The sequence below is a fragment of the Photinus pyralis genome, unplaced genomic scaffold, assembly GCF_008802855.1.
Source record: "Photinus pyralis isolate 1611_PpyrPB1 unplaced genomic scaffold, Ppyr1.3 Ppyr1.4_LG10, whole genome shotgun sequence".
NCBI classification, from domain to species: domain Eukaryota; kingdom Metazoa; phylum Arthropoda; class Insecta; order Coleoptera; family Lampyridae; genus Photinus; species Photinus pyralis.
The window spans coordinates 18,674,220-18,746,308 of NW_022170250.1; the positions used below are offsets into that span (position 1 = coordinate 18,674,220).

The 72,089-nt window shown below is 39.5% G+C and overlaps 1 protein-coding gene across 2 annotated transcripts; it reads left to right on the top strand.

Annotated features, from left to right (window-relative positions):
* The first annotated feature begins 4,964 nt into the window (after positions 1–4,964).
* On the top strand, positions 4,965–40,560 carry LOC116162320. 2 transcript variants are annotated; one of them, XM_031475919.1, is made up of 3 exons: positions 4,965–5,051; positions 19,474–19,497; positions 39,883–40,560. In XM_031475919.1, exon 3 carries the CDS (start codon positions 39,958–39,960, stop codon positions 40,558–40,560), a length of 603 nt encoding a protein of 200 aa, XP_031331779.1. In that variant the 5' UTR covers positions 4,965–5,051; positions 19,474–19,497; positions 39,883–39,957. The 2 variants fall into 2 exon arrangements, with proteins under 2 accessions (XP_031331779.1, XP_031331780.1); XM_031475920.1 differs by lacking the exon at positions 19,474–19,497 and having other exon boundaries at positions 5,012–5,051.
* Positions 40,561–72,089: the final 31,529 nt, after the last annotated feature.

The window sequence follows — 72,089 nt, forward strand, 5'->3', positions numbered from 1 at the left end:
CGAATCTTGAGGAGGAGCATTTAAAACTTCCTATGAGCCCTTAAAAAACCCTTAAGGGTGTTGAAAGGCATTGAGGTGTCTTCAAGACTATCAAATTGTACCTAAAAGCTTTTTAGGGGTTGCTAGAGTTATCAAGTCTCTTTATTTACCGTGTCATCAAAATGTGCGCTTTTGAGACCGTATCCACACAGTCTTAAACCATTAAGAGCACTTTGTATACTCGGGAAGACCTTTCTTATGTCTATGAAAATTACTTTACTTGTTTACTAAATCGCCTCGAATCTCTAAATTAAATGAATTTTTTGGCTACTAAAGGTTTGAAACTTTGTTTTAATGGTATACACACTCTTCTAAAGCATTCAAGAGTTCAAGAGTCTAAATCTCAGAAGCCTTAAAGCGGTTTCAAAGGGCTTCAATCAACCTCATTATTTGACAGTTCGTCACGATTAACCTCTACAAGGTTTAAAGCGTTGTCAAAGATTCACTTTTCAAAATTCTTCGGCTATAAAAGGCCATGAAAGTATTTGACATATCGTCCTGTTTAAGGTCTGAGTGTTTTTAGAGCCATTGTGAACTTGTCTTAAAGAGACCTGCAGTTGCACTTAAGTAGCTTCTCCAAGCCAGACACACAGTCTTTAAAACCTCTTTAGTATTCAAAAATGTTAGAAAGCCAAACCTTGAAAAAATAAGTCCTTATGGGATATTGTGGGAACTTGAAGGTATCTTAAGTGTATTCTACAATCTCGTAGATACTCTAATGACATTGAAACGCCGTTAAGGTATTCCAAAGCCGCGCGGTGATTTTAAGGACTTTCTATAGGTTTTTGATCCTCAAAAAAGGTCTTCAAAATCCTTGAATAGCCTTCAACGGACCTCATTAGTTATAAAATAATGAAAACAGACCTTTATAATCGGCTTGGTTGATTGATTCAGTGACTTTTTGGCCAAATAGGGCCTTTAAGGGTCTATAACACATTCAGGGTGCGTTTTAAAGTGTTTTAAGTGCTGCTATCGCGAAGGCTTCTAGAACATTCCTAAAATATTCAGGGTTCCTCTCGATGGCGTTCGAAATGTTGGTTCACCTTCCCCAGATCAACTTGAAGTTTTCCAAAATTTTCTTACAATCTTCTTGCGACGTTTTTGAAATGGCGTAAGGTCCTTTAGGATCCTTTTGAAATTACTCACGATCATAAACATCCTAAAAATCCTAAAGATCCTGAAGATCCTGACGATCCTAAAGATGCTAAAGATCCTGAAGATCCTGAAGATCCTGAAGATCCTGAAGATCCTGAAGATCCTGAAGATCCTGAAGATCCTGAAGATCCTGAAGATCCTGAAGATCCTGAAGATCCTGAAGATCTGAAGATCCTGAAGATCCTGAAGATCCTGAAGATCCTGAAGATCCTGAAGATCCTGAAGATCCTGATCCTGAAAGATCCTGAAATCCTGATCCTGAAGATCCTAAAGATCCTAAAGATCCTAAAGATCCTAAAGATCCTAAAGATCCTAAAGATCCTAAAGATCCTAAAGATCCTAAAGATCCTAAAGATCCTAAAGGTCCTACAGATCCTAAAGATCCTAAAGGTTCTAAACATTCTAAAGATCCTAAAGGTCCTAAAGGTCCTAAAGATCCTAAAGATCCTAAAGATCCTAAAGATCCTAAAGATCCTAAAGATCCTAAAGATCCTAAAGATCCTAAAGATCCTAAAGATCCTAAAGATCCTAAAGGTCCTACAGATCCTAAAGATCCTAAAGGTTCTAAACATTCTAAAGATCCTAAAGGTCCTAAAGGTCCTAAAGATCCTAAAGGTCCTAAAGGTCCTAAAGATCCTAAAGATCCTAAAGATCCTAAAGATCCTAAAGATCCTAAAGATCCTAAAGACCCTAAAGATCCTAAAATCCTAAAGATCCTAAAGACCCTAAAGATCCTAAAGGTCCTAAAGGTCCTAAAGATCCTAATGGTCCTAAATGTCCTGAATATGTTAAAGATTCAAAAAATCCTAAGTATCCTAAATATACTAAAGGTCCTAAAGGTTCTAAAGGTCTAAAGATCCTTAATATCCTAAATATGCTAATGATCCTAAAGATCCTAAAGATCCTAAAGATACTAAAGGTCCTAAAGATCCTAAAGGTCCTAAAGATCCTAAAGATCTTAAATATCCTAAATATCCTAAAGATCCTAAAGATCCTAAAGGTTCAAAAGATCCTAAAAATCCTAAGTATCCTAAATATCCTAAAGGTCCTAAAGATTCTAAAGGTCTAAAGATCCTTAATATCCTAAATATACTAATGATGCTAAAGATCCTAAAAGTCTAAAAGATCTTAAAAATCCTAAAGATCCTTAAAGATTCTAAAGATTCAAAATATCTTACTGAACCTAAAGGTACTACAGGTTGACCAACACAGAAAACTAAAAAAATTTTTTAAAGAATTTGAAAAGTATCAAAAAAAATGTTTAAAAGGGTGAAAAACTTGCTGTTCGAAAGTTAAAAAATGTTCATTCCGAAAAATCCGAAAATCCTAACAAAATCTAAAAAATCGGGAAATTTGAAAAAGCCTGAAAAATTTGAAAAATATTTTAAAATCTGATAAATCTGAAAAATTGAAAAACCTGAAGAACCTAAAAAACCTGAAAAATCTGAAAAAATGAAAAATCGACAGCCTTTAAAATGTAAAGGTCTACTAAAGGGTAAACATGTTATTCGAATCCTCTATAGATTTTAAAAATTTTGAGAACTTTTATGAGACTACGGTCTCTAAGCGACTGCATGAATCTCTAAGTGACTCTAATTGAGAACCTTAAGATCATATAAGAATGTCCGAAATACCTTAATCGCGTGAAACCTTTAACAGACATGTACCCTTTAAAAAGTTTTAAGGGTGCTAGTGTATAATAGGAATGGTCACTTGCACCTTGATGGAAATTTAAAACTTTTAAGGATTTCTAAGGATCTTTAAAACCTTTAAGAGCCTAAAATCGCATTTGACCCCAGATCTCCCTTTTTGATTAATTTATGGAATTGCGAAACTTTTAAGGGCCTTAAGTTGCATTTCATACCGTTTAGGAGTCGATTCCAGTCTCTTTTTTTGAGTTATTGCTTAAAAGTCGATCCTTGAAGAACCTACGAAAGTTTTAAGGAGGTATTATGGACTTCTTAATGTTTTTGGGACCTCTAAGGCTATTTAAGCGCGTTTAAAAATCTATTTCAAACGTAGTCGTATTTAAACAACAACCAATCTAAAAAACTAAAAAATCTGAAAGATTTAAAAAATCTGAAAAATCTGAATCCGAAAAATTTGAAAATCTGTAAAACCTGAAAAATCAGGAAAAATTGAAAACTGAAAAACCTGAAAAATCTAAAAGAAATATGTAAATGGGAAATTTTGCAGTTTGAAGGTTAAAGATTAAAGTTCGAAAAGTGATTGAGTTATTAGGATTAGGGCTTGAGGTTCTTCGTTGAGGTTTGATTCTGGAAAGTTTGATAATCTGAAGGGCCTAACAGATTTAAAAAATCCGAAACAAAAAATTTGAATCCGTTTGAAATGGGGTATCCATATGTTCGGTCCGGCCCTGGCCTGTAACGTCAAACCATAAAAACTTACATGACTTTATAAAGGGACGTAATGATCTTGTGTAAAGCAAATAGTCCCAATGAAGTCGTTTCGCACACGACGAAGTTTTTCCATTACGTCCAAATAAGCCCGAAGCAAACGAAAAGAAAATTTTAATAAGCTCGCGATTTTACTTCGAAAATCCAAACAATCTTTTTTCAATGAAAATCTGAATTTAATTACTTCGTAAAATTGTAAAATTTTAAAAGCAGTTGGTGTTGACAGCGCTCGGTTCGGTATAATTAGCCTTACGGAAAGTTTCTTAATTAGTAGTTCACGTATGAACGGGTAAACTGCCTCCTAAGCAATATTCTGTAGCATTACGAGTTGATGTCGCTCCTTGAAGGCTCACGTCGTGAGTGGGACCTTAGGCTGTCGGTCTTAACCCCGCGTTCATTAAAATGACAAAGGGTTATTTCTACCTGTCAATATCTACTAGAAACAAAGCGCTAATGAGTTGCAGCTTGGCCAACACAAAAAATATCGCGGCCCCTCATTTGTCAACCTCCTTTTACGTCCTGTAGGAAGGAGATTTCTTTTACAAAGACAGCAGTAATCCACTTTATGAAGAGTCTTAACTCACAATCGCCCTTACTGCTTTGAAACCTTTATTTGACACTCGTCGCTTGAATTTTCATAGAACTAGGGTACACAAAGCCGCTTTCATTTTAAAATCCACATTTTCATTATCCTTACGCAAAGGGGGGTTGCTTTGTACGTCTCGGATGTAATACGGCGGAGACGTTTCGTATTTCTCTTTCAATTAAGTTGGTTACCAAATTTGGGAACCTTACCTCTTTGAGCGAATTAAAATAAGTAGCTTACATGCATTCAGTGCGATGTAGTTCAGGTTTTTGAGAAGTTGCGTTAATTTACATCCCAGATTTTTTGGGGTGGTTAGCTCAACTTGTATAATGACAGATATCCGTTCGTCATTGTAACCCCGTCAAAGTTTGTACCGTCTCAATCGATCTGGAGATGGCCATCGTAACCCCGTAGACGTTTGTACCATCGAACTAGGTTTTTTTGAATTTTGTAATTCTCCTTGTAATAAACAGAACTTTAGGTTTTCTTAGACAACAACGGTCAGGTAGGTTCCATACTGAGCAGTTTTTCAGGCTTAACCAGTAGGAAAAATCGTACCGAGAGACATAATTATATTAACATAAGGCTATGCAACCTAGTGGAATCAAACGCGCAATGATGAAGTTAGGGAAAGTTAAGGTGCACTTTCGAGTGGTGTGCATGTGAAGTTTAGCAGTGGCGGCTTGTTTTTGATGTTAGCGCCTCGCGATTATTGAATTGCCTCCTAAAAGTTATTTTGTCGCGCTTCAACGAGAGACCACAGAACTTTCGGCATTTACCTGCGCTGATGTCTCGCATTTGTTGCAGGTTATGTCAGAGTGCGCGAGAAACGAGCCATCGAATAGAACTATGGGGTAAGTGCCTTTTTGTTTATAATTAACTTCCCCAAGACCTACTTTAGAGCTCTAATTCTTTACAAGATTCTTTTAAAGTTTTTAAACTGTTGGCGATTTGCAAACCTTAAAGATTAAGGAACTTTAAATACACTTAAAGACTTTTAAAGTTCTTGGTCACACTTGAAGGCCCTCGAAAACTCAAGGGTTTGTAAAGACTGAGAGTATACAGAGTTCACTTTTGGAAACTTTTTTGAGTTCGTAAAAGATCTTAAGAGACTTTGAAAAATCGGAAATTTCTAGATGCTATAGTAAAGAAAAACCGAAAGTAAGTTTCTCCAGCATTCCCCCCTTTCCTAAAACACTCCACCTTTTCCGAAAATTCCCCAAACCCAACTTTCCCTGAAATTCCCCAATGTGTCCCAAATTTTTCCGACTTTCTGCAAAATTCCCAAATATTCCCGACCATTCCCAACTTTCCTCAATTTTCTTAAAATTTGTTCAATGGTCTCAAACCTTTCCTGGCATTCCCTAAAATTCCACAAATATTTCCAACATTAACCAATTTTCCCCAAAATTCCCCTATTTTCCCCAACTTTTCGCAACATTCTCTAAAATTCCCCACAGTTCCGCACCTTTCCCCAAATATTTCCAACTTTTCCTAACTTTCCCCAAAATTTCCCAACGTCTCCCAAAATTTCCCAACGTTTCCCAAATTTTTCCACCTTCCCCAATATTCCCCAAACATTTCCAACTTTCTCTAAAATTTCCCCGTTTCCAAAATTTTCGCCCCTTTAGCTAAAGTTACTTAATAATCTCCAACTTTCCTCAAAACTCCACATATATTCCCAACCTTCTCCAATATTCCCCTGCATTCCCCAACTTTTTCTAAGTTTCCTCAAAATTCGCCAACTTTTCCCAACTACTCCCAACTCTCTCCAACATTTCCAAATATTCAGATCTTTCTCCATCCCCTACGTTTCCCAACCTATCCCACTTTTTTCCAAAATTCCCCAGTTCCCCAAGTTTCAGAAAAATTCCCCAACCTTACGTTCCTTGATTTTCTTGAAAATTCAAATCATCTTATCAAATATATTAAAAGAAATTGCAATAACAGTTGTCAATAATAAATTCGCTAAAATTCTTCAAATTTCCCCAACTTTCCCTAACTTTCCCCAAATATTCCCAACATTCTCACACGTTCCCCACCTTTCCGCAACTTTTCCCAAAGTTTCCCAATTCTCCCAACCTTCCCTAATTCTCACCAACATTCCACCTAGCCCAAAATTCCTTAACTTTCCCAAAAACTCCCCATAGATTCGCAACATTTCCCAATTTTCCTTAACTTTCCCCAAATTTCCCCAACCTTTCCTAACTTTCCCCAACTTTCTCCAAAATTCCCAAATATTCCCAACTGTATCCATCACCAACGTTTTCCAACTTTTTGCTCTTTTACCAGAAATTCCCCAACATTCCCCAATTGTCAGCAAAATTCCCCAACGTTCCACGACGACCCCAAATTTTCTCAACTTTCCCAAAAATTTTCCATATTTTTCCAATTTTCTCAAAAATTCCCCCAAGTTTTTTAATTTTATGCACCTTTCGCTAAAATTCCTAAATTTGCACAATTCTTTAAACTTTCCCCAACATTTCCCAATTAATATTCCCAACCTTCTCCAACATTCCCACACTTTCCCCAACTTTCCGCGACTATTCCCAACATTCCCGAAGTTCTCCAACTCTCCCAACTTTCCTCAACATTCCCAAACTTTCACCAGCATTTTCCCCCTTCTAAAAATTCCCCAACTTTCCCCAAAAATACTCCACATATTCCCAACATTCATTTGCCACCTTTCTTCAAAAATCCACAACTTTCTCTAATTTCACCCTACTTTTCCCAAAATTCAACATATCCTAATTTTCACCAGCATTCTCCCTTTCCTCAAAATTCCCCAACTTCCCCAAAAATACCCCACATATTCTCAACATTCCCCAATTTTCCGCAACTTTTCACAAAATGCTCCAACTTCCCTCCAATTTCCTCAACTTTTCCAGACTGCCCAACAACCTTCAACTTTTCCAAAAGTTACCTAACGCTCCTCAAACTTCATCAACGTTCCCCAATTTTTCCCAGCTTTCCGCAAATATTCCCAACCTTCTCCATTCCCAACGTTCCTCAACTTTTTCCATTATTTCACAAAAATTCCCCAAATTTCCCCAACTTTCCCCCATCTTTCCTCAAATATTCCCAGCATTACCAACATCCTCCAACTTTCCCCAATATTTTTCCAACTTTCCTCAATGTTCCCTCATGTTCTTAGCATCAAATTTCATAACTTGCAGCAGAGAAACTGTAAACTGCGGCGGGAAGAAGGAGGTGAAAGGCTGAATGTGAAACTGGAAAGCTTGGAACAAAAAACTGGAATCAGGAAGGGGAAGCTCAAAACAAGACGTTGAAACCACAGGTATGAAGTTGAAACATGAAACGTGAAACGTGAAAAGTGAAACGTGAAACTTGAAACATAAAACATGAAACGTGAAACATGAAACATGAAACATGAAACATGAAACATGAAACATGAAACATGAAACATGAAACATGAAACATGAAACATGAAACATGAAACATGAAACATGAAACGTGAAACGTGAAAAGTGAAACGTGAAACTTGAAACATAAAACATGAAACGTGAAACATGAAACATGAAACATGAAACATGAAACATGAAACATGAAACATGAAACATGAAACATGAAACATGAAACATGAAACATGAAACATGAAACATGAAACATGAAACATGACACATCACACATTATAGCATGAAGCATGGAGCATGAAGCATGAAGCATGCAGCATGGAGCATGCAGCGTGACGCGTGACGCGTGAAGCGTGAAGCGTGAAGCGTGAAGCGTGAAGCGTGAAGCGTGAAGCGTGAAGCGTGGAGCGTGGAGCATGGAGCATGGAGCATGACGCATGACGCTTGAAGCATGAAGCATGAAGCATGAAGCATGAAGCATGAAGCATGAAGCATGAAGCATGAAGCATGAAGCATGAAGCATGAAGCATGAAGCTTGAAGCTTGAAGCTTGAAGCTTGAAGCATGAAGAATGAAGCATGAAGCGTGAAAATCAACATAAAAAGCTAGAAATAGGAAACTGTAAGTGTGGAACTGAAAATTAAACATCCAATTGGAAATAGGAAACAACAAGAAGACACGCAACGGGTAATTTTAAGCGTGTAACTAGACACATGAATCCGGAAGCACAATACTTAAAAGCGAAAGAAAAAAATTGAATCCGACATTTGAGATCAGAAACAGGAAACTGAAAGGAAGTACCTGGAAGCACGAAACTGGAGAAATGGACCTAAGGGTTTGAGGAAAGGAAAACTTGGAACTAGAAACATGAAACTGAAAACTGGAAAATGGTGACATGAAGCGCAAACGTAAAAGTGGAACACAAAATATGAAACCAAACCGAATACATGACCCCATAAAGAGGAAACTGGAATAAGCAACTGTAGGCATGAAACTAAACCAATAAAGTACAAACAGGAAACAAGGAATTGAAAACGTGAAACTGAAAATTGGAATAATGAACAGGAACCACAAGAAAATTATAGTCCAAAAATTTACAAAGGAAGCTCCATTCAAGAAATTGAAAGAAAACTATAAAAATAGAAAGATATCGAAATGGAAAGTTTAGTGTGCAATATTTAGACGACACTAACCTGTACGGTTTCTGGAAGTAAGGAATAAGATTGAAACCTACGATCATTAATTCGAGAATCCGACCGCAATTAAACCGACGATCTCGTCGACTGGTCAAGAACTAGCAGTCCGGACGATAATAGCATCTGTTACAGCTTTACTCATTCGATTGGAGATACATGTCTTTTCCTGGACGCAGGTGCTAATAGCACCGCAGATGTTGTAACTGAAATCTATTAATCTCAACTTCGCGGGACATCTGTCGATGTCCCATTTCAGCGGAATCCTAATTTATAGCTTCAAGCCCCGTATTGCATTGACACAACCGCCACGAGTGCAGTTTTCAAACGTGGTCGCACCCGCAAGATTTAATTTAAGTGCGCCTATAGTAATAATGAGACCAAAATAATATTGATCCTCTCCGAGTCTGCCAAACTACTATTGGCAAACACCCAATTTGCTTCGCACCTTTCGCGCAAACTACACTCGCATGATTTATACATCAAAGTATTAGGTTGAACGCGTCGTCGTCGGGGGGAAAAAAAAGAAGTTTATTCGGCCTCTCTCCCCATATTGATATTGCAATCCCCTAAAAGTACTTTATTGACTTTGCGAAACTCATTTCTTTTGACACGCGCCTAGAAAAAGGGGGAAAAAACGAGGGTGTTGCCGGAAAAAATATGTGTTGTAAAAATATTTTGACTCGAACATATGAACTGTCCAAATTCTCGCTGATAAATTCTCGGCCTTAAGCAATGATTTGTCAACGTTTACGGCATGAGCACGTCAAAGAGAAAAATGCTACCTTCTTTTTATGATTATCACGCAATTACTCTAATTTCGTTGTTTGCGCCAGGCCTTTATGGACGAATCCATTTCGTTTGATTACACTTACGCAAAAGGACGACGCTTTGATGTCCTGGGAAATCTAATTAAACGAGATATTTGACAAATTTGTCTTTACACCTGAACGACGAAAGATCAATTGCGAATGTAAATGCAACCTTGAGTAAGTGGAAGGGAATCGCGTCGCAAAAACTTAGAAGGAAGTGCGATTACAAGTGAATGGTTTTCGTTCACGTGGACTTCAAGAGAGTCCCAGTTACTCATGCTACTTGGTGGTCTGGGAGTAATTGACTTGAACTGACTAGCGGAATGGAAACCTACCGATTCTAAAACTCTAGCGAATCATGGTCGCCTAACAGCAACCTATAGGGGAGATATGCATGAGAGATGCAATTCCGATTTTCGTAGTCCGACCTGTGTCTAACCCAAAAATGGAGCAATTTGACGGTTTGAATTTTAGTCGCAAGGTTCGTGAAGCATGCGTGGATCATGAAACCTCTTCTCGAATGAGGAGCTTTAGTATTATCCCAAATGTAGTACTTCGGGTGTCTAAAATCTGTTCTGAAAAAAAAACACTCAAATATTCAAGGACTTACAGGCTAAAAGGCTGAACATACTTAAGGACTTAAAGATTCAAAAACCAAAAGAGCCAAGATGAACTCGCTCGTTCAAAGACTCAGTATCAAAAACTCAAAGGCCCAAACACAAAAGGACAGACTGAAATCCGCAGTAAATTCGAAGCGCAAAAATTCAAGTGACTGAAACGTTCAAAGAACCAGAACTCAAATGTTCAAACCAGGAAACTCGAGGACACTCGAAAGGATCAACGGTCGAAGGACCTAAAGCGCAACGAGTCCTTAAGAAAGGACTGGAAGGAGTGGAATACTAGAAAACTCAAGCAATCAAAGACAAAAATTAGAAACGAAGCCTTAAAAACTCAAACCTTCAAAGAATCAGACACTGAACGGCTTGAAGCCTCAAATATTCAAGAGAGCAAATGATAGAATACTGAAAAACTCAACTCTCCACGCTCAACGATCGAAAGGATCAGACGTCAAGATTCAAAAACTTCAGAATCCCAAGACTCATGGAAACTCAAATGAACAAATGCTCAAGACCCAAAGACACCCCAAAACTCAAAAGCTCAAAATCAAACGCTCAGATTCAAAACCTTGAAAACACAGAGACTCGAAATCTTAAGAACACCTAAATTCAAAGTCTAAAAGCTCGAAGACTCAAACGCTCAAAGAGATAAAAGCTAAAAGTCAAGGAACAAAAGACTCGATGTACCAAGGACTCCATGATGAGAGAATTCAAAAGTTCAAAAGCTTAGTATTAAAGACTGCAAAGATAGAAAAACACAAACACTCAAAGAATTAAGTACTCAGAAATTAAAAGGCTCAAAAATAGAAATGCTTAATGACTTAAAGGTTCAAAAACCAAAAAACCCAGGATTTACAAGGTCTTACATTCCAAGAATAAAACTCCAAAATTCGACAATTCAAAGACTCAAAGGTTCAAGAACTCACATATCAAAAACGCAAAAGTTCTAAGATAAAAGCACATGCAGTAACTGCACTAAATTCGAAGCGCACAAACCCAAATGACTGATCTAGCATTCGAGACTCAAATGCTCAAAACGGGAAACATGCAAAAACTCTCAAGGACATTTGAAGGTAAAGCGGCTGAAGGATCGAAAAACGCAACAACTCAAACAAGGCCCCCAGAAAATACCCGGAGACTCGTAGGCTCAAAATTTCATAGATCAAACGATCCGGACCTGAGGAGTACCTACAAATTTGAAAACACGAGTACTAGAAAACTTACAATCAAAGACTCAATAAATTAATGATTCGAAGACATAAACTCATGGCTGTACGTCATGAGGACTCAAAGATTTAATAAAACATGGCACCTCAAACCTCTGTTGATCTTAAACACGAATATCATTTAGTTTCATTTGACCTATCCAATGCCTCTTCGCTGACACATGCTCGACAAACCTTCGACTTAACGTTCACTTATATCACGACGTAAAGAAGATCCTTTAAACATCCTAGCTTTTTTCTACATAACTTTACAGTTAAAGCAAGACATACTACATTTTCGAATATGCGCAAATACGGACATACAGTAAAAACACGGATACATTTCAAACGCCCACCACTAAAGAGGGCACGAGTAAAGTCCGAGTCGCGTATTTAAACATTTTTCTATTCAATTTACTTTCTTTTCAAAATAATACGGCGCCTTAGAATAATCTGCACAGTATTATAAGCTTCCGCGATAACACCTTATCTTAAAACTAATTAGCAACGATGAGACTTCTTATCTACGACCGGAGAAAACATGAGATACTACGGAAATAATTCCTAAGTGAATAAATTTAATCTTTTAGCACGTAATTTAAATTTACAATTAACAATTTATTTAAACAAAATCAAACATCAAATAGTTAAATAGTTCTGATACAAAATAAAATTTACCTCAATTTTAAATATAATCGAATTTGCGTTTAATCTAAAAATGCCAACAGCAATTAACGCTAACATTAATTGTTGGAGGCACATACACAGGGCGACCCATCATCATTACTGCAGGTGCCCAAGTATAGAAAAAGGTAGATTACGAAACAAGCTTTACATTACTTAGAGATGTTTGAAGTTCTTAAGGAGTTTGGAGGTTTGAAGGCTTTGATAGCAAATTTTGAAATCTCGGAAGTTTTAAATGGTTTGAGGGAGAGCCTTAGAAGCTTTAGAGTGTTGACATCTTAGCCACAAGGGCCTTCTAAGTGTGTCCGAAAAATTCTTTAAAGGTTTTTTAAATTTTAAAATCTGAGAATGTCAGGTGGGGTTGTCCTTTTCATACTCGTGCCTCAAAGAAAACTTTTAAGGGATTTTTTAAAAAAAACCTGTAAGGAAATGTCCTTAGACTCTCATAATCTTTTTGATTTTGGAGGTTTTGCAAGATATGTATGGGTTTTGAAAGTTCTTGAAGGAGAAGCATTGAAAGTCCTAATATTTTAATGATACCTAGGGCTTTGATAGTCGGAGGGTGTTTTATGATAATCGAGTTGTGGAGAGCTTCAATGCTTTGGGACTGAAATATTAAATCTTGACAATCTTGACAGGTTCAAAGATCTTGGAGGAGTTTATGGTCTCCAGAGGTCTGAAAGTATTAAAAGCAAGAGCCTCCGAGGCTGCGTATAGCCTTGAGAGTGTCGAGACTTTAGACAGGTTTGAGTGTTTTTAGTATCTCGATTTCGTTAAAGTCTGACGGTGAAAAATTAATAGTTTGAAGAGTACCGAGAGTTGATAGAGTCTGGATAATATCTTGAGAACCTCATTAAACTCTATTTTAACCATTAAGTTTTAAAGGTCTGACAGCTCTCCGAGGCATACACATTCTTGGAAGTTTAGAAAGACTCGAATTAAATACCTTAAAGGGCTTGCAAACATTGTAGATGCAGGATGCTTTGAGAATCTTGAAGTTTTAGAGGTTTAGCCTTGGGGATTTAGAGGTGTCTCTTGAAGTGGTGTTTTAACCAGAACTATCACGGAGTTCTCGTGGGCGGGAGGGGGCAATGGGATCACTTTAAGCTTCCAAAAACCTTAAAAGCTTTGAGGTTGTAACTAAACAATGTTATAACTTTTAATGGTTTGTGGTTTTACACACCTTGGAGCTCTGGAATGTCTTGTAGGCTATAAGGCTGAATAGTGCTGAAGGTCTTTCAATATGCCAAACAAGTCCCAGACTTGCAGATCTTCGTGATGTTGGAAACCCAGAGAACTCCCTTTAGAGAAAAAATCTTCAGACGAAAAATTTTCGTATGTTATAGTTTCACAAAACCTCTTAATGCAGTCAACTTCCTTGCTTTATGCTTGTGCCACTTTTCCCACTATTTTAAAGACTCTTACATACATTTGGTGCTTTCAAAATTGTTTCGAAGTAGTGATCATGATCAATTAACGGCAACCTAAGGCGGTGGAACTCACGAGAAATGCAATTATGATTTTCGTAATCCCACTCCTGTAACCCAAAAAAGGCAAGAGACACCAATCCTTCTACTTGAAATTCTAATTAAGCAGCAAAATACCAAGCGATGCGTCTGGTGCATTCCTCCTTGTATGTCATATTTGTGTATATTGACAGAGGAGGCAAATAAATCTGGAAATAATAATCGCTTTGAATGAATTTACCAGCACTTACAGATGCCCGACATGCTTAAAGCACAAGTTTCGCTTGCTTGCGCTCCTAATTGAATAGTATCAAATACTGTAACACAAATTCCAGATTATTCCGCAACGCATATTTCAGGTACGAACAACGGGCGCGAGTAATCCTTTGTCATTTCATTCTCGCGATAATGGAGTGACAGACAACAGTTTCGACGAATAGCCGCCGCGAACAATAAGGGAAAAGCGACAAAGACCCTTATCGCGCCGTACACGTCTTCATTTCCGTCATCATTGTTTTAAACGATAACGTTTTGAGCAATGAGTGCATTTAAATTTAAACATCGTACTCTCGCCGTTTACGGAACGTTAACGCTAACGGGTACCTGCATGTTTCTTCGGAGAACCTTATTCAAATTTCCAGATGCAAGACAACGAGCACATCCGGCGACAATGGCGCCTTATAGTTTTAGTTTCAATGTCGTTAACTTCATCACTAATTACTTAAGGTGAACGAAGGTGTGGGAGAACAGTATCCGCATTCTAAAGCTAAGGACTGAGGAGGAAATTAAAGATTAGCGTAGTTTCAGATCTGATAATCATTGCTAGGGAAAGAGAAAGCGACCAATTCGGTTAATTTTTTCTTCAAATTGTCATTTTATACGTTTTCGAATTCCCTTTACACATATTCTCACTTTGAGTTTACCTGAAATGCATATTTAGCAGTGTACGATCGAGCTCTGTAACTTGTAACTTGCATATTTGATATAAATGCACCGTCGTTTACCCATTTTTATTGTGTCACCTTGCATCTCACCTTCTATAATTCGTTGTTGAGGTTTCAGAACGCAACAACTAGCTTGTTTCCGCTGACGTCATTGTCCACCCGTATAAGTTTTTCTCGTCACCTTTTATGCACGTGCATCGTGCAGCCTTAAAGCGCGTTGTAAATGAGAACAATTAAAATACGACCTAGTTCATGCACGACAAATGAATCAGTGCAATAAATTACCAACCGAGGTGTTTTAAACTGTAACAAAACAGCACCGCGTTTATTGAATTAAACGAAATTTAATTTTCGTTCCAATCAGGCCGCGATATTTAAAACCTTTTAATGTAAAACTAATAGAGAGTTCATAACCCTCGAATTGCGGCGGAATATGGAGAGGGGAATTTCTTTAATCCCCGCCGAATGTGCAAACTTTTGTGTTCGCCCCAAAGACGAAAGGTCGATCGAATAAACAATGAACGTCGTGAGAGTTAATTAGATGAGGGCGCGAGTTGTTTGATGCCTTTACTTCGTTTATTTCATTTATAATTTCTGTTTATAGGCACGGAGTCGTTCTACGTTTCTCCGAGTAAAAAACGTTTTGGTCTTTTGCTCGAATTTTCATACTTTGCCCTTCATTTTAATTGAAGTGTTTTAGAAGAGTGAGTTCGCAATAATATAATTTGAGCAATTTTTACAGTTGCGAAAAGATTATTTTTGCAAGTGGTGTGAGATCACTGTTACCTTATATTAACATATAGTGGAAAAACCCATCGATCTTGCAATTTTGAAGTTTCACATACTTGTCAGACCTTTTTGTCTACGTTTAAATCGGCATCCGGTTTCCAACCGAGCCACTGCACCACACAGGGTGGCTGAATAATAAGAGAACTTTAACTCAAAGCCTCACGTGTTCAATTAATCAAAACGAGCGGACAGTCCGAATAAAGATATAGCGTAAAGAAACGTACACGCTTTCCAACCGTCGCGAAACAGCTAGCTAGCACTAGCAACCTCGTCTTTACGTTGATTCCTTCTAGTTAAAGGGCACCACTTCCACTATAAAATAGTCTCCTTCTCTGTCAAAGACACCGTTAAGTATAGTAAGACTTGAAAGATTGCACCGCGCGTCCCCGCTTACCCAGAAACACCTTATCTCTTCTAACGGCGATAAGAATACGTATGCTAATTAAGTATCGCCCGATAACAAAACCTCTTATCGCAAGCGACCAGATGTACCTACATTAAAGCATCTTAACTAACTTGAATGAATTACAATAGCGATCGAATTAAAAACAATTCTAAAAAGAACAATAACACTTAGGCCTAAATTCAAAAATAAACCAACTGTGCGCTTGAACTTCTCAAAATTATTGCGTCTGCTTTCAATAGTTTCTTCTATTCCGTTCATTATTTCTTGGCGCTGATGTTTTAATTATCCGCGAAAGACTCAAACGCATAGAAAATGGCGTGCTTTGCATAGACACCGTACGTGCATTATATACGAGTATCATTCGAAAAATTCCTGGCTTTTAGTGACTTTCTACAAAGCTCTGGGAATGATAGGGAGCTCTGCACAAACTTTTACTGTTCTGGAAGCATTTATCTAAATCCCTGGAAAACGTTTAGATTGGCGTCGAGAGATTCCTTATTATTCCCATAGAACATTCGAAAACCTGCTAGGTTTCCCTAGGGCGACCTCGTTAAATGAAGGGTCTCGATGTATATGTGCTCCATGGGGTCACTGTATGGGATTGATGTATTGTTCCATCGTTCTTTAAACGTGTTGTATAATGAGGATTGGGATTAAAGAAAATCTTTTTAAACACATTTTTTTTATTTTTTCTGTTGCTGCTATCGATTTCGACCTAACAGGTCATCTTCAGGCCGAGCGTCATTTGATGAAGTGAAAGTGCATCTGACATTTTACCGATGTTATATATTAGTTGTGAGGAATGAAAAGTTAGTGTAGGTACCAAAAAGTGAGGTTGTGTATAAGTATCTTGAAGATACCTCACTGTATGGGGTTAGAATTGACTCTTGATTTAAGCAGGCGTTCGCTATACACCATAGTGGTCTGCGATGGGACATTCGTGTATTCGTGGAGTTTCTCACCTTTCCTTGGTAGTCACCACTTGCTGGGACTCCTTTCCACCTTGGTCGTGAATGAATCGGAATAAGATACCTTGCGACATAAAACATCCTTTTGGTGGTCCGTTGTATCTGATTAGGACCCTTTTCTATGATTTTTCGTACCTTTGGATCCGCTAATATCTACTGACGGATGTCTGCTTCTGGTCGTTTTGGGAGGTCCACGGTGACTATACGAGGCACTTTTGCAGTGTTTCTGGGGAGCACGGTGGAAAGAGAGTGTCGGCGACCACGTTTTGCCTTTCCAGATCACTGTCCCTTTGGGAGATTTTAGTGTTAAGAGCCACTTCAGGGGTTAGGAGCTGCCTTGCACGTTCCCGCGGAAGTCCAGACTACAGTTAAAGCTTCTCGTGCGGTCGTGGGGCAGTTCTTTTCAGCTGCGGTGATTGGGCGGCTTGCGTATTCGTCTCTCTTTTCTCGCTGAGCAAGTACCGCACCGATGGGTTCCGTTTTTACGCGGAACTGTAGCGTCTAGGGATCGGAGCAATGGTGAGGTGGCGCTAAAGGATTGTAAAAGCGGTGATCGGTTCGAGTCCCCGGCGTGTGTTGCTTCGCCGGGCTCAATCGAAACGCAGGTGAGGCGAGGGGTGCGTTACTTCTCGTTCGTATGGCGTCGGTCTTCCCCTGTCCATTTTCGCCTGTAGGATGGTGTCTAAGTCACCTCTTCAGGTAGGAGAGATGGCGGTACTTGCATCCGATCACCACCACTGCCTCCACAATGAAGAGGAGGGAGTGGGGATCCGTATGTCCGGTAGGGGGACTACGGGCGCTTCAGGCAGGTTTTCCGCGAAGGGATATTTTCCAAGGGGACGATTTCCGTCCGGCTCCTCGTAAACAGTCGGAGGTTTTGGTCCGCGATCCACTGAGGGTGCCCGGGTGGCCAGTCGGTGCGGGCGTGCGACGGGATGTTTCCACTTCCGTGGTTCGGGCGTGAAGGGAAAACGGCGAGCGTCTTGATTGAACGCCCAATATCGTTCGGTGAATTTTATGTTAATCTCCGCATCCTCGAAACAAATCTATCTCGAGGAGAGTACGATTTTCGGCACCGGATCGTGTGTTCTCTTAGGGTCACTGGTACGTTTACCACTAAAACATTTGCGAGCGCGGTTTTCCGCCAGACAGTATGAGATTCACTTCACGAAACAGTAGTCCGTCATTTTTGAACACTTGGTAGTGTGTGGCCGGTGGGCTCCCGTATAGAAGGAACGATCCCCGTTGAGAGGACGGGTACTCAGCCGCTGGGGCGTGGACGTGTCTGTTAAACAAGTCCACTCTCACGGCAGTTCGGGCACGTACTTCGTATAACAACGGATTTTCCACACCCAAAACACTTCAGGAGGGCGGTGGCGCGGGAAACGCTGGTCGCGGTGGCTGCAGTTGTTGGCGGTTTTGGAGCTTCGGCTTGGTGGGCATTTTTCTTACTCCGGCATTCCTCCTGAAAATGTCCGAGATTCTGGCAGTAAGTGCACCTTCCGTATCCTTTGATGAATGTGTTTCCTTGCGATGAAGAGCTTGGTGGAGTCACTCTCGCTTTGCTTTGAAGCGATGACCTCTACAAGGAGCAGCCTCTTCTTCGAGTTGCATCGAGAGGGCCCCGGGTTTTCTTTCACCGAATCGGAATGGAAATTTGGCGAATCCGATCCTGTCGTCCCCGTTAGTGAAGCACACATTGCCTGGGTGAGTTCCTGTAGCATACTTTATTTGGGACGAACATATATACACAATTTAGGTCTTTTTACAGTCAACTACTAAACTATTATGCACACCAGCACTAACCAATTTAACGAAGAAGTTTAAAATCACAGGGACGGGTGAGCACTGCTCGCAGACACAAACGATCGATACCGAAAGACACAACGCAGTTAATGATTCTCGGGCAGTCTATTAATGGCGGCACTAACGTCTTTATATTAATTTTTTATGCAGTGTACGATCACTATCACTTCACGGTAACATGTAGGGGGTCCGCTCACCTAAATTGCAATTTAGTTTATTACGTTTAGTTACGTATTCAGTATTCAAAATGTCAAATTATTGCAAAACATTGCTATTATTTCAACGTGGAACGTTTAAGAATGACGTATGAGGTGCAGTATTTCTAATATAGGGTTTGGTTACTTTAAATGCTATCTACACCGCATTTACGATAAAAACGGGAACTGTACTAAAACCGTTCATCAGAAAATACTTCATTATGTCGAACCTTGTGGGATTCAACTTACCGAACTACTTTGTGTTTGCACGACCCGTTTGGGGGTGTTAGCCTAATTGAAACTATTACTCCACCTATCTCAAGGGAACGAAACTTATAACTTCTCCACCTCAAGATCGTAACTTTAAAGTGTTCAATCAACGGTCGGAGGCCACAAGCAATTATTGAAATTTGCCCCATATTTTTGCCACGTCATTAAAGCTCCAGGTCGTGCTTCCAAATCTGTTGTCGCCCCTTGTCAATTAGTCGTTTATTAACTTAGGCAGTACCGTGATCAATTTCGACTGTGCGAATAGAATTGATAAACACACATTCCCGTCTGGTTATTTCAATGTAACGAATCCACTTATGTAACTGTTTGTGATGAGGCTTTCGAAACTACGAACGAGAAAGTTAGTTAGATCTTAAGGCCTAATTGAACGAACATATCGTCTATATCTACTCCCTTTAACTTAGTTGCCACGTGTACCGATCTTTCAGCGTGTCTTACGTTAGTTTGACGGTATTAATTTTGTAAATCAGTGGAAGCTTGCTCCGAAAGTTTTACACGAAGCACTAATCCTGCGTTCTTTTTCAGGTTATCAACAGTGTGCTGCGCTAGGTAAGTCAGATTAAACGGAAATTTGGAAAACATCGGCTCGCTAAACGGGAAAGAATCCCTTGTTAATCGATATTATGCGAAAATGGCCCGACAAGGGTGCGAGGCAATCAATCAGGAGTATACTCATTGTAATTCTGCACGCTGTACGCACTTCCATTTTACAATTTAGCATATATGAATTAACGAGTTGACTTGATTGCGGAATAACATGCAAATTAATACTAATCAATCCATCACCGATGTTAGCGAATTTATAGTGCGCGAGAGTAAAATTAATATTTCCGTTTTGCTCGGTTCCGTGTGTTTAATTAGGCGGCGGCGCGCATTAAAAATTCTATTTAATCTCGCAAATTAAATGACTATATCGCAAGAACGATAAAGTGCTGTGAAAGTAGTGGCAGTTTTATGCAGCTGCAGTCGCCATCAATATTAAGATAAAGGACTGGCGCAGCGGTTTTAATTTTCATAGTAGTCGTCCTACCCTACGTGTGCCCTTTGGCCTAGGGTTACAAGGAATTACAATTAAACGCAAAGCTATTCGGGATCAAGAAGGTCATCGAATGGAGATCTGTGTTCCTCTGTCCCATGCTCATGAATCAGAAAACATACCATGGAATCATGGATGTAGTAAAAGGGAACGACTATTTTGACGGTACAAACCAATACGGCATGGTGATGTCGGTATGACCCAAAAAATCAATTTGACTCCGGAACGATTTACGATCACCAAAATTAGGCCATGCACTAACATCCGTGTAATTAACACGTCTTACAAATCCCGTTACCGTCTCTAATTGGTAATTTCGAACCGAATTGCGTCCTGAAAACGGTACTAATCGCCGTACTGCGACGCATACGTCCTCAATTTCACGCAGCGTTGCCCAAGCCGAGTGCCACATCCGATAAGTTTCGCAAACACGTAAGTATGTAAACAGTAATGTAAACTAAGCGAATCACAATGCCGGGGAAGCCAAACACGGTGTAGGTAAAGCAGCTTTGAGAAGTGCGTGCTTACACCCAAAATTATAGCTTCACTTTCGGCTGTTCGCCGCTATGATTAATTAGATTACAAAGCAAATATTACGGCTTCGTGCAAAACAAGCACATTACAACAACGCTAAGGTATTAAACTTTAATACCATGTCGGGAGTAAAGGTAAGGCAAACGTTGTACTTCCCGTTTGACGTAATTGGGTTGTACGCGTTCATTTTAAATCACGCTAATTGCTACCGAAGACACTGTAATGCCCGCAGTCAAATGACGCGAAACCAACCCATTCATTAGGCGATCGTCTCTTCGGCTTATGACAGGCTAATAGAAGAAACAATCTCATCTCGATTTTTACATATAAATCGACTCATTATGGTAAGTAATGGGTTTCTCGTACCCGTTCGGCTTTGTGGATTACTGTACCACTTTCCTCTCGCGCGCGCAAAAAAAAAGCGCACAGAGAGATATCATGCCACGCTTTGATACAAATTACATTTTAAATTACATACTTTATAGCTACTTTGATTGCATACGATAAAATTTGATTTCGTCGATGAATTTGAATTTTATTGTTCGGAAACCATCATTTTAATGAAATTTGGCGTTCCGTACGACCGCGGAGGAAAGAAGGGGGGGCGAGCACGTTTCTATGGCGCACGCACTTCGCGGAAATGTACAATTTCGCAATTAAAACAAGAGAGTTGGGAATTAAAAAACGGTAAAAATTGGCGCCATTGATTAAACAATTGCGCGCAATTGAAATTTTATTACAGTCGTTTTGCCTTTCATTAAATTTGGCTTGTGATTTTACTGCGAGAAATTTAATGTAGGTACATAGAGGTGCACTTATAAAGGGATCGTACGGTTTTGATCAATAGTCTCGTATAGGTTTGTACCATCAGAATAAATTGTGTTCAATAGTAGCGTATAGGTTTGAGCCATCAAAATAAATTGTATCTGCCGTTGCACCTTTAAGGCACTTGGGTACGACAAGGAAACGCAGTGCCATCATGTGGTAATTGTTTCCACGCCTTTCCGATGTTATAAACTGGAAACGGAATCCACAATCCCGAAAATGAACATTAGTAGCTGAAAACGCGAAACTCAAAATCAAAAATAGGGTACTAGAAACCAAGGCGTTGAAAATAGGTTCCTTGACGTGATAGCAGGATCATTGTAAATGGTTTATATTTGCTTGCTTACATAGGGGTGTAGGGAGCGAGGAGAAACCAGGACAGAACACTGGAAGCGCAACTATAAGCAATTAACAAGAAATAAGAAACTGGACATTGCAACCGGGAAAACGGAAAGTTTGACCCGCACGCAGAAACAAAGAACTGGAGACCGAGACCTGGAAACAAAAAATAAACGAGAAACATAAAACGGGAAACTGGGAATATGAATCTGGAAACAGAACACCGGAAACTGGAAACCGAAAACACGAAGCCGGATGCTAGAAATCGAACTGCAAGCCGGAAACGGAACACTGGAGGTGGTAAAATGGAATGGATAACATGGAAACAGGAACTTGGGAACGGGAAATTGGAAACATGAAACTGGAAACAGGAAATTGGAAGCTGGAAGCAGAATATAGGAAACTGAAAGCAGGAAACATGACACAGGGAGCCGGAAACAGGAAACGCGAAGCCGGAATTATATCACCGGAATCATGAAACCGAAAACAAAGCGGGAAAATTGAAACTTGGAATTGGAAACAGGAGACTGGACGTTAGTAACATGAAACTGGAAACAAGAAAGCCTGAACCGGGAACGGGAAACTTTTAACAGGAGATTTGAAACCGGGATCTTATAGCAGGATTCTCGAAACCGGAAACTTGAAGCAGGAAGCTCGAAGCGAGGAAAAGGACACCGGATTTTGGAGACAGGGAACTGTAAGCGGCAAACGGGAAGCTGGAAACAGGACAGTGGAAACTGGAAACTAGAAACAGGGAACTGGAAACAGGAAACACGAGGCTGGAAGCAGGAATCAGAACACTGGAAGACGGAGACCGGAATTGGAAACAGTAACTTGGGCACAGGAAAGAAGCTGTAATCAGGAAACTGGTAACATGAAACGGGGGACTTGAACAAACACTGAAAACTGGAAACTGGAAACTTAAAGTGGGAAACGGAAAACCGGCAACTTGAAGCAGAAAACTGGCGACAAGAAACTGGAAACGGGAAAATGAAAACCAGAAACAGGAAACCTGAAACAGGAAACTGCAGAGAGGAAAATTCGAAACATGAAATTGAAACAGGAAAATGAAAACTGGAAACAGTATTCTGGAAATCGAAGACTGGAAGTAGAAAATTTGAAACAGGAGACTGGAAACAGGAAATTAAAACTTGGAAACTGGCAAACCGAAACCGGAAATCTGGAAAGGAATCTGGAAACTGGCAAAGGCAGACTGGAAGTGGAGAAACCCGCGAAACAGAAAACCATATTTCTGTAGCTGGTAGTAGAAGAGAACACAGAACCAGAAGCAAGCGGTTAGAAATAAGAGGCAGAGAATTGAGAACAGGGAGCAGCAAGCAGAAGACTGTAAACGAGAAGCTGCAAAACAAAAATGAGAACAAGATGACTGCGGCACCGGAGATTGATCCAAAACTTCAAACTGGAAACCGAAAACAAGAGCCGAAAGTCACGAAACCGCATATCGGAAACCCGAAGCAGTACTAAGGGACCTAGAAACACTGAACTGGATACGGGAAGCTGAAAACTAGAAATTCGGAACAGGAAACAGAATATTAAGAAAGGGATAGTGTGAATAGGGAACTGGAAGTAGGAAAAAGTAAACGGAATGCTGGAAAAAGAATACCGGAAACTGGAAACCGGACACATGAAACTGGGAACCGGATACTAGACATCGAACTGCAAGCCGGAAACGGAATACTGGAAGTGGTAAATGGAATTAATAACATGGAACAGGAAATTGGAAACATGAAACTGAAAACAGAAACAGGAAACTGGAAACAGGAAACTGGAAACAGGAAACTGGAAACGGGAAACTGGAAACAGGAAACTCGAAACAGGAAACTCGAAACAGGAAACTAGAAACTGGAAATAGGAAAATGGAAACAAGTAAATGGAAACAGGACACTGGATGCCGGAAAGCTAGGGGGAAAGTACCATTTTTGGTGTACACCAAAAATTCAAATTCAAATTAATTCACGTTAATTCAAATTAATTCACGGTAATTCAAATTAATTCACGTTAATTCAAATTAATTCACGTTAATCCAAATTAATTCACTTTAATTCAAATTATTTCACGTTAATTCAAATTAATTCACGTTAATTCAAATTAATTCACGTTAATCCAAATTAATTCACGTTAATTAAAATTAAATCACTATATTCAAATTAATTCACCTTAATTCAAATTAATTCACGTCAATTCAAATGAATTCACGTTAATTAAAATTAAATCACTATATTCAAATTAATTCACCTTAATTCAAATTAATTCACGTCAATTCAAATGAATTCACGTTAATTAAAATTAAATCACTATATTCAAATTAATTCACCTTAATTCAAATTAATTCACGTCAATTCAAATGAATTCCCATTAATTCACGTTACTTCAAATTAATTCACGTTGATTCAAATGAATTCCCATTAATTCACGTTACTTCAAATTAATTCGCGTTAATTCAAACTAATTCACGTTAATTCAAATTCAAATTAATTAACTTTCAAACAGGAAACGGGGGACCGGAAGCGCGAAGCCGGAAACTTGAAATGGAAAGCTCGAAGCCGAAAACAAAGCAGAAAACTGGAAACCGGAAATTGGAGACCAGAAACAGGAAACCTGAAACAGGAACTTCTAGCAGGACAATGGAAACGGCGAAATGAAAACAGAAGACTGGAAACAGGAAACTTGAAACAAGAAACTGAGTATTGGAAAAAACAAAGGATACTGGAAATAGAAAACAGGAAATATAAAACAGGGAACTGGAAATGGAAAAGTTGAAACAGGATGCTGGAAACGAAACAGGAAACTGGAAAAAGAAACTGGAGACTAGAAACAGGAAATTCGAAACCGAAAACAAAGCATAAAACTGGAAACCGGAAAATGGAAACCAGAAACCTGAAACCTGAAACAGGAAATTGCAGACAGGGAATTCGAAACCGGAAACTTGAAGCAAGAAGCTCGAAACCGGAAACTTTAAGCAGGAAAATGGAAACAGCGACATGGAAACAGTAGAAACATACTGCTGGAAACTGGAAACAGGTAACCGAAACATGACACTGAAAACAAGAGACTGGAAACCGGAAACTAGAAACAGGAAACTTGAAACAGGCAGCTAGAAACCGGGAACTAGAAACAGGAAACTAGAAATAGAAAACTAGAAACAGAAAACGAGAAACAGGAAACCGGAAAGTGGAAAAGAAAACTGCAAATTGGAAACTGGAAATACAAGTAAAATTTAGAAAATATGGCAGAGAACTGGAAAGTAAGAATGAAGAACGGTAATCAAATGCAAATGCGCGAGGACTAAAACTAGAGAGTGTAGCCAGGGATTGAAAACCAGAAAAGCATCAGGAAACTGCAGTTAAAAATTTGGAAACTGGAAATGAAGCCTGGAAACTGATCGAAGTTACCTATGTGGAAGTGAGAACGTGTAGCCAACAAACCGGAAACAAAGCTGATAACAGGGCGTTAGAAACAACAAACCGGAAGCAGAAACTGTGGGAAAAAAGTAGGGAATTGAGGCTGGAATATGATATCAGAGAACCGGAAATAAGTATCTCGAAATAGGAGACTGGAAATAGAACATTAGAAACTAGAAGCCGGATCAGAAAGTAGGAGACAGAAAACAAAGGAGCGGTAATCAGAGCAGACAAGGGGAACAGGAATCTGGAGGAAACAGGAAGCTTGGGGCTTGAAAAATTGAACAAAATTCATGAGACAGAAAACTGAAAACAAGAAAGAAACGGTTGGAGGGAAAATAGAAACTGGAACCTTGCTAGAAGAATATGAACTTATGGATCACGAAACCGGAAACTTGAAACCTGAAACCGAGAACTGTAAACGAAGAGTATGAAACTGAGCACGAGCACGGGCTTAAATAAACCGAAAACAAGAAACGGTACAACTAATAAAAGGTGGTAGGCAATTAGAGAAGTGAAATAGGAATAAGAAAATGGGGATTGAGGAATATGGGAAATTGGAGACCGGAAACTCGACGGAAATTTGGAAAATAGGAAACTATGAACAGGAGTTTTACGTATGAGACCGAAATTTGGTAACCGGAAACATAGTAAAAGCAAGAAAATAGAAAAGAAAAGGCTTTGATTGGACGCGAGAGAATAGGAAGTCGGTAACGGGAAAATGGAATAAATTTGAACGGAGTACTAGAAGGGGTTTAGAAATTGAAACCAATAGAATACCGAAAACCAGCTGAGATCGGTATGAAACAGAGCAATAGGAAGCGGAAACAAGCAAAATATGTTGCAAATGGTACAAAAGGCATGTAAATAGAAACAGAAATATGAATTTCTTGTAAGCCAAGCTTATTCTCATCTCTGAGCCGTATAAATTGGTATCGTCAATGAATGTTGGACGTGTAATGCATAATATTATGCAACTTCCAAGAAAATTGGTTCTTTTAGCAGCAGCCTACATTGTAATCAAGTGGCTAAGCTGAAAAGCTTTCATACTCGTCCTCATTTTTACGCATATTATCTTTTAACGTGAGAATCAAACGTATGTTGTAAGGAAATCAAGAACGTGACCAATCAAAAAGCCAACGCGTTCTAATTATCTTGTAGGCTCGGTAAATTTTTAAAATATAATAGAACAACAAACAGAACAAAATATTCGCTGCATGGCATATAAAAAGGAAAAGAGAAATTCATTCGGAGGGTATTTCTGAGTTCATGCCAGATTATCTTGGAGCTCCAGGAGCAGTAAAAATAAGTTATATAACAGCCCTTCTCTCTTTGAAAATAAAAGTGCCGCTGAATAAGCTCATTTTTACCGTCCGAATCCGCTTTCCCGTATGCTGTAATCATTTCGAAGTCAAATGAGATTTCATAAAGGCTGTTATTAATAATGCGCCCGCCCGAGTTCGCGACGATTGCACACTACGGGTTTATAATGAAATTGCGGCCGATCGAAGGTGCGCTATTTAATCGGAGTACGGAAACAAAAAGTTATGTCAATACCAGCTTTTGAGACGATGGTAGCTGTAAATCGATAAACCACAAGTTCCTCCCACTTTCAATCTCGGTCCTCACAAGGCGGACGATGATTGTGGAAAAATTATACTGGCCCCCGCCACCGGAACTTTGCACCTCGTTCGGAGATATTGAGCACTGATTGGAATGAAGAAAGTCGATCGTGCCAATTTTAATTTTGTCTCGATGGTCCCGCGGGCACGGCCGTTTCCTTCGAAGCTTGAGCGTCCGCCGGGAATGGATGTACAGATTTTCCCGAAGTGGACGTGAAAGGAAACGGCACGTGGTACAATTCATCGACGCGCGCTACGTGCTCGATTCGATTCCTTAAAACTGGGATAAGTACAGCAAGGCATAAAAAGTCGCGTTGTTGCGTTTTCTCAATGGGGATCATTTTAAATTACAAGTATCGAACGGACCTGATTGGAAAACGTTGTTTCAAAATCTTAAATTCCTAAAGGAAATCAGGGTTCTGAAAATATTCAAGTTCTTGAGAGTTTTGACTACCAAGAAGTTTGAAAGTCTCAAATTGTTTAACGTTTATCAGGTTTTTGTCTTGAAACTTTAGAGTCCCTTACGGTTTACGCATCTCTTAAAATTCTCTCAGGAGCTTCTAAATTGAATACCCCCCCCCCCCAAACAAGGAAAAGGCAGATTCGATAATCCTCCCTTGAAATTTTTATGGAAATATAGAGAGGTATTTCACGCCCCTCCAAAATAAAAGTCCTCTCTTTTGGAATATTTCATACACTCCAGACTCACCGTTGCTACATTTTGGGTATTCCATACCCCCCCCCCCCCCCACGTCCCTCGATTACTTGCTGTTGTGTTATAGTCTCTACATTTTATAATAATAATATATATTTATGCTTACATGGAAAAAAATTGCTTCCATTCGTCACAAAATAAAGTATAAGGCAGTACCGGGGGGTTTGGGGGGTATGGAAAACCCTCAGGCAAAGGAAAGCAGGCTCGATGGTCCTCCCTTGAAATTATCATGCAAATAAAGAGGGGTTTCCAAACCCTCTCGGTAAAGGAGGGTTCTATGGCCTTCTTTTAAAAGTAAGGGGCCTCTTCTGCGGAATACTCCATACAGTCCAGAGTCCTGGGTGCTATTTTTTGGGTGTTCCATACCTACTAAACCCTCCGGTACTGTTCTCTGTATAGTGTTGCGGTCTCGAATTATTTTTTACGAATAAAGCAGCACTAGAGGATTTTGGGGGGGGGGGGGTCAGGCAAAGGAAAGGCAGCTGCAATGATAATTCCCTTGAAATCATAGTGTCGAGGGGTATTACAACCCTCCAGGCAATGGAAGATTCGATGGCCTTCTCTTAAACATTAAGGTCTGGGGAATATTGTATACCCTTCGGATTAACCGGTGCTACTTTTTGGGTATTCCATACCCCCAGACCCCTGGACTGCTATTGAGTTGTGGTGTGGCAGTAACGGGGGTCTGGGTGGTATGGAACAACACCGGGCAAATAAAGGGTAGATTCTTGGTCCTCCCTCCAGATTATCATAAAAGTATTGAGGGGTATTCCATACCCCCCAGGAAAAGGAATATTTGATGGCCTTCTCTTAAAGATATGAGTCCTCTTCTGGAGAATATTCCGTACAATCCAAACTCACCGGTGCTACTTTTGGATATTCCATACCCCTCAGACCCCCGGACAGTACTTTCTGTTGTGTTGTACTCTCTAAAAATGTTTAAGTATAAGGATGTTCCAGGGGTTAGGGGGGTATGGAATACCTCCTCTTCCTGGGAATACTCCATACACTCCAAACTCCAGATCATACCCACCGGACCCCCCGGTACTACTGTCTGTATACTCCTCTTCTCGGAAATATTCTTTGCACTTCTGATTCCCCGGTACTACTTTTTGGATACTCCATACCCCCCAGATCTCCCGGGAATACCGCCCAGGTAAATAAAGGGAAAAGTCATGTTCGACGGTCCTCCCTTGAAATTATCATGAAAGTATAAAGAGGTATTCGAAACCCTCCAAACAAAGGAAAATTTGTCGGTCTTCTCTTAAAAATAAGGGCCCCCTTCTGGGGAATATTCTATACCTCCAAGCCCTCGGTACTACATCCTGTTGTGTTATGGTCTCTACAGATTTGTAAGGATGAGGCGGTATCGGCGGGTCTGGGCCCATACCCCATGTAAAGAAAAGGCAGATTCTATGCTCCTCCCTTGAAATTATCATGAAAATAAAGGGGGGTATTCCAAACCCTCTAGGCAAATAAAGACAATAAGCAAATAAATATTTATTGCCAATGACTCTCTCACGTTATCTGCAAACATCAAGCGGTGAAGCACGTTTGAATATTTCGTCTGTCCTCCTGATATAATGATCCATTCGTACTTTTCAAAAACTAAAAATGAATGATCTTTTTCTTTCAAAAGTGTCAGTATCATAGTAGGTACAGGAAGCCAAAACACTACTATCTGATTTTGGAATCTGCGCTCCTGATAAGGTCAATTATCTCTTATTAGCAATCTTATATTCTTTTGAATTGGATCTGACAGAATTATTTGAATAAAAGTAGAAGCTTCGTAAGCGCCATTTGAATTAGGTAGAAAAATCTACCCGGAGAACAGGAACTCGAAAAGGTGTAAAGTTGTAGAGTTGTGGAGAAGGTTAGGTTGTCTGTTACACCTCTTTCATTTAATAACCGTAACGTCATGAACACATCCACGCAGAAAAAATGTCTGAGAACCTTTCGTGCGTATTATGTTCTCCTGATGCATGAACACAAACACAGTTCGCAGATATGCTCTAGTGATCCAAAACTATTCGTTTAAGAACTGTTGAATCACATCCTAAAGCGTATCATACTCGCCTGAGAGAGTTAATATTGTTGCATCTAGGTCCCAAAAATGCGAAGAAGCACAAATCTGAGTAAACGCAAAGGACTTTCGTTTTTTTCCTACAATATTCTATGTTCTTCAGATACACATCTTTGTTTAGAGGGTTATTGTATCGAAATCACACAAATTTATAGGCAAGATAATATTCGCCTGATAAAGAGTTATCTTTTAAATGATATTGTATCAATACCACAGAAACGCCCCTTCCCTCACATTACAACCCCTTGATTTATGAATAGTTGCGTAAGGATTCATTCATACGCGGCTTTTAACGTACTATGTTCTCCTGTTCGAAATTGCCGTTTTTATAACTGTATCAGGAATATAAACGCAAGGAGATTGCACTTTGTTCTTCTATCAAGGCCACATAAATGCAAGCAGACTATTCAAATCTATTAACATATCAGGGTAAGATCGTCGCAAGTGAATGCATTAGGATAAGAGAACTACAAGAAGGTAAAATTCCTTTAACTTTGTGCGATCTGCTTTTAAAAATTTCTAATTGTATCCGGACCACATGAATGGAAGAAAGTATAAAATTGATTTAGATTTTTCGGTTGAAGGGATTGGTTACGTTAGGACCACAAGAACGCAAGATCGACTCTTACGTCTTATGCGAATTGTATCAGGATTACATTAGTTCTAGAAGCGTAAAAGTTTTGATTAAATTATTCATTGCTGTATTAGTGTCGCGGAGAAGTGCTGCATCAGGATCACAGTAGCACGAGGAGGTAATCTCGTTACAGGGTTCCCCTGATTGTTGTCAGGGAGTCTCAAAAGCGAGGCACAGTAAGCATTTATACCCTTATCAGGACCAATTTTGAAAAATATACTGCTGCCCTGATACTAATCATCTTCATTTTAAAAAACGAGTCAGGCTCGCATACGCTCAAAAAGGTTCAAAATTTATAAAGATTGAGGATTTTACTTATTCTGTTTTCCTGATTCCTATTTTAAATACCATCTCTTTGTCAGGAACACAGGAATAAAGACGGATATTGTCGCGGGATAGAGTAAATGGGTATTATGTTCTCTTGATATCACCCCCTTTCTCCACATCCCCGTCTACCTCTACCTTCGTCGTATCTTCCTTCATTACTTTTACATCTTTTCACTTCTTCTTTACCTTCACCTCCTTCTTATCTCTTCCTGTATCCCTGCTTTATGATTTTCTGATCTCAATTTTGAAATCTGGCAATAAATTCGGAAAAAATGTAATTGTACCAATATCGACGAAGTTATTATGCGTTCCGGATATATTTTAGTTTTACTCACGTTACATTCTTCTGATTTTCAATTCCTGCTTTATGGGCAATTGATACAAGGCGTAAGACGCAAGGCAGCTATAAATTTATCGAATCACTTATGTTCCCCTAACCTCAAAAGCTTACAGTCAATATGTTCCAAAGGATTAGGAAAGCCTTTAGGACAATTTAAGGCTTTAAATGCGCTGAAGGCCTCAAAACTTCCAAGTAGATTCTCTTGTTTTTGACTTCGTATTCCTAATCTTGGTTTGCACTTCCATTTACTGGTTTTAGTGTTATGTTTGTCTCCCCCAGCACGGCAAATAAGGGACCGTTAGATAAAAAAAGGTCCTCAAAAACACCTTACATATTCATCGAAATGGGCTGAATGACAAAACGGGAATAATCATCAATGAAAGACGACGGAGAAGAGTCTCGTAAATAAACTTTCTTCGGGAATTTATTTATAAATAAGACCCTAACCCGAACGAGACCGATATGTTTACGTGTTCGACGACGCCAGTATAAATGCCTTCGACTGTTATCCGCTAGAATTGTAAATATAAACATTTGCCAATGTATTTGTGGATTACGGTACTCAGTTTATATTCTGATGTTACCAATCTCTACGTTCCGGCAATGATTTCAAGATTTAAAGTTCACGGAGCATCGACGCCCCGTATATGTTTGTACCATCTAGATACAGACGGAGATTCATGTTTACCTCACTTAAAACAACGATTTTGCAGCAAATACGAGCAGAATCAGCACTCAAATGAAGTAATGCCCAGATTTCGACTTTATAGCTCGATAAGATTCAAATCTTTCCGCCATTGTGAATACTTCCATACCTTTCACTTTCATAAACGGCCTTATCACAATAACACTACGTTATCTCAATCGTAAAAGACCGTCGGATTGCATAACGTTAAGCACCCGCCGTTACTTTTGCCCATTTCCCTCAACCTGCCTCCGTTATTCCTTTCTCGTACATTAAAATTCTACCGTTTTTTCTAAATCAAACGGAAATTGCGAAACAAAAAAAATCTCGTTAGGCACTCCTGACGCGTATACACGGCTAACGTAACTAAGAGCTTTATAGCGTCGTCTACATTTGTTTTAATTTACATTTGAAACTAAAGTTTTAATTAGATTAAGCCGGCCAATTGTCGACTCTCGCAGTTTTAATTGAAATAATCCGAATCTCTGTTTCGGTGTTGCGTGTCTGACGGGAGCTGCTTTGTAATGGGATTGTTTGCATTTGAATATTACAATGTTTGGAAATCGGTCGCTTATCAACGACCGTTACGTTGAATCCCGTTGCGTCGTTTTGTTGTTAATGGGAGAGTGGACGTATTTATCGTCGATCTCTCGGGGGGAATTTTTCATGGAGGATATTTGGATGCGATAGCGGACAAAAGGTATACAAATATGGACATTCTGGTGAACTTGCCTAATAAAGATTAAACAAAAATTTGAATACGATCGTGGGGCCGAATTTCCCGGTAGAGATATGAATTTTCCAAAGGTCGAGAGTCTCGATATTAGTAGTGGAGGAGACATAACATGGCAGGAAGGTCAATATTTTCCAGATTGACTAGACTCACCTTGGTTACCCGAGGGAGGTCTGAACTTTCAGACACGCGTCAGCCCAGGACCTAATAAGAGAGATGGCCTTTCCAACCAGCCAAAGAATAGTCCTCGCATTCGGACACAATGGCACCCTGTGGATTCCAGCGGTAGCCTGCCAGCCGAGGAAGGCCCATCCCCTGTGTTTGTGGTGCACCCTCAATTTTGGGAGCTCGAAAACCTCTACGCTTCTTCTCAGGCTGCCCTGAACCAGACCCCGAAGTGCTTACCTAACACCTTAACACACTAAAATTTGAGGGTGAAGTTAAGTAGATATTTTAGAGTTCAGGTCCAACTTGGATAGTTTAAGTCCGACTCTTGGTTCAAAAATTCTGACTTGTACTTTAAAAATTCTGACAAGAGTACTATGAATTGCACGATAAATATATGATGATGAAATGAAGTCAAGGGTTTGAGTTTAGGATTGACTTTGGACAGAAAATTCCTAGTCTACTACTATATCTTGGATATTCTGACTTGAGCTCAAATTTTCTGACTTATTCTCTCAAAACTCAATCTTGAAAACGAAAATACTATGCTAAGAGTATCAGAATGAGTGAAGATTATAAGTTTAGGTCCGATTTAGGGAAGAAAATCTGGGTTCATGATTCTGACTTGAGCTTAAAAACTTACTCCTAAGCAAAAATATACGGTAAGAATGTGAGATGAAGGAAATATTTTCGATTTTAAGGCCGACTTTGGGATAAAAATTTCCATTGTACATCGATTGCCTCGAAGATTCTGACTTTAGCTCTGACATACTCCAAGAAATTCGTTCTTCAGCAAGAACATTCTGAATTGCACGTAGAAGATTCTGACTTGAGCTTAAAATTTTGAAATAAATTCGCTCGTTATGCGCTCATATGCGCCACCGATAATAACTCTTGCGCCATTATCGTTTTTTAGAAATCCGAAAAATCATTTGGGGGGGGGGGGCAAGTGAACGTAGCCCCCCCAGTACGTATTTTGTCCCTTGTAACTAGGTCACCTGATACCTTTTGTTATGCGCTCAATTGCGCCACTTGAATTAAAGCTAGCGCCATTACGGTTAAGCCGTGATAAATTTTCAAAAAGTGGGGGGGCTAACTTAACATTTTCAAAAGTTACGTTTTTTAACATGTTTTTTCTACTACATCGTACCTTTCATCATGCGCTAAAATGCGCCGTAAACAAAAATCTTGGCGCCATGATAGTGTTTCAGAAACACTATACAGGGTGTTTTTTTGGGAGCTTTAGTTAAACGATTCTGGGAAAGTAAAATAGGTAGGTTTTTAAAAATTTGTGTTTAGGAGTTACTCCGAAGGCCGAATCGATGTAAAATATTTTCAAAATGGACGCACTTCCGGAAATAACTTTTGAAAACGCTAAGTTAGACCCTCCATTTTTTTAAAATTTTTTATGGCTTAACCGTAATGGCGCTAGCTTTAATTCAAGTGGCGCAATTGAGCTCATAACCAGATGTATCAAGTGGCACAAATACCGGTAGCAAAATGCGTTATGGGGGATTCCGTTCACTTGGCCCCCCCCCCAAATATATTTAAGGATATCCAAAAAACAATAATGGCGCAAAGATATCTTTTTACGGCGCATTTCAGCGCATACCTGAGAGTACAATTTCGTATGAAAAGATGTTAAAAAAAAGTAACTTTTTAAAAACGTTAAGTTGGCCCCCCCACTCTTTGAAAATTTGTCACGGCTTAACCGTAATGGCGCTAGCTTTAATTCAAGTGGCGCAATTGAGCGCATAACCAAATGTATCAGGTGACCTAGTTACAAGGGACAAAATACGTACTGGGGGGGGGGGCTACGTTCACTTGGCCCCCCCAAATGTTTTTTCGGATTTCTAAAAAACGATAATGGCGCAAGAGTTATTATCGGTGGCGCATATGAGCGCATAACGAGCGCATTCATTTCAAAATAATACGACTATGAAATCTCTCAGTGGGGGGGCCAAGTTAACTGACCCAAGTCTCGGAGCTTCTGACTTGGGCTGAAACATACTGACTTATTCTTCAAAAATTCAGATGTCGTGAAAATATATTGTGAATATGGGTCCGACTTAAGACGGAATTTTCCGAGTGTAAATCGACTGTCTACTAGACTTTGACTTGAGCTCAAAAATGTTGACTTATACTCAATGAAGACTTAAACAAGGCACGCAAAATTTTGATGCTGAAATAAAATAAAGGTATTTGAGTTTAGGGCCGAAAATTTCCAGTGGAGGTCTACTACTATATATCGGATATTCTGACTTGACTTACGACGGAAAATTCCAATTGTAGGTCGACTATGTCTCCGAGATTTTGACTTGAACTCAAAAGTTCTAACTTATACTCCAAAAATTCAGACTCAAACGAAAATACTATGCTAAAAATATAAGAATGAGTAAAGATTTTGAGTTTAGGTCCGACTTAAGCCGGAAAATTCTAAGTTTAGATTGATTAGGTTTTGGAGATTTTCACTTGAGCTCAAAAATTCTGACTTATGCTCCAAAAATTCAGACTTAAACGAATATAGCATGCAAGGAATATGAGAATGACTAACGGTTTGGAGTTTAGGTTTGACTTATGGCGGAAATTTCCGAGTATAGATCGACAATGTCTCGGAGACTTTGACTTGAGCCCAAAAATTCTGACTTATACTCCAAAAATGAAGACAAACAAGATAGGTTACTATGAATTACGTTACGCGTTAAACTATGATGCTGAAATGAAATAAAGATTTTTGCGTGTATGTATGACTTTGGGCCAGTGGAGGTCTACTATTATATATTCTGACTTGCACCCAAAAATTCAGACTCAGACTCCAAACATTCTGTCAGTCTTAGACAAGAATGCCATGAATGGTATGAATTACAGGCTTTATGTATGATGCTGAAATGAAGTAAATGTTTTTGAGGTTAGGTATGACTGAAAAGGAGGATTTCTAGTGTAGATCTATTATTATAATTAGGATATTCTGACTTGAACTCAAATATTCCTTAACATTCAGCTTTAAAAAAAGAATACTATGCTAAGAATATGAAAATGGGTAAAGATTGTAATTTTAGGCCCGAATTAGGGTGGAAAGTCTACTGTGTTTAGGATTCTGACTTGAACCTAAGCACTCCTAAGCAAAAATATACGGTAAAAATGTAAAGAAGATATGAATTAGAAATGTTCGGCTTTGGGCTTGGAATTTCAAACGTAGATAGACTATGTCATCAATATTCTGATTTAAAACTTCTGACTTATGGTCAGTTTTTAACAAAAATATTCTGAATTACATTCTAAGAATGTGAAAATGAAATTAGGTAATGTGTTCGGGTTTAGGTCCGATTTTGATCGAAAAATTCTGACTTAAGCTCAGAAATTCGCCATCAGTTACTGCAGTATAGGCAACACACCCTGCACCACTACAATTTTGTTACTATTTTTGTAACCATTTTCGATAACCAACCAAATAAAGTGTTTGTAATTTAAACCAGGCGTAAATTTTGAGAACGAGAACGAAGAATTATTTGGACTCGCAATTTATGCTTCCCTGGCACAAATTTCTGCTCTTTAGGCTTGATGCATCAGGATCACAGAAACGCGACAAGTGTAACATTGAGTATCAGATACCTTAGTATCTGCTATTATCCAGACACCGTCTTTTTTGGCGTATCAGGCACACAGAAATCTGAGGTGTACAATTTAGTCGCACATTTTCTTTTGATATCACTCTACTCTAAAAATTAAATCAAGATCGCAAACATTGCTTGTCATACGTAATCTTGCACAAAAATTCATGTATCAGGAACACGAAGATGCGTGGTGCAATATTATCTGACACACTTTTACTATTATGGCCTCCTGACACATTTTTTTCTCTTTTAAAAACCAAAATCACAGGGTTGCAAGAAATGGTTCCCAGATTCATTTCATGCTACCCTGATATAAAATTCTTTAGACGATTGATACTGATTTCATTCTGGAGCATTACCTTACCAAGATACACCTTTTATTAATTAAAATATTCATCAGGGGCGCAGAAGGTTTAACATTGACTACTAGATATAAGTTAAAAAAGAAAGATGTATTCGGACGACAGAAATGTGAGATGTATAATCTAGTCACACATTCTCACCTGTTATGTTCTTTTGGTATAATTGTTTTTTCAAAAGTTGTAACAGGACCGCAAAAATGCTTGGTGAAACATTAGGCGTCAGAAACCATCCCAAAAGTAATATAAATTTTTATGTATCAGGATCACAAAGAAACGTTCTCGCGTTTTTTAAAAATCAAACCAAATTCGCAGTCCATCAGACTGGTGCAAGGTATAGCAGTTGCTTACTTCTTACAAATTTTGTTCTTCTGATATAAACGCCAGAGTTTATGATAATGATCCATCTGTTATGCTATCCTGATAATGTTACCCTGCTACAGATTCATTTAACAAAAATTGACGTATCAACAGTACAAAGATTATAAAAATATCATTTTCTTATAGATTGTGGCCTGTAGAATCCATAATTTCAAACAGTTCCAAGATTGGGCTACTATTTCAAAAGTTACAGCCCTTTGAATTTTTTTTCGAAATTGGTTTCTAGTCTATAATCTTTGATTGAGAGGTCTGATCGAAAAAGTACGAATTGTTTTGGATTCTACGCACCAAAATTAATAAGAAAAAGTGTTTTCCCGAGAAAATTTAGTGCAGTCAATTTTTGGTAAAAAAGGAAGGTTATACACTGCCTTTTTTGAGCCCTGAAAAAAAAATTGTCTCAGATCGATCCAGAAAAAAAATTTTCTTATAGAATGTGGCCTGTAGAATCCATAATTTCAAACAGTTCCAAGATTGGGCTACTAGTTTAAAAGTTACAGCCCTTTGAATTTTTTTTCGAAATTGGTTTCTAGTCTATAACTTTTGATTGAGAAGTCTGATCGAAAAAATACGAATTGTTTTGGATTCTACGCACCAAAATTAATAAGAAAAAGTGTTTTCCCGAGAAATTTTGGTGCAGTCAATTTTTGGTAAAAAAGGAAGGTTATACACTGCCTTTTTTTGAGCCCCGAAAAAAAAATTGTCTCAGATCGACCCGGAAAAAAAAATTTTCTTATAGAATGTGGCCTGTAGAATCCATAATTTCAAACAGTTCCAAGATTGGGCTACTAGTTCAAAAGTTACAGCCCTTTGAAATTTTTTTCGAAATTGGTTTCTAGTCTATAACTTTTGATTGAGAAGTCTAATCGAAAAAGTACGAATTGTTTTGGATTCTACGCACCAAAATTAATAAGGAAAAGTGTTTTCCCGAGAAATTTTGGTGTAGTCGATTTTTGGTAAAAAAGGAAGGTTATACACTGCCTTTTTTTGAGCCCCGAAAAAAAAAATTGTCTCAGATCCACCCGGAAAAAAAATTTCCTATAGAATGTGGCCTTTAGAATCCATAATTTCAAACAGTTCCAAGATTGGGCTACTAGTTCAAAAGTTACAGCCCTTCGAATTTTTTTTCGAAATTGGTTTCTAGTCTTTAACTTTTGATTGAGAGGTCTAATCGAAAAAGTACGACATGGTAAAATATTAACTGACACAATCTCGGGTATTATGATACTCTAATGCAATTTTCTCCTTTATCAAAATCACATAGACGCAGAGAGTGGCTGTCACAAGGACGTTAACTAACTTAACGTCCTTGGGCTGTTACATTCATCCTTGTTTCTTATGCCGCCCTAATTATAAACTCTATGTTCTCCTAATACAATTTTTTGTTTATAAGTTTTATCGAGAAATGTCTGAATTTAACTTAAGGTACCACTTAATCTTTACCAAAAGTTAATCTATCAGGAACACAGAAATGAGCGGTATAAAATTTATAATCTCATTCTCCAACGTTGTGCTGTTCAGATACAATTTTTATTTAATAAACAATTCATTAGGATTTTAGAAGCGAGGGGATGTGTAACATTAACCATTTAAGTTAAATTTAAAAATATGTAGGTATGTATTATGGCCCCCCGATACATACTTTTAAAGACCATGTCCGTATGGTGTGTAACAGGTGGTTGTGAGATACCTAATTCTGTACAAAATGTATATATCAGGAATGCATAAGTGCAAGGTATAGCATTTTCTAATACATCCCTATTTACGCTCTACTGATTTATCTTCAAAAATTTTGGCTGGGTCACAAAAGAGTGATACTGATCTCTTCGTCTGTCATGTCATCCTGATACAAGTTCCATTACCAAAGTTGATAGATCGGGAACACAGAATGGTACAATGACACAATTTTTCTTTTAAAAAAACACAGGAACGTGACACTCATTAGCTCTTAGACACCTCCTCGTAAGTCATAGTACCCTGTTACAAACGCTGTGTAGCTATAAATTCCACCTCCAAAAATATGGACATTTTGAATTGCGCTTTTAAAATGTAAGGACGAGGTGGAGTAGGAGTTTTCGAGTTTTAATCCGAAATTCCAAATATAAATCGAGTATGTCAAGCAAAGTGGCCAGAGAAATGTTCAAAGGAGGAAGAATATTTGAACTAAACGTAAAGTTGGCTCGTAAGGAGCTGAAACAAGTCTCGCAGGGGCATGAAGAAGGCTTTAAGAAACTGTGAAGAAATTCCAAAGGAGGCGTAAAGAAAGAGGACTCCAATTATGCGTAAAGAAATCTCAAAGCAGGTGTGAAGAAAGCCTCTAGATGGCGTGAAGAAGGACCGTGGTAAGCATATAGAACCCCCAAATGAAGCGGAAAGAAATCTCAAAGGAAGCGTTCAGGTTCGGGAAGATCTGCTAGAAACTTGAAATAGGCCCGATGGAAACCTAAAATGGCCATAAGACGCGTAAAAAGGTCGTGAAGAAATCGAGGAAAAAGACTTGAAGAAAAATCGAAGGAAGCGTGAAGAATGCCAGAAATTTGCGTGGAATTGGTTATGGAGAAGAACGAAGAAACTCCAGGGTGAGTTAAGGAACCGTGAAGAAATCTAGAAATAGGCATTCGGAATGATGGAAGAATGATTAAAGAAGGCGAGATTCGAAAGAGGGGTGGAAAAGACTTAAAATATGCGTGAAGACGTTCGTTGTTAGCGGTTGCTGCGCATCTCTTCTATTAGAGGTGGTACCGGTTGTGAAGCAGGAATTTCTTCTTTTCATATCCTAAGCACGTACAATGATCGATTTAAGTTAATGCCGGGTTGACATTGCATCTACTGATAATAAAGTATCGTTTTTATGTCACTTCGGCAGATCCAAGTAGCGTTCAACGCATGCAGAGCCAATTTAAACGGCAACGCTCGTTACATCGTAAATCCTGACACGAATGTGACGAAATGTCGTAAACGAACGAATCCATGCATACATTTTTGACGTAATTGTATTTTTGCCCCTTATTTTACGATTTGCAATATTCGCTTCATCCCCATCGCTTACAAAAGTTCGCCGGAAATAAGCGAAATCGTGCATTTTATTGTGAACTTATGACTGACTCCTCCTTTTGTTTTCAGCCGAAGTATGCGGGTAAAGCGAGCGAAGGATGCATCCCGACGGGCACGAAACAACTGACTCATAGCGCGCCCATAATGATTTGCGATACGAACTCGCCCACGTCAGCTACATATCCAGGTTTGCCGCCCCATTCGCCTTACCACCGTCGCATTTCGCCGCCCGGAAGTCCCGCGCCCAGGAAGTGCTGTTACGAACACAAGGAGAACTACACGCAGGAGGTCTTCTTCTGCTGCTGTTACAGCTGCCCGGGCACGCGGTCGACGTCCGTGATAGCGACGGTGGGCGTCTGCTGCCTGGTGCTCGGCTACACGATTCTGGGCGCGTTCACCTTCATGGCGCTCGAAGGCCGACCCGACCACGACACGTCCGTCGCGGCGTCCCAGCACGACCCGAAGCACGACAAGAGCACCGCCGGCGTGCTCAGGGCGCAGACCGTCGACAAGCTGTGGAGCATCACCGAGAACTTGAACATCCTCTACCGCGAAAACTGGACGCGGTTGGCCGCCGAGGAGGTGCTCGAGTTTCAAGAGGCGCTGATACGCGCCATGCGAGGTTCCGGAAGCGGATACGTCGGAAACCCCAGCTCCACGGTGCTCTACTACCAGCGACCGCATCGGTGGAGCTTCAGCTCGTCATTTTTGTACTCATTGACTCTGATCACAACGATCGGTAAGTAAATTTCAATTCATATGGAAGGCGTTTAATTAGGTAGCACTTTGGAGGGATTAAGCCGGGGATGTTTGCTCGTGAATAAATTTGAAATTAATCCCCACGCCGACATAATAAACTCGGAGTTGAAGCGAGTTTAATGTTTCCATTCGTCTGAATGAAATCCCAGTTTAAATTTCAATCGTGCCAATTTAACTAAATACATATCTAGATGCAACCAACTAGTACGGCGAGCGTATGCCGGACAGTAAAAAATGAGGAATGATCTCGTTTCACGATCAAGATTGCGGAACTATGCACGCGAATTTATGCCTAAACTCCCTCATAATAAATTTGAGGAACACATGCATCGCGCGTGTAAACATTTTCGACATTTATATCCGTTTTAAGATGCCAACTACGTTATTTTCGTATTTTACGGTTGCTTGAGTAAACATAAAAGTTTCTAACCCCCGACAATTTTTTACGTTTCCGTTTACCGAGTGATCACCGCCGTTTGATACATCCAACTGATTCTCACATAACGTTAACCCCCTTCTAAACTGCGAAGTTTTACCCTCGTACACCGAGGTGAAGTGAATAGTAACAGTTTTGTGGATAATAAAAGTTTTCTAATGCAGTCGCGATGGAATTTTCTACAGATCGCAAAGGTACAATGTTTGCATGTGCTCTGATAAGTAAAATATCGATTTCTAAAGGTAGTTTCCCAAAGCTCCCTTAAGTTCTCACAATATCTCTCGTAGAACTTAAACAAGTTTTACCTCTCGACCGTCCCAAGCTCAGGATGTTTTTGTCCAATTTTTCAGACGATCAAAGTCACGCAACGTTTCCTAAAATCCCACAAATTGAGTCCAGTCTCTCAAGTAATACTTGTCCCTTAAGTTTTCTGTCTCCTCAAAGCGTATCGGAAGGGGCTTCAGAAAGTTGTGAGATTTCAGAAATTTCGATTTAGGTTTCGTAAATGAAAAAACCGAAATTGAATTCTTCAAATTAAGTTATTCTTGGGCCTTCACTACGAAAGATAGGAATTGCATTAATTGTAGCTTCCCCCTCTATATGTAGGTGTTAGGTGATCATGATATCTATCCTTTAATTTCTCAAGTTCTGTCTGTCTCAAAACCTGATCAATTGGCATTAGTCTCAAGGATCTCAGCTCACTCATGGTGAGTAACATTAGCTTTCCCTGCGTCTCTAGAGCGTTTGAGTGAAATATTTGAAATCTGATTTTGTTCCTGGTTCCTCGAGTCTTTAAGATTTTGAACCTATAAGCCCATTTTGTCCTACGATTGGGGTATCTTGATTGCCTGAGACCTTGAAAGTTTTTGGGCCTTCGACTTTCAACCTTTGAGCCTGCGAGCGTACATCCTTCAAACTTAAACTTTGAACTTCACAATTTTCAGAGTATTGGGTCATTGTATGTTTGGATCTTTTCCGATTCTACTTGTAAGCGTTTGCGTCTGTGAACCTTTGAGTCTAAGAATTTAGGTTGCTGGCCCTTTGAGACTCATTGATACTTTGAGTTTATGAGTTGACGCTGACTTTTTCATTTTTGAGTTTTTAAGCACTTAACACCCTGTATCGTTTAGCTCGAGAGCCTTACGACTCTTCTGTAACTTTCCCTTACATTTTCCCTTTCTTTCATTTGGCCTCTTTGCCGCCTGCTTTGTTTTTTGTTTTACACCTTCCTTCAGATTTTTCATCTTTGTCTATTCCTGTCACCTACTCGAGAAAGTCGTTTTCTGGAAGAGGAACCAGAATCAGGAGAGCATAACACGTGACGAATGTTTCCCAAAACAAATTTTTGTAGGTATTTGCCAACACAGCCTTCTCTAAAAGATGACATTGGTTATCAGGAGTACATCATAAGTTTCTTCCAAAATTTTACATGTTGTCGCGTCTCTATAACCCTTGTTGTGACTTCTCAACGTTTTGCAGCCCTGGGAAAACATAGGTGGCTACCAGATCCTCACTTTCTCGCACCCCTGTGATTACTAGAACCATGTATACAACTAAGTGCGTCTACACCCCATCCCAATCAATGTTGCATCTTCTCAACTGTCTGTGATCCTAACCTAACAATTTCTAACATTGGAATGTGAATCAGGAGAACACAAAACGTAAGGAGGGTTCTTCAAAGAAACTTCACTTCAACTTGTTGATAAATCCTTTGCTTAAAAAGACAAATGTGTATCAGTTGAGTCTTCCAATAAATTCACACTTTTCCGACTTTCTGTGAGCCTAATATTAATCAATTTCTGAGAAAGAAATTTTAAGAGAACGAATATATGGCAATGTTTTTACTCCAACATGTTTTTTCTTAAGAAAAAAGGTATGTATTAGGAGAACATCATAAGTCTTCCAATTTACATCACATTCTCGCATTTCTGTGACCCTAACGTTACCGTCAATAAAAGCTAACGTCAATTCAGATTAACATAATACTTTGAATGTTGCACTGTGATCCTAATACAACCACCTCTGAGAGACAAATATGAACTGTATCAGGAGAACATGATAGGGGTCCTCAAACAAATTCTTCACCTTCGCTCGTTTCTGTAACTTTCACTTCTGTGATGCTAATACCACAAATTCCGTGTCAGAAATTTGAATCCAATGCAATGCGTTAGAAAAGATACTGATTCGCATTTGTTAAAGGGGGCCGAACCTGGACCGTTCAATGCCTCTTGCCACCTGGTGGTGACTTTGGGAACTAGACTAAGGTGAAGTTTAAAGTTTGCGTGCTAAGTGGCGGTGGCCAATGACTATTTTTGTGGTATCATATTTTATTTCGAGATTATGACCTCTTTTTTGTCGTATTATTTTATTTTCAAGGTCAATGGTGTCATTTTTTGGTCTGATGGTCCACTTTGAAGGTTATCGAACTTTAATGGCCTCAAATATTGTAGTGTCCCACTCCATTTTTAAGCTCATCAGAAGACAAGGTCATCTTTTTATGTTGTCATATTTTATTTTCGAAGTTATCAAAGTTCAATGATCTCGTCCTTTGTCATATTCCATTTTCAAGTTCATCAAGGGTCAAGTGCTCCATTTCTTGTGGGTTCAAACTTTGCTTTAAAGGTCACCGAAGTCATTTCCCTGTGTCGAATTTCATTTACAAGGTCATTCAAAGTCAATTACCACATTTGTTACGTTTTACATTTTATTTTTAAGCTCATCAGAGGTCAATGGCCCTATTTCTTACGGCGTCAGATTTTATTTTAACGTCGTCCAAGGTCAATGGCCACATTTAATCGTTAAAGGTGAGTTTAAGGACACATTATAAGGATATAGAGCATCTATGTACATGTATAACTGTCAATTGGTGCCTTGCTTCTACTAACGGTGAGATTTTTTTTCTCGCTTTACCCTAATTGGGACAACTTCTCCATTTTTATTTCGTTATGCTCCTCACTATCCGTTGTGAATCAAGAAATAAGAGAGCAAGTTTCCCACAAAAGGTTTGATGCCACTTATACGTGTATCAGGGGAGCAACGTGGTAAGCGTCTTAAAAAAATTAGTGTAAGAGCCAATTATGTACTAAATGGGCGTAACACTTGCGAAAGTACTCTGCAATCAATGTCGTTTCTCAATGTTCTATGATCTTGATATAACAGTTTTTGAGAGAGGAACGTGAATCAGAAGAGTACCTTCTCAACATTCTGTGATACTAACTTTCTAGGAGAGTAATGTGAACTGTGAGAACTTTTTCGACTTTCTGTGATCCTAATACTATTGATCAATTTTTGTGAAAGAAATTGTAACTAAGAGAACGAATACGCGAGACACGTTTTACAAAAAGGGTGTTTATGTGAACTTGGGTGGTTTGAGATGTTTGAAAGACTTCGAGAAACTTTGTATGACATAGTTGGCAATTAAAAACAATTGGGTGCTAGGTTTTTATAGAATTTTTGAGACATTTACAGGATTCAGAATGTTGGCAAGTTTCAGAGACTCGAAGTTCCAAATTAGAACTGAAATTTCAAACCTGTTTCCTGAACGAAGCATCCTAAATTCAAACTTTTCAAATTGAGTTATTTTTGAGATGACGACAAACAGTAGTACAAGAAACGAAATTGCACTCTTCATGGTTACATCCTCTATAAGTTGCTATTTGGTGATCATGATCTCGCTACTGTCTTAGGAACAGATAAGTCCTGCGAGTCATTCGGGTAAATTCGATTTATTTTTGAGATTTACAGCTTGAAGTTGAAAGGACATTCTTGGTACCCTACAGGTCTGCGATTTAGCTTGTTTTTAAGCGAAGCGATGTGAGTTATGGAGTAATTTAGATTTTTTTCAGTTCAAATATTCAGATTACATACGATACTCCTAAAAAAATTTAGAAAGGATTCAGCTAATATAAGCGGCATATTTTAGCATATTTACTTGCTTTATAAATATGCAAATTTTCTTTTTGAATCTTTCAGCTAATCCTGTCATACTTATCCGCAGTAAATGCGTTCTCTGCGATTTGTTTCGAACTTAATTGCCGATAAACGGCATTAGCATATTCAATCAAGCGGAATGAAAGCGTCTATGTACAAATATACAAATGAGATTGAATTTTTTCTTGAGCAAAGCGTATTTCTTCCAAACCCCGCCACTCACTTGCTAATGTAAACTCATGTTATTAATTCTAAGGGACTGAACGTGAGCATAAAAGTTTATGTCAATAAAGTCAAATCGATTTTAGCGAGCACTCGGCTTGGAAACTTTCTGACGACGGCCCGCATTAAAAATTCATTTATAAAATATGCCAACGATACAGGCCTCAAATTTTGCATTAAAAACTTTACACAATCCCCCTCTTATCTCTTTAAGATGATCTAAATTGCGAAAACTCGCTCGCAATTATTATAGTTGCGGGTTGCTTGGGAAAACTTCGACCTCAAGATAACGCGCCAAGTTCTGATTTAATTAATAATTTCGTAACTATTCAGTCCTCGAACTACCGAAGTTCTAGGTGGCGAGCCAATTCAAAGCGTGGCGAAAAAAGCGAAAGGGCCGCGGCGGCCCCACGTTCGGGGTTCCATTGTCGGCGAGATAAGCGGAAAATGCGACTGTCGCAAATGGAATTGAGTGTACAAATATTTGTCGAACGGATTGTATCGGTTTCAACGACGGCGAGCTTAAACTCGTTATCTGTTTCAAACTTGTTTAAATCGTTAATCTTCGTTCGCGAAAGATGCCGTTATCGCCGGTGTGGGACTTTTTGCTGTCTTTCGTTATGACAAACGACGTGCAGACCTGTTTTAACGTAAGAAAGTAAAAAAATGGGTCGATAATTGTATTGCTGAAATATATTACTATTTTAACGAATTCATTAGTGTCGTTCCTTCGTTCTGTGCAAATAAACCTTTGGCATCTATTTCTTGTCCACGCTGTATACCAAATATCATTTAAATTCAAATAAAGAATTTCATAGACTTTAAGTGGGAATTAACACAACTTGAAAGACTGCGAGAAACCTTGACAAACGTTCAAGGACGAGTAGGAACCTTGGCAACTCTTGAGAAATTTGACAGCCTGAGATCTTGAGTCACCTTGAGAAGCAGTATTTGACCGAAATGACAGCGCAGGACTGTCGAGAAACCTTGACGTATTTTTGAGAGGCTAAAGAAACTTCCAGCAACTAGAACCCATTTCGAAGGAAAAGCCTTCAAAAACCTTTTTGAGAAATTGGGAGAGGAACAATGAGGAACCTCTTGATTGATTTATGGGTTTGGAAGACGAAATAAAAAAGATTGGGTGAACTTGAGAGCCATTAAGAGACCTCCTTGACTGTTTTTGTTGATTATTTTCTTCCTTTATTTGTTATTAGTGGACGGGGTTCCAACCAAAGCTGCTCTACCAACCCACTATACATTTAAAAATATCTATACCTGAACTCGGATTCGAACCAGGGACCTTTACTACACGCAGTTCTGTTTCGACGCCACTGCGCCACTCAGAACGGCAATTTTATGCAATTGTGCAACTTATAGGATTCCGGGCTTGAGAATGCCTGGAAAGGCTTTCGAGACGTTAAAAGGCTAGAGAAACCTGATGCGCCTCAGAAACTTTTGAGATTGCACCATCATGACTTCATCCTCTATACGTTGCTGTTAGGTGATCATGGTCTCGATGTCGTTTAGTTTTAGAATGATTTGATGCTGATGTCAACGGAGAGCCTTTAGTTACATAATAATTTCTTAAGTAGTTTTGAGAGATTCGAAAACCTGAGAGGTTTGGGAGACCGAGAAGATTTGTGAGAAAGAGGCGCTTGAGCAATGCGAGAGACTGGGATAGTCCTTGAAGAAGCTTTGAGAGGTCATGATTTCCAGTGGTTTCGATAGATTTGAGGGTATTGGAGACTCGTGATACTTCAAGAGACTCCCACAAACCTCGTGCGAATATATTCAAAAACCTTGATATCTTGGAAAGGCATGAGCCAGACACAAACCCAGGTCGATCAGAGGTCTGACTTACCCCATCAGACTTTTACCTTTATGAAAAGATAATCAGGTGAAACATTTGCTTCTGTAGGACATAATACGAGGACGTGGTGTTGCAACTTTCTGAAATCCTGGTGGAATTTTTAAATACTTGGAAACCATAATCCTTGTGTTCTATGCTCCTGATACGGAGATACCAGCGAAAACATGCAAAAGTGTGTTAGTAAAAGAATCTTGAACGTGTCTCCGGTTCTGGTAACCTAAGACCACAATTTTTAAAGGAAATACAGGAAAAAAGTGGCTGAAAAAGTAGGTCAGTTTCTGTCAATCCGATAAAACAAGTTTCAAAAGAGACACCAGTGCACAATTATTGTCAACAGTTTGCAAACGTCCTGAAATTTCTATGGTCCTGATATTACGATTTTTAAAAGAAAGACATACGTGAGAAAGCAGTTATTAATACATTTTAAATGTCTTCCGGTTTCTGCGATCCCAATACAACTTTGTAAAACCAGAAAAAACGTGCGGAAAAGTGCGTATCAACAAGTTTTGAAAACTTTCAGCTTTTGTGATCTTGCTACAATTTCCAAAGGCGATCCCAATACAATAATTTTTTAAAAAACTACACAAAAACGTGCGAGAAACTGTCTGTGAAAACATTTTGAGTTTTGTTTTCAACTTCTGTGATCTTGATTCCCACAATTTTCCGGAAAAATGCATTGAAGTCATACGTGAAAATAAATTCAAAGGAAAAATGTTGAACGACTTCCGGTTTCTGTGAACTTAATACATCAACTTCCGAAGAGACCAAGAAGAACGATTAGTGCAGTACGTGTCATCAAATTTTGACCCAACCATTGTCAATAGAAGTACGTTAAACTTAAAAGGTGTTTATTGAACAAGTTTTGAACGTTTTTCAGTTTCTGTGATCCTGTTTCAAAGGGTAACGAAGTGCATGTCCACAAATTTACAAGTTTCAGTTTCTGTGATCCTATTAGAACTCTCAAAAGTGACCACGAAGAACGAGCGGGAAAGTGCTTTTCAGGAAATTTTTATCGGTTTTCAGTTTCTGTAACCCTGATACAAAAGTTTCAAAACAAATAAGGAAAGTCATATGGGCGAAGGTGGTTGTCAGTTTCTGGGGTCCGGATGGAACCATTGTCAATAGAAGTACGTTAAACTTAAAAGGCGTTTATTGAACAAGTTTTGAACGTTTTTCAGTTTCTGCGATCCTGTTTCAAAGGGTGGCGAAGTGCATGTCAACAAATTTATAACAGGTTTCAGTTTCTGTGATCCTATTACAACTTGCACCATGAAGAACGAGTGAGAAAGTGCTTTTCAGGAAATTTTTAACGGTTTGCAGCTTCTGTCACCCTGATACAAAAACTTCAAAAGAAATTGGGACAGTCATACGTGCGAAGGTGATTGCAAATCCAATTTTGGCAGACTAGAGAAAACGTGTAGGAAAATTGTGCCAACAATTTCTTAAAGGCTTTCAGTTTCTGTGATCTTAATACAACAATTGTCAAAAAAATACAGGAAATGCACACGTGAAAATGTGTTGGTAGACATTTGCAACATCTTTAAGTTTCTGCAATTCCGTTATAACAATATTCAAGGGACACAGGTCAAACCTGTAGTGTTTGTCGAGAATTTTTTAGTTTCTGTGATCTTGATAGGTACAACAATTTTTATAAAAAATACAGTGCCGAACTATTCTTCGGTTCGCTCGGAACCGGTTTATGGCTATACCCTTCTGCTTGTGTGGCATTAAGATCCTTGAGAGGCACTGGAAGACCTTGAGAGTCCCGGAGAAAGTTTGATAGGAATTTCGCCAGACTTTGTGAAACTGTAAGGCCCTTCCGGAAACCTTTGCGAAAGTCGTGGGAAGCGCTGTTGAAAGCTCTAAGCAATATTTAAAAGTGAGAGATGAAGCCTTTTGAGGCACGTCGAGAAAAATCCTTCGGGGGTTTTTGGTGGGCATGAAATATAACCATTCAGAGCTCTCCTTGAGTGTTTTGAATGAATGTGGGATCTTTGAGAACTTTAACGCCGGTTTTAGAGACTTTGAGGAACTGAATTGAGGCACACTCAGGGGATTTGCACTATTTTGGATGTTCAAGTCCGTCAGTTTTTAAGTCTCTTGTGTTTTTGATCGCTCAAGTCTCTCGCAGGCTCCCACTCATCTCCAAATACAGGGTGTTTGAAATGATCTTGGTCCTGGCACCATTCAATAATGTACCCAAAAAACCACATGATTCTTTGATGCTGACATAACTTTCATATGTTTATTTAAGTGGAGCAACCCCTTGGGTGCCAAAATAAGCATAAGAGGTATTGGAAATCGTTTAGTATAAAAAATGTAAATAAAACTCGAACACGTGCACCAGGTTCGAGAGTCAGTCGACGTTATCGGAATTACAAAGAGGCCATTTCGCTACGTTTCTTGTTAATCCATCAACAGAACCCCGGCTTTTCCCTCGAAGAAAAAAAGGGACTATATACTAATCGTACATCAGGATCTAAATCCATTTACGTAAAATCAATGTAATAACCTTCAAAAGCTGTCATAAAAATATCATAAAAGGAAATCGAAGTAATGGAAAGCTCTAGAAAATAAGTGGCGATTGTAAACCGAATCTGATAAAAATTCCCATCAACCGCCATAATACATCTCTGCCTTCCATTCTTTAAAATAATAATTGAGCGGCGAGGTTCGCGTCTAAAAGGCGACCGGCCCTTAATCTTTTTACCTTAAAGCCGTGATCAATCATTGAAGTGAATGGAAGGGTCAGCGCGATCGGTTTCTCCCTTCATTTGCATGATTTTTTTATCAACCCTTCTCGATCAGATACGACTTATTTCTCCTGAAACGCACACTTTGAGTTTTTAAATGGGAGATCGGGGGAAATGGAACGGAAGTACAACATGCGATTTGTCACGGCACTCCCTCGCAAAAGAAGTGAAGGAAAAAACCTTCAGGTTTTGCAATATAAATGCGTATGGCATTTGTAACCGTAAATTTTATCGTGCGTTTTGTTGTGTACTAAAAAGAAGAGAAATGCGATTCTTTTAACCTTTCGCTTAGCAATGCGAGTGCATTCGATTGTAACGCTCAGGGTGAGAAACGATACCTATATTTCGTAAATTATAGCAATCAAGTCAAGTATGCATCGTTACGTTAAGCACGAGAGCTTTGCAGGAGTGCCAATATGTGCACATATGTGCCATAGTACAACCGGAATCTAACTCTTCGAACTCGTCTATTGGGGGGCCTTTTAATATCGAACCTCTGCGGGAATGATTTGATAAACTTCGAGACCTTTTCAGAAACGTGAAAGATCTTCGTAATCTTTTACGGTCTTTAAAAGGCCATGAGTGACTTTTAAGGTTGAATTGAGAACCGTTCCGAAACGCTGAGAGACTCCAAGACACCTTTAGGGATGTGGTGCTAGACCGTGAGGCCATGATAGACTGTGATGTCTTGAGAGACTTTAGAGATCTTAAGATACTTTGAAACATTTAACAGACATGAGATACTTGTAACAGATTGTTAACAAAGAATTTCGCCACTAGAAAAAACCCAGAGACCAAAGGGGCTTGAGGGTTTTCCAAGAACTTTGCGAGACTACGAGAGATTAGCAACCTGCCCAATTTCCTCATATTCACGTTACAGGCAAACCGTGGTACAAAAATCTGAATTACAGGCATGATGGGTTACTCCCCTATAGAATGCTGTTAGGTGATCATGATCTCTACTTTTCTCCTTTACCAGTTGTCGGCCATTTCTGACAAATTTGTTTCCTTCTTGATTTTTAAAATTTGTGAGTATGCCGCTCTTAAGAAGACGTGTTGGACTTTCTTCAGGACTACAGGTTACTTCATGGTTTCAAAGTTTCATGGTTCTCACAATTTCAGCTTAAGGTTTAGGGTTGGATTATAAAAAATAATAAAACTACTGAAGTCGGAAGGCATATCTACGACGCACCGTTCTCGAGATATTACGGTTTGAAATTTCGACCAAAAATTCTGATAAACCGTAATATCTCGAGAACGGTGCGTCGTAGATATGCCTTCCGACTCCTCGTTGGAAAGGTCTCGACCAGCGCTATCGATTGGCGCTGTCAGAATTTTGGTCGAAACCAATTTCGATAAAAAATTCAAACTCAAAACTCAAAACCGTTTGAAATTATGGATTCTACGGGCCACATTCTATAAGAAAATATTTTATTCCGGTCGATCTTTTTTCGGGCCAAAAAAAAAGGTAGTGTACATCCTTCCTTTTTTACCAAAAATCGACTGCACCAAAATTTCTCGGAAAAAAACTTTTTCTTATTAATTTTGGTGCGTAGAATCCAAAACGATTCGTACTTTTTCGATTAGACATCTCAATCAAAAGTTATGGGCAAAAAACCAATTTCGACCAAAAATTCCAATTCCAATCGATAGCGCTTGTCGAGACCTTTCCAACGAGGGGTCGGAAGTAATGAGGCAAAAACTAAATGTCAAGAAATGGTTAAAATTATACCAAAGTAGCGTAAACTAGATAAATATGATCCCAAAAAATATCAAAACAAGAAAAGGACTAAATGGATTACCGTAGCTAAATAGGGCACGTAGAGGCCAAAAAAGTTAAAGCTTAAAAAGGAAAACAAAGAGAACAAGGAAACGGAAGGCGAAAAGATAATCGAATAGGGACTAAGAACAAATGGATCAAGAAGTAGCCAAAAATAGTTAGAGGGAGCGGAATAGAAAAATGGGAAGGGACCGAATTGAGTGTAGATAAATTGATGGAAGGAGTAATGTACGAAATAAGAGCGGCTACTAAGACAATGGAGAAAATAGATAAAAATATAGAGAAAATGATGGAGGAAATGGGGATGAGTAATGGAATATGGAAATAGAAGAACTTATGAACGGATAAAAAAACTCGATGAAGAAAATGACGGCAAGAAAGCGAAAAAATAAAGAACAGCATAATGATAAAGGGAGCAGAGATGAAAAAAGGGAAAGATAAAGAGAGAACGGAGCATTGGATAAAGCACCTACAAATAGAGGTGATGTAAAAGATCCGAGAACGTTAAGTAAAGTAAGGTAGTAATCGCGGAACTAACATGGGAAAATAAGAGGGAGGTTATGGTGAGAAAGGGGCGGGGTATACATAGATGACGAGTTGACATATGAAGAAAGAAGGGTACAAAAATTAGAGAGGTTGCCGAAAGGGAAAGAGGAAAGTGCAAGAAAATAAGATAGGGATATAGAACACTAATGGTGGAAGATGAAGAGCACCAAAGAAAAAAGATGCAAAAAGAAAGAAGTGGGGAAATAGAGGAGAAACAGGAGGGAGATCAGAAAAAATGTACAAAAGGAAATGTAAAAAAAGATAAATAAGAAGATACAACAATCGCCGAATAAACAAAAAGAATGTGAAGAGCAAATAAGGGAAAAAAATAAAAATAGGAAAAGTGGGATGAAAATTAGAATATAGAAGATGAAGAATATAAGGGAAGGAGTTTGAAGCCCACTTAGCCCAACCTTATTTAATCTCTACATAAGAGACATGGGAGAAGTATTAAGACAAGGCCAGGGTGGAGGGATCGTAGTGGGGAGAACAAAGATATGGTCCCTGGTACACGGGAACGACTCAGTGATAGTGGTAACAGAGGTAGGACAAAAGGAGGTAATGATGGGAAGAATGGAGTGGTGCTGGAAAAGGAAACCAATGGAATTAAATGGGGAAAAATCGATGATGACGATATGGGTGGAAGGAAATTGGATATAAAATGGAAATGAAGGGGGAAAGAGTAGAAGAGTTTAAAGAAATGAAATATTTAGGGTACCAAATGCAAAAAAATAAATGGGGCAAACGTTCGAGGGGAGGAGTAAAACAGAAAGCGAAAAGGTAAAGGATTGCTTGACAACGAGAATGAACGCAAAAGGAATTTGGGAAGAAGAGAGTAGGAGAGAAAGAGATCTGGATGTATAAATACAACAGAAGGCGAAGAAAGAATGCGGACGGGAAAGTAGAAGTTACAAAGATCAAATAGGGGAGTGGAAATGAGGGGAGAGGGAAAGAGAAATGGAAACAAGAAGTATAAAGAAAGTGTAGAACATGTGGAGAGGAAGAAGAGAACAGAACACATGTTATTGAATTGCAAGTAGGCGAAAAGGACATGGAGAAGCAGTAGTGAAGTGATGGAAGAGGGGGAGAAGTGGGTGAGGGGGATACTGAAGGGAAGAGAGGAAAAGAAAGTTTTGCCATCTTGGCGTCTAAATAAAGATTGCTTGATTGATACTGTAAAAGTTCTGGTAGTCAACGAAAAATTGAATTGCAAATTTGATGAGCACCACCCCTATATATTGCCCTAAAGTGGCAGTAACCCCGGTTGCATACAAATAGGTATTCGTACAGTCGGCCTACAAATATTTGTGGAATTGATTTGCAAACGCATATAAAACTCTTCTTCTCAATCTTGAAGTTCTTTAAGCATGGATTAGAAATATAACACGACCGATTGAAGCAACAAGCAATTGATAACAATCAGTAGAGACTAGAGGGGTTGCTATTTATATAGGGATTGAAAATCGTGTTTGATGCATTAGCGAGCAATTTGATACAATTGGGAACAAGTCAACTGGCAATAATCACGGGAAATTGAAAAAGCGTATGTCAATCGTTATCCATCGCAATTCAATTAATCGAATATAATTAGGACGAGGAATCTTCAATTTCCTTAATTGCCCATCCGAACCGGATCGAGTGCGTGCACGTCTTCAGTCATCAATCGAAACGCAGAAGTTACGCGAGTTGCAACTAACTGCCGAGCCGGGGTTGAAAAGTTGAATGGAGAAAATCGGGGCGATCTATCCTCTTATAAACCAAATTAAACCGAACGATTGAACGACGAGTCGAACGGAAGCGTCGCTTTCTATTTGTCAATCGGGAAAAATGCAACCCGATTTTTCTTATGCATTTCGAATCGCGGATTAACCCAGATCTGTCGTCGGGAAGTTTTGATAATTTGTCTTTTTAAGGCGAGTAATTCTTTAAACTTTATAATTACGCAACCGCGGTTTTCCGATGATCATTTATTTTCGACATATTCAAGCATAACAGAGTATTTACCCCGTATAAAGGGACCTGATTTCCATATGCGCGCATCTGCCGAAGTGGGTAGAACTCCGTTGAAACCCCCCATATTTGTATTCCATCCCAGGCAGCAGACAAAATGAAGGGTTTTGTATTTTCTATACTTGTAAAGATTACAACCGAATTCAATAACGTAACCCGAATATACTGACTTCTTCCGAATAAAGGGCGGATTCCGCGTACATCCCTTATCAAAAATAACAATTAAAGATGGCGCAGAGAAACGAGAACGAGGGCGAGGTGCACGAAAAAAAAGGGGGGACGAAATCTCATTACTCGACGTATTGATTAAGCTTAAGAAAATCAAATGTATGAAAATGTAATTCCCCGAATGGCACTAAAATCGAATGAACCGCCTCGTTTTTGTTCGAACTTTTGCCAAATTAATGTAATTGAGATTTGGTGTCCACGTTTCGAAATTGCCGAACGTCGGATCGTTTCTATTAAATCTACTGGCCTTCGCTCAATTACTCGTTATTTATGGGACTGACGCCCGCTACTCCTTTTTGTTGTTACACGGTAACTCGTGTTTGCGAAGGAGCGGTATTTAATTGAAATTTCTGATCGTTTTACGCTCCGAGACTGCGGAATTTCAAATAAATCGAGCAATTATGGGACATTGTTACATGCCATTAACAAATTCGACGACGATTTACGCTGGAACAAAAAACGATTTGCGATTGACGAGTTCTGTATCAGTAGGAGATTTAACAAAATGTTGGATAGCGAAAGAAATCGAAATTGGGAAAAAAACTTGCTTCATGTGTTTAAAAAGTGGCCATTCCCCTAGAAAATGTAAGAAGTAAGTGCGATGTGAGTCATGTAACCGCAGTCATTATCTCCACTCTACTCGAAAAGTAGAACTAAAACCTTTACACGGAGAAAGCAAACGCTTTGTTTGTTAACAAAGGAAGATCTCTGTGCAAGAACCAATTCTGTCCCTGAAGGACTTTGGTTGAACTCCAAGAAAAAGGAATATTGCCCTCAGACGTCGGAAAATCCTCATCAAATTATTGGGGTCAAGTCATAACTGGGAAGGTGATCAAACCAGAATGTGCAAGTAATAAAAATTCTGTAGCCATCTTTCAAAAATGACCACTAGGATGCGTATAGTGTAACAATTTGGGGGAGAGTCGAGCACTGGTGGTGTATCTGCGACTATCGTACTACAACCTTCCTTGAAAAAGACACGAAAATGATAAAATGTGAAAAAGGGCTCCTTTTAATTACATCTGGAAACTTCTGGGGCTCTTGCGATCCTGATATAAAATCTTTTAAATGCGAAACCGAATTAAGAACGATCGTGACACTACAACCTTTCGTGAAAAAGGCATTTGTATTAAAAAATGACTAAACGGTGTTTTTTTACAGTAACTTATGAAACCCTGTTCTTTAATGCTGAATCGTATTAGGAGCGCAGAATGGGCGATAGGAAGGCTAATAATAATTTTTGAAAATTTTCGGGTGTTTCTCTTCTGTTTATCATACTACAACCAACATCCCTTGAGAAATAAATAAATCTTTAAACTCTCTGAGGTTTCTGTGATCCTGATATAAAATCTTTAAATTGGAAAAAGACACAATACGCGAGTAACAATTTTTCTAACTTCTCTCGTTTTAGCCCCCCTTACAAGAAACATTTGTAACAATAAAATGATCAAATATGGACAGGTACTTTAAAAACAAATCTTGATAACTCCTTGAGGGTTTCTGTGATACTGATATAATATTTTTCGGTACGAATTCCTATTAGGAAAGCAGAATATGGGAGGTGACTAGTAATAGGTAATTTTTGAAATGTGAATAGTTTCTTTAAATCTTGAAACTTTGTTAGCTTCTGTGATTTTGATACAAAATCCTGGCGTTTCTGCGACCTTGACTGCAATTGCCCTTGAAAGAGACATTTGCATCAAGAAATTATAAAGTTTATAAAGTCGTCTCTTTTTAATAAATCGGACACCTTGGTGCGCGTCTGTGATCCTGATATACAGTTTTTTAAATATAAAATTGTATTAGAAAAGCACAGCACGCGAGGAGATCCAGATTCTTTAGATTTTCTACAGCCTAAAAATTCTTGTTCTCCTTGCTGATTCAGATCATAAACGTCTTGATCTCCCTAGTCTCTCCGAAATTCTGCTGCATCCTTCTAGATCCTCTAAATTTCTAGGTCTTCCAATTCCTGCAGCTCTTTCTGGACCCTTCAGTACCTGATCTTGTAGAACTTTCGGTTCCGGTAGTCTTAACACATAATTTAAATTTAACAATAGAAACCTGATTGTTCTGTCCTGCTTTTTTCATTTAGTTATGTTGAATCTCTTGCTCGTTCTCTATCTTTTCTCTATCCACTTCTGCTCTTGTCCCCCTCGCTTGTTTACTGGTTCTAGTGTGTCTCGTTCCAGCACAATATCCTCCCGTCTTCAATTATACTACATCCGCTTCCTCCCTTCTACTCGAGGGGTAAACCGCAACCCAAATTTTGTACACTGATTTCCTATAAATATTAGATTTCCTCTGAGTTCCTTCGAGTTCTTCAGAGTTCATTTGATTTCTTCGGAGTTTCCCTGATTTCCTCTGAGTTCCTCCAACTTCCACGAAATACCTCTGATTTCCTTGGAGTTCCCTCGATTTTCTTTTGGAGTTCCTGTGAGTTCCTCTGATTTTTTAAAGTTTTTTAATTATTTCATTGTTATTCCGTTGATTTAACAATTTCCTGGTAAGTAAAACCCGAGGTAAAACCATAAAAAAAGTATAAAAGTGTCAAGTGTCAAGTTAAAAAGTAATCGTAAACGATTTACATAAAGCGCATTTCCACTTGTATTCATTTCCCATTTGTAAGATGCAACTTCTGTTAAAATCGTAAAAATCCGGCCACAAATATGAAAGATAGCGTTGCACATGGGCAATCCATTTTTGTCGTGCTACTTCAATTTCAGTTTATGAGAAGAATTCCATTTCAATGCTTTTCTAAATAAGAAAGGAACTGCGCATGCGCAAACCTAAATTTTAAAACTAATGTTAGATTTTCCTTTGTTCCAAGCGCCTAAGTATCAAATTTCACTTAAATAGTTCCATAGATGAAAAAGTTGGCACTGCGCATAAGCAAAATAAAATTTTGAAACTGGCGCTAGATTTTCCTTTATTCCAAGTGCCTATGTATCACATTTCATTTAAATTCTTCCATAAATAAAAAAGTTGGCCCTGCGCATGCGCAAAACCAAATTTTGAAATTGGCGTTTGATTTTCCTTTATCCCAAGTGCCTATGTATCAAATTTCGTTTAAATTCTTCCATAAATAAAAAAGTTGGACCTGCGCATGCGCAAAACCAAATTTTGAAATTGGCGTTTGATTTTCCTTTATTCGAAGTGCTTATGTATCAAATTTCGTTTAAATTCTTCCATAAATAAAAAAGTTGGCACTGCGCATGCGCAAAACGAAATTTTGAAATTGGCGTTTGATTTTCCTTTATCCCAAGTGCCTATGTATCAAATTTCGTTTAAATTCTTCCATAAATAAAAAAGTTGGCACTGCGCATGCGCAAAGCCAAATTTTTAAACTGGCGTTTGATTTTCCTTTATCCCAAGTGCATATGTATCAAATTTCGTTTAAATTCTTCCATAAATAAAAAAGTTGGCACTGCGCATGCGCAAAACCAAATTTTGAACTTGGCGTTTGATTTTCCTTTATTCGAAGTGCTTATGTATCAAATTTCGTTTAAATTCTTCCATAAATAAAAAAGTTGGCACTGCGCATGCGCAAAACCAAATTTTGAAATTGGCGTTTGATTTTCCTTTATTCCAAATGCCTATGTATCAAATTTCATTCAAATAGTTTTATAAGTAAAAAAGTTTGCAATTCGGTTTATAAATGGTCGAGATGCGAAAAGGGCACTGTGAATTTTGAATCGATTCGATTCAACTTTTGGCATTGCGTATTATATGGCTAAATCTATGCCCATATTGAATTTCATGCAATTCAGTTCATAACTCACGGAGATGTAAAAGCGATCGAACACTTCTAAACAAAGTTATCGTTCACACGGACAGATAGATGGACAGACAGACAAAGGAACAGACGGAGAGACCAACCGGCAGGCGACAGATAGCAATGGAAAATTATAAACGATCTCTAGGATCGTTAATAAACGGCAAAAGGGTAAAATTATGGAACATGTAAAAAACGGTTTTTTGTTTTTTTTACAATAACTTTTTTTGTAAGCGGTACAGAAAAAAATTCCTTCCTTGGTACAAGACTCGACACCATAACGAACCAAATAGCGAAAAAAGTAGAACAATAGCTCTTAAGATAAAAAACTAGTAGCGTCGCAAAGTTAGCGGACGGACGGACGGATAAGACACGACCTTAGACGAAACACTATTTTATATTTTAATAGATATTTGCAATGAGAAAAACTCATTATTAAATGAGAAAAATACCATAAACAAATAAAAAAATTAGTTAAGAGCAAATTAAATAATAAAATGCAGCACGAGTTCCTTTGATTTCTTTAGTTTCCCTTGATTTCCTCGGAGTTCCTGTGATTTCCTTGGAATTCCTCCTGAATACACATGGAATTCCTTGGAATTCTTAGCTTTCCTAGGAGTTCCTCCGGAATTCCTATGATTTCCCATAGATTTCCTCAAACGTGTACACTGATTACCAATCGCGGTTTACCCCTCGCTTCTACTTGTCTACTTTAAATCAACTTTTTCTTTACTATAGTGCTTTGTCTACTCCTTTCTCTTCTACCCCTTTCCGAGACTTTCTTGCTGGCCTTCGACTGCTGACTCTTCTTTTCACCGCCCCCCCCCCCTACTGTGCTCTACTTTTGGCTCGTTGCTACTCTTTTTCTGCTTCTGTCTCGCTCCCCTTATTTATTTCTGCTTTACCACCGCTTCATCCACCTTCAGCTGTTTAAGCACTTCTGCTCAATATCTGTTTTTGCTCATATTTTCTTCATCTGAGCCTTTCTCTGCTCTTAATTCTTGTGCTTCCATCCAATACTCTTATCTGATTTATCCCTGTTCTAGGGGTCCACTCTTCTGTTTTGGCACTTTCTCTGCTTCTTTGTCTATACTTGGCTTCTCCTCTAATCTTTTTTCTCCTCAATTTCTACTCTACATATTATGTTTCTACATTTATTGTCCGACCGTTTCCTTCTTCGGTCCCTCGGCCGTGTTTTCTTGGCTCGGATTCTGCCTTTGGATCCTCCAGGATTCTGCTGTATTCTTCTAGGCCCTCTAGATTCTATAGATAGGTATGAATATGTTCCAGTACCGCTAGATCTTTCAGTTGTTTTGGATCGTCCAGAATCCCCTAATCCGCGCAGGTCCGCCGAGTCGTTTCAAGCCGTTTTAAGACATGTAAATCCGGGTCAAATTGCTTAAAGCTGTCACAAATCCGCTCTAGTCGCTTCAAGTCGTTCCCAAGTCATTTTAGGTAGTCCTCAAACTGTTAGAACCGTGAGCAATAACGGGGACCACAGGTCACTGCTACATAGCGTACAGCTAGGGGGAAACAATTACCATTTTTGGTGTACACCAAACATTCAAATTGAAATTAATTCACGTTAATTTAAATTAATTCACGTTAATTCAAATTAATTTACGTTAATTCAAATTAATTCACGTTAATTCAAATTAATTCACGTTAATTCAAATTAATTCACGTTAATTCGAATTAATTCACTTTAATTCAAATTAATTCACGTTAATTCACATTAATTCATGTTAATTCAAATTAATTCATGTTAATTCAAATTAATTCACGTTAATTCAAATTAATTCAGTTAATTCAAATTAATTCACGTTAATTCAAATTAATTCACTTTTAATTCAAATTAATTCACGTCAGTTCAAACTAATTCAAAAGAGTGTACACCAAAAATTCAAAGTTGAGGGGGAAACAATTACCATTTTTGGTGTACACCAAACATTCAAATTGAAATTAATTCACGTTAATTTAAATTAATTCACGTTAATTCAAATTAATTTACGTTAATTCAAATTAATTCACTTTAATTCAAATTAATTCACTTTAGTTCAAACTAATTCAAAAGAGTGTAAACCAAAAATTCAAAGTTGTTTCCCCCTAGGCGTACAGACTAGGGAGTAACAATGTCCGGAACCACTACGACAGCGTAGTGAGGGCAGTTAAACATGACAGGGAAGGTAGAAGAGGAGGAGGAACTCCGGAGAACAAGGGTGCTAGGGGGGGGGGGATACGAAGAAGCGAGGGGAGCCGCCGTCCCTAACGAATAATTGTAGTCTGAGCGTGTTATCCGGAAGGAGTGCCACGCCAAGGAGGAGCGGAAATAACCAGGATAGCAGCCAGGGTGCAGAAGGAGGCACACACATGGAACGGAGCATGTAATTAATGTATAAGGATGCAGGCGTCGGAAACTAATAGAACACAGGGGGAAAGGCTTGCACCGGGTAGCAGAGCTCCCTTTAATGCGGATATTCCAGTAACGAAATTGGGGTCGTACCCTTGGAGGTCGGGTAACCCTCCACAACCTTCGCAATCTACAAACTCCACCACATTGTTTGGCATAGTGGTGGAGATGCTCCCCTGTTAGTTCCTACCAGGGACACATCTCCACGGCAGTTGACTAAATTCTGGGAGAAGTGGCCAGGCATATACTAAAGTATCAAAAAATGGCTCATTTTCGAGTCGGTAGACCGATGTCGAGAACTAGGATTTTTCAACAACAAAAAAAGGGAACGCCTGGTCTAATGTACTAATAGGAAACAAACACTGGCTGGTTATCAAACAGCAGGGGACGAATTAGTATCGATCGATATTAATATTATAGATACACCAGAAAATTAAAGGGTAGACTAAACCGTGTATGTACTAAAAAACGGACATTATTTCTATACGACGCCGACGTATAAACTTATGTTAGATTTTACTCGTGGAAGGAAAATTGCGCTATTTACCTACCACTTTTAAATTGTAAATCAAAGGGAAAATGTAGAAAATATTCCTTTGAGTCAGATTATAGTACGCTACCATACAATTTTCTATTACTTTGATAAAAACGTCTATTACTCGACTGCACAATTCACTCGAAACAAACACACGTAAATTAATAGGTATACGTAGGTGTGGTTCTTCAATAAGCTTTAAAAACTTGTTTGTATCCAAATGTCTCCTTAACAACAGGTCACATATGTCGGACAAAGTAGGTGTTCGTCAAGCGTAGTCGCAATGAAGGCAACGGTCTTATGTTGTGTTCTCGTTGCGAGCTTTTTGTGTTCCGTAAACACAATACAACTCAAAGTCGATGAATTTCCGTGGCAGGTATGTACCGAAAATGTTATTAAGAAACTTTTCAAGGAGAGATACCTTTACTACGTTGGCCGTGGTAAACAGATCGATCTTTTGCCCTACCATATAACAAATCCGAAGACGATTATTAACACAGAACAAAGTTTGAGAGGCGGGAGAAACATAATTTATTTCAATTATGTAATTGAAACACAAAGTATTGAAGACTTCAAATTAGTTATGGCATATTTGCGGCGTAGCATCTTTTGGGATGAGTTTTATAGCCCCGGTGGTAGGTTTCTAATTCTAACCGACAACATTTCGCTTGTGAAAGGGATTTTTACCGTATTATGGGGATGGCACTACATGGCAATTTACGCCGCGGTGTTGGTAGTTGATAAAAGCACAAAAACGAAATCGCTCTTATTTACGTCGAATCCAAATAACGTGGAGAATGGCTGTGGATTAACGCCGAATGTGCTTCAAAATCAGACTTGCGATAGTTCAATTACAGATACCATTCCTAGGGTTGTGAGAAACTATAATGGATGTTCTGTAACAGTTGTTACTCAAAACCCAATCAATGCCAAGGTTAATCGGAGGGGTTTGACGTTTTTGACCGCCGAACAAGTGTTAAACGTCTCTGTGGTGACCTATGAAGAGGTTCTTAGAGGCGATAAGTCTATTGCACACATGACGTTTCAGGATGCGGTTCTGCACCAAAGTGCTTTCTATCGAGATCGAATCGGTCGTGCGTATGAATGGGACACTCTCGTCTGGATTGTACCGCCGGTAGATGGAGCATCAAGTTTGAAGATTTTGATAATCACATTTGACAAGGAAGTTTGGATACTGGTTATTGTGGCTTTTGTATTGTTCGCCGCAGTTTGGTACTGTCTTAATCGATGTAAAGTCAGTCTCTGCGGAATTTGCTTAGATACGACGTCACTGACGCTGTTTAGCAGCACAACCCTCATTCCCGATGGTTCAGCCCTACGATTCATGGTAATGTGTTACATCATATACGGCATACATATTCAAACAGCGTACCTTACGGACTTAACGCGCCTGCTGATCTCGCCACCGAAGGGGCAACCCATTCAAAATTTAGATGAACTGCTGGTGACAAATATGCCTATTTGTTCAGATATGGCGTCGTCAATTGCGATACTCACCTTCAGAAACCCTAAAAAGCAAAAAACCTTACAGAAGATAGGCGCAAGGGAATGTCCTATTAAAAACGACAATCCCGTAAATTTGCTAGCGAAGTGGTATGCTCAAAAAAATTTTTCTCTTGCGCTTTTCGGTAATACAATGCGCTTAGTGGCGTTGCACTTACGAAAACCGACGCCCGATTATTTTATTGACCACGAGATTTCGCCCTTAATAGGTAAAATGTTTACTCCCGCAACTTTTCCCTACCTTATGGACAGTTTCGACGTAGTCATTGAGAAGCTGATCGAAAGTGGACTATACCATAGAGTAGATATGATACAAAAACGTAACGTAGACGTCTTCAAACATCAAATGTTAAGTGAAATAGATCAAGAGAAAGAGGCAATGATAACTTTGGAACACCTCCATGGTGTGTTTTTGATATTTTCTGTTGGTTTAGCACTATCTTTCGCGGTATTTATTGGGGAAATAGTTATAAGGCGCTTTGTAAAGTGATTTATCAATCTAAACAACAGTTGTTAAATGTACGCATCTTAAATTTGTTAGCACAAATTAATCAATTAAAATGCCAATTAAAAACCTTGTTTGTATTGTGGGTTTAAATAAAAGCGATAAATAAAATTTTATTTATTTATTTAAGGATGTTAAGTTTATCAACGAAGAGGGATACCTTTGATTCTCTTTTAGGGGTCAAGTCCTATTTTAATTGTTACCAGTTTAACGAAATAGTACATATTGAATTTAATTCGACTTCAAGTACCAACTTACCATTCTGTCGACATACGAATGCGTAACCTTGGGTTAAATTCACCGTTGCAGGTGCGTGTCAACACCATTTGACAGCCATTCCATCTGCTGATAAGGCGTCGCCACTTGTTGACATTGGATCACTGGGTCATGCACCAGATTTGAAATCAAGGATTCGATCGTTAACCAAGAAACAACTTCCGTAACTGTTGATCATTGTTTTTGCACCTTCAGAGTTATAACATATCGAATTCAATTAATTTGCTACATTCAGTACCTATTTACCACCTTTGCCAACCCTGTTAAGTTATGGTCGAGTTTTACAAGCGAACTGAGCTCACTTCTCTGGATGACATTAAATTTACATTAAGGTAAGTGTTGCTTTTTTATGTTTTACTTGTAATTGGCCTACACGTCTCCTCAATACTTCTTATCATTATTCTCTCATGGAAGAGTCATCGAAGTTTCTTTGCCTGGGGGTATTCCATACCCCCCAGACCCCCGGTGATGTATACACCCCTTAAATTATGATATTCAGAGGGTTATGTTAAAGTATTCGCTAGGTTAGGTGAAAAATCTAGTATCAGGAGAATATAATGTACGAGGAGATTGAAGGTTAGGATAAAGCATTAGTGAGGTTAGGTTTGAGTGCTAGCTGGGTTAGATGATAAATCTAGTATCAGGCATCTTGTATAATGTGCGAGGAGATAACCCAACTGGTACTCTAACCTAACCTGACTAACACTTAAACATACACCTCAATCACCTCCTCGTACACCTCCTGATACAAGATTTCTCACCTAACCGAACTGGCACTCATACCTAACCTCACTCATACTGGGGTATGGACCCCCAGACCCCCCGGCGTTCGACTATCCAACAAATTGTTAAACCCTAAGCAGTTAAAGTTTAACAATTTCGAGAACAGCTAACACCGGGGGATCTGGGGAGCATGGAATACCCCCTATTAGTACCCCCCAGTCACACACAGATGTACATTCCAGGAAAGAAATATTTCGTGAATCTCCCGCGCGAATTTTTACTGAAATTCCATGGGCTCTTGTCTCTGGGAATGTACACCTTAAAGAGGGTATTGGAATTATCTCCCAGACCCCCCGGTCGTGCACACAACCCCCAAGGTATTTACAGTCCTCAGTATGCGTGATCATTTTTTTAGGAAAAACCATCGAAACTCTTCTTCCTGGAGGAGTTTGGTATGGAATGTTCCCCCGAATATGATCGCCACAAACGTGATGGTTCTGAACGTTTTTAAACTAGAACTTACCACTGTGGGGTCTGGGTGGTATGGAATACCTCCCAGGAAAGGGAACTTTAATATTGCCCGGCTATCGTCCCCACCCCAACAGCGATGGTTCTCAATACTTGTTATTATTGTTGTCATGGAAGAGACACCGAAGTTCATTTTGCCTGGAGGTATTCCATACCCCCAAGACCCCCCGATGATGAATGCACTCGTCAATATATTCAGAATCCTCAGTATGTGTGTTCATGTTTTGGGGAAATCCATCGAAGCTCTTTTCCTGGAGAAGTTCAGTATGGAATGCTCTCCAGAATATGATCAGCACAAAAATTGAGCGTTCTGAAAGTTTTGAACCGATAACGTACCACCGGGGGTTTGGGGGGTATGGAATGGAAATGGAAAAACCCACCAGGAAAAGGAGCTTTGAGATTCCCCGGTGATCGTCTCTACTCCAGCAGTGAGCAGTGACCGTCCGCAATACTTGATATCTTTACTCTAGAGGAAAGGCCATCGTAGCTTATTTTGCCTGGGGGGCATTCCATACCCCCCCCCCCCAGACCCCCCGGTGATGTGTACCCCTCTTAAGATGTTCAGAGTCCTAAGTATGTGTGATCCCTTTTTAGAGGAAACCATCGAAGCTCTATTTCCTGGATTAGTTTGGTATGGAATGTTGTCCCGAATATGATCGCCACAAACGTTGATGGTTCTGAAAGTTTTGAAATTAGAATTTACCACCGAGGGATCTGGGGGGGGGGGGGGGGGGGGGAGTATGGAATACCTCCCAGGAAAAGGAGCTTTGATGTTCTCTGGTTATAATCCCCACCCCAGCAATGACTGTCCTCAATACTTGTTATTATTATTGTCATGGAAGAGCCATCGAAGTTTATTTTTCCTGGGAGGTATTCCATACCCCCCAGACCCCCCACTCCTCAATCTATTCAGAACCCTCAGTACGTGTGATCATGTTTTAGGAAAAACAATCGAAGCTCCTTTCTTGGAGGAGTTCAGTATGGAATGCTCTCCAGAATATGATCACCTCAAACATTGCGCGTTCTGAACGTTTTGAAACGATAACTTACCACCGGACAAGGAGCTTTGAGATTTCCCGATGATTGTTTCTACTCCAGCAGTGACCGTCCTCAATACTTGTTCTCATTACTTTCGAGGAAGGGCCATCGTAGCTTCTTTTGCCTGAGGGGTATTCCATACCCCCCACACCCACCGGTGATGTGTACCCTTCTTAAGATGATCAGAGTCCTAAGTATGTGTGATCATTTTTTTAGGAAAAACCATCGAAGCTCCGTTTCCTGGAGGAGTTTGATATGGAATGCTCCCCCGAATACGATCGCCACAAGCATTGAGCGTTCTGAACGTTTTGAAACGATAACTTACCATCGTAGGGTCTGGGTGGTGTGGAACACCCCCCAGGAAAAGGAGCTTTGAGATTCCCCGATGATCGTCTCTACTCCAGCAGTGACGGTCCTCAATACTTGTTATCATTACTCTCGAGGAAGGGCCATCGTAGCTTCATTTGCCTGGGGGGTATTCCATACCCCCCAGACCCCCCGGTGATTTGTACCCCTCTTAAGATATTCAGAGTGCTAAGTATGTGTGATCCTTTTTTAGGAAAAACCACCGAAGCTCCGTTTCCCAGAGGAGTTTGGTATGGAATGCTCCCCCGAATATGATCGCCACAAACGTTGATGGTTGTGAACGTTTTAAAACGAGAACGTACCACCTTGGGGGTCCGAGGGGTATGGAAAACCCACCAGAAAACGGAGCTTTGAGGTAACCCGGTGATCGTCTCTACTCCAGCAGTGACCGTCCTCAATACTTGTTCTCATTACTTTCGAGGAAGGGCCATCGTAGCTTCTTTTGCCTGAGGGGTATTCCATACCCCCCACACCCACCGGTGATGTGTACCCTTCTTAAGATGATCAGAGTCCTAAGTATGTGTGATCATTTTTTTAGGAAAAACCATCGAAGCTCCGTTTCCTGGAGGAGTTTGATATGGAATGCTCCCCCGAATACGATCGCCACAAGCATTGAGCGTTCTGAACGTTTTGAAACGATAACTTACCATCGTAGGGTCTGGGTGGTGTGGAACACCCCCCAGGAAAAGGAGCTTTGAGATTCCCCGATGATCGTCTCTACTCCAGCAGTGACGGTCCTCAATACTTGTTATCATTACTCTCGAGGAAGGGCCATCGTAGCTTCATTTGCCTGGGGGGTATTCCATACCCCCCAGACCCCCCGGTGATTTGTACCCCTCTTAAGATATTCAGAGTGCTAAGTATGTGTGATCCTTTTTTAGGAAAAACCACCGAAGCTCCGTTTCCCAGAGGAGTTTGGTATGGAATGCTCCCCCGAATATGATCGCCACAAACGTTGATGGTTGTGAACGTTTTAAAACGAGAACGTACCACCTTGGGGGTCCGAGGGGTATGGAAAACCCACCAGAAAACGGAGCTTTGAGGTAACCCGGTGATCGTCTCTACTCCAGCAGTGACGGTCCCCAATACTTGTTATCATTACTCTCGAGAAGGGCCATTGTAGCTTCTTTTGCCTGGGGGGTATTTCATACCCCCCCCCCCGGTGATGTGTACCTTTCTTCAGAGTTCATATTCAGAGTCCTAAGTATGTGTGATCATTTTTTAGGAAAAACCATCGAAGCTCCATTTACTGGGAAAGTTTGCCATGGAATGCTCCCCCGATAATGACCACCACAAACATTGATGGTTCTGTAAGTTATGAAACGAGAACGTACCACCGGCGCCGGCGGGTCGCAGGTCTAGGGTGTATAGAATAACCCCCAGGAACAGGAGCTTTTATAGTCGTTCGTAACCCCCCTGTATATCCAAATACCTCCGAAATGCATTTAAAAACCTTCGATTCTTGTAAAAGGTTAAGTTCCTCACAGACTGCCAATTAAATGTCGTAAAGTTCCTAAAATTCCGACTTCTAGAAGACCCTTCGAACACTGTTTAGTCTCTTGAAGGCCCTTGGGAGTTGTTTTTGACCCTTTAAAGCTTTAGAGCGGTCCCTGAAAGCCCCAAAGAGTAAAAAACGAATCCCTTAAACTCTATTAAGGAATTGTCTCAGATATTTTTAAGAACTGAATGCTAGAAGTACCATTTTTGTTCGTTAGGGGCATAATATTATTTAAGTATCGATGCAGCTAACTCGTACGGTTCGGGTATGCAGTAAGCGTTAGAGATTACGTCGACAGTAATAACTTATACGGTTGCACTGTACCCAATCCATCTTGCCGGCGGTTACGGTCGATACCCGCTAAGACTGCCTGACAGTTGTAAATCGCGCCACGATAGTCCATTCAGAACCATTTCAGCAGAAACAGAATTACGAACGTCACTTTTGATACCGTACATAAAACGTGGTGCCATAAAGCATTTTCCTAGTCCGACCGATGCCATTGTTGCCCATTTATTGTTTCGGTCGCGTAAATCAAAAAGAGCAAAACGAGTTTCTTCCGCCGAATGCAAAAACGAGTAGTTTAAACTTTAAATTGTCCATAAATCTTTCTTAAGTAAAGGCTCTCTAATTTATGGCGAGTGGAAATGCTCTCTTAACGTTCGAATTTAGCATGCATGTTTCTATTTTCCTCTGCATTTACTCAGAAGATGCACGTCGTGATAATTTACGAGGGCCGAACGAAATCTCGGCTTCACCTTTCGATAAAGTGCAGTGAATGCAAGACAAAAGGGCTCCGGATATTAAATTATGCTAGCATTCAGCCGGTAAAGTTATTAGGGTCCGTTAACTTGCCCCCCCCCCCCCCCACTGAAAGATTTGATAGTCGTATTATTTTAAAATGAATGCGCTCGTTATGCGCTCATATCCGCCTCCGATAATAACTCTTGCGCCATTATCGTTTTTTAGAAATCCGAAAAAACATTTGGGGGGGCCAAGTGAACGTAGCCCCCCCCCCAGTACGTATTTTGTCCCTTGTAACTAGGTCACCTGATAACATTTGGTTATGCGCTCAATTGCGCCACTTGAATTAAAGCTAGCGCCATTACGGTTAAGCCGTGACAAATTTTCAAAAAGTGGGGGGGCCAACTTAACGTTTTTAAAAGTTACTTTTTTTTTACATCTTTTCATACGAAATTGTACTCTCAGGTATGCGCTGAAATGCGCCGTAAAAAGATATCTTTGCGCCATTATTGTTTTTTGGTTATTCTTAAATATATTTGGGGGGGGGGGCCAAGTGAACGGAATCCCCCATAACGCATTTTGCTACCGGTATTTGTGCCACTTGATACATCTGGTTATGAGCTCAATTGCGCCACTTGAATTAAAGCTAGCGCCATTACGGTTAAGCCATAAAAAATTTTTAAAAAGGGGGGGGCTAACTTAACGTTTTCAAAAGTTACGTTTTTTAACATGTTTTTTCTACTACATCGTACCTTTCATCATGCGCTAAAATGCGCCGTAAACAAAAATCTTGGCGCCATTATAGTGTTTCAGAAACACTATACAGGGTGTTTTTTTGGGAGCTTTAGTTAAACGATTCTGAGAAAGTAAAATAGGTAGGTTTCTAAAAATTTGTATTTAGGAGTTACTCCGACGGCCGAATCGATGTAAAATATTTTCAAAATGGACGCACTTCCGGAAATAACTTTTGAAAACGCTAAGTTAGACCCTCCAACCGTAATGGCGCTAGCTTTAATTCAAGTGGCGCAATTGAGCGCATAACCAAATGTATCAGGTGACCTAGTTACAAGGGACAAAATACGTACTGGGGGGGGGGGGCTACGTTCACTTGGCCCCCCCAAATGTTTTTTCGGATTTCTAAAAAACGATAATGGCGCAAGAGTTATTATCGGTGGCGCATATGAGCGCATAACGAGCGCATTTATTTCAAAATAATACGACTATGAAATCTCTCAGTGGGGGGGCCAAGTTAACGGACCCAAGTTATTAGCTCTTTCTAACAACCGGTCAAAGCACGAAAGGATTGACTTAATTTTAGTCTTCTAACAGCTTGTCTTTTCTTTGTATCTCTCTTTCAAGTATTCCATGAAGAGTTGCATTTTTAAGAACAGCTCACTTTTTCGTTGCAGATCACTTTGCGACATAATAACAAGTGATAGACATTCCTCGTAAGAATTCAATTAGGGAGCGCGCGTCAGACTTGCTCCACGTCACTTTGAAGTGCGCTGTAATAAAAAAAAAAACGTGTAACTTTGCGTTGGAGATTTGTCGAACGAATCAGTCTATTAAATAGTTCGCTTTTATCTCGGAGATAAAATCGGACATTGTTTAATGGTTTGCATTGCACTAAATTGCGGTCCATTCCGTTGGTAATGACTACACGAAACCGTCAGCTTTAGTAGGTAACGCATTATCAAGTACAGAAAGGGACCTCAAATACTTACGGCCGATAATTAATGAAGGTCGTTCGATCTTTTCCACCGAAGCTGGTAGCCTCAAGGCCAAATTAACGAGCGAGCATTATAGCGCAACCGTACGAGTTCGTATCGTCGAGGTAAACGGATTGTGTAATCACGCTCGGTCGATTCTCATTATGTTCCGCGGTTGAAATTTCACGATACCCGCAAATGCTCGCTCATGTGTGGCCTTTTGCAAAGTGCAATTCAAAAGTTTCGGCTTAACGTTAAATGGAAACTTCGGAACGAGTGGAGCTTTCATTAACTCGACTAGTGACAGCGGTTCGCAAAACCCGCGAAACTGACGTCGAATTTGCCGATATTAGATCTACTCGCACTTACTTAAACTGGACGTTTTCGCAGTTCAAAACGCATTGCTCCCTTTGTGGGTTTTCTATTAGAGAGCCACTCTCAAGCTGTTGATGTCCAGCTTTGATGGTCAATACGACACTTTTCCAGATTAGTGGCTTGGAAGCTTTGGGCTGAGAATGTAATTCAAAGTCACTGCAAAGAAGTTTTCTTACTCGCTCATTAATTAATTATTTTCCCTAATTACTTAAGCTTTCTACATAAACTGGAAAACTCTAGAGAAAACTCATCTCAAATGTCAGATTAAGTTTTAATCCGGCTTCAGATTTAGTTTCAGATTATAAGACCCAGATCTCAAGACGTTTCAGAGTCAATCAAAACGGGATATACCATCGTCAGATTTCAGAATTCTACTTCTGTTCCAAGGTTTCATAGTTACAGCTGCAGTTTAGACGTAGTGCTTGGGTTCCACGTGAGACTTTAGTTCTTATTAATATTAAGTGTTGGCATATTTCCATATGTTTCGAAAGATCCAGAAGAAGACTCAAAGGGGCTGAGAGAAACGAGCGAGGAAAGCCCGAGGGATAGCTAAGGGAGGCTCAAAAGAGGCGTGAAGGACTGCTCGAAAGAATCGTGCAGAAGACTCAATGGAAGAGAAGAACAAAGGTGTGGAGTAAGCTCGAGGAACGTTCGAGGGAATGGCAAAGAAGACAAGAAGGCTTGCAGGAAGCGAGTGAAAACTCCCGGAAAGTGGGGGGGGGGGGGAACGTGAATACGACTTGAAGAAGAGAATGGGACTCGAAGGAAGCGTAAAGAAGACTTAAACGAACCGTGAAGGAGCCTCGAAAGAAAAACAAAGACTGGAAATAGGCAAGAATGAGGCTTGACAGAATATTTCAAAGGGAGGGTGAAGAAGAATCGATGTAGGGGTGTAGTTCTAAAGGGTGTGTACAGGGATCTAAGAACCTTCGAAGGGTACGTGAAGAGGAAATGTCGAAGGAAGCGCGAAGTAAACTCGAAGAAGGCGAAAAGGAGAACGCGTGAGAAAGGTTTGAAAAGGACTCTTTGAACTGGTCGTGGCGAAGGCTTGAAAGAGAAGTGCATCAAAAAAGTTCCAGAGGAGCGTAAAGAAATCTGAAGGAGGCTAGCGGGAAAATGAGACAGGATTCGTGAGGAAGGCCCGAAGGGTTTGGAAAATAATCAAAAATAAGGGTAAAGAAGGATCGATGCAAGAGAGAAGGAAGCACATACAAAACTTAAAAGAGTTCGAAGAGAACACGAAAGTGTCCATGTGGATGGTGGAATTCTCGAAGGAAGCTTAAACAAATTTTGCGTTAGAGGCCTCCAAGGCCCAATGATTGGTAGAGGTCAAAAAGAGAAGGCTAGAAGTAGACGAGAAGGAGGTTCAATGAAGGTACGGTGAAGGAAGTGCAGATAATGTTCGACGTGGTCGTGGAGAAAGTTTTAAGTAAAAATGAAAAAGACACGAAGAATGCAAGAAGATGTAAAAATGACTTCATGGATGAGAACCAGAAGGTGGCGCGGAGGAATCTCGAGAGAGAGATTGGGAAGAATTTGGAAAGAGACTTGAAGGATACTCTACGAAGGGGTCAAGAAGCGCTGGAAAAGGGTTCAAAAGATCAAAAGTAAAGACGGCTCGAAGGAATAGAAACCGTTTTTCAAGAGTGGCTCAAGAAAAGTTTGAGGGAGGCACAACTCTGTGGAAAGCGCTCAGGAGGGGGGAAGACTGGATCTCAAAGGAAGCGTGAAAAGGTTTA

Excerpts from the sequence above, each read along its gene's own strand:
- LOC116162320 (XM_031475919.1), top strand. The coding sequence starts at position 39,958 with ATGATTTGCGATACGAACTCGCCCACGTCAGCTACATATCCAGGTTTG.